Source organism: Rattus norvegicus, chromosome 10, assembly GCF_036323735.1.
Source record: "Rattus norvegicus strain BN/NHsdMcwi chromosome 10, GRCr8, whole genome shotgun sequence".
Lineage (NCBI taxonomy): Eukaryota > Metazoa > Chordata > Mammalia > Rodentia > Muridae > Rattus > Rattus norvegicus.
The window spans coordinates 47879559-47951241 of record NC_086028.1 but is presented as its reverse complement, the minus strand read 5'-3'; the positions used below and the strand labels follow the sequence as shown (position 1 = coordinate 47951241).

The 71683-nt window shown below is 43.4% G+C and overlaps 2 protein-coding genes and 3 non-coding genes across 13 annotated transcripts in view; 4 read left to right on the top strand and 1 right to left on the bottom strand.

Annotated features, from left to right (window-relative positions):
• The window catches only part of Zfp286a (zinc finger protein 286A), a 10799-nt gene extending 9255 nt beyond the window's left edge, over window positions 1-1544 (top strand). For 4 of the 5 annotated variants that reach the window (XM_039086570.2, XM_017597449.3, XM_039086571.2 and 1 more), the window contains one exon: window positions 1-1544. This exon is cut by the window's left edge and continues 934 nt beyond it. In XM_039086570.2, coding sequence (XP_038942498.1) covers window positions 1-280 — 280 coding nt within the window. In that variant the 3' untranslated portion in view covers window positions 281-1544. The other variant, NM_001191921.1, reaches the window with a different exon arrangement.
• Window positions 1545-3741: 2197 nt separating this feature from the next.
• On the bottom strand, window positions 3742-3875 carry LOC120095403 (small nucleolar RNA SNORA67). The gene has a single exon (XR_005490877.1). It is a non-coding gene; the product is annotated as a small nucleolar RNA SNORA67 (small nucleolar RNA).
• A 13059-nt stretch (window positions 3876-16934) lies between these two features.
• On the top strand, window positions 16935-17040 carry LOC120095502 (U6 spliceosomal RNA). Its single transcript, XR_005490956.1, has one exon. It is a non-coding gene; the product is annotated as a U6 spliceosomal RNA (small nuclear RNA).
• Window positions 17041-20409: 3369 nt separating this feature from the next.
• On the top strand, window positions 20410-20481 carry Trnaw-cca3 (transfer RNA tryptophan (anticodon CCA) 3). The gene has a single exon. It is a non-coding gene; the product is annotated as a tRNA-Trp (tRNA).
• Window positions 20482-36381: 15900 nt separating this feature from the next.
• Zfp287 (zinc finger protein 287) lies at window positions 36382-54725 on the top strand. Of its 5 annotated transcripts, XR_005489814.2 has the most exons (7): window positions 36401-36639; window positions 37668-38247; window positions 38890-38981; window positions 41087-41213; window positions 41574-41660; window positions 50096-52661; window positions 53482-54725. XR_005489814.2 is itself a non-coding variant. In XM_039085973.2 (6 exons), the coding sequence occupies exons 2-6, from the start codon at window positions 37845-37847 to the stop codon at window positions 42596-42598; spliced, it is 750 nt and encodes a 249-aa protein (XP_038941901.1). In that variant the 5' UTR covers window positions 36382-36639; window positions 37668-37844; the 3' UTR covers window positions 42599-42717. The 5 variants fall into 5 exon arrangements, 4 of the variants coding, with proteins under 4 accessions (XP_038941901.1, XP_006246754.1, NP_001100478.1 ...); XM_039085973.2 differs by lacking the exons at window positions 50096-52661; window positions 53482-54725 and adding an exon at window positions 42558-42717 and having other exon boundaries at window positions 36382-36639; XM_006246692.5 differs by having other exon boundaries at window positions 36392-36639; window positions 50096-54725.
• Window positions 54726-71683: the final 16958 nt, after the last annotated feature.

Sequence of the window (71683 nt, the reverse complement as noted above, 5' to 3'; positions counted from 1 at the left end):
GAGAATTCACACTGGGGAGAAGCCCTACGAGTGCCACGAATGTGGGAAAACATTCAGCCGGAGCTCAAATTTTGCGAAGCATCAAAGAATTCACGTTGGAAAGAAACCCTATAAGTGTGGAGAATGCGGGAAAGCCTTCATTCATTCATCAGCTCTTATTCAACACCAGAGAACTCACACTGGAGAGAAGCCTTTTAGGTGTAATGAGTGTGGGAAAAGCTTCAAGTGCAGCTCATCCCTCATCCGACATCAAAGAACCCACACTGAAGAGCAGTCCTGAAGAGGTGCCGAGTGTTACGGGAAAGTTGGCTACGTCGCTGGGTTTAATATTTGAATGTTGAAATAGAAGGACCACAATGTGACCCTGGGGAGTGTCTGTGTGTATGATTTCCCTTGTCCGGTATATAACTTTAGAACAGCAGATGAAGAATCCCTTATACTCATTGGCTTGATAATAGTGAAAAGCCCTGGCTATAATTCTCAAAATGTTTCTTCTCGGTTTTCCAAATGCCCAATTTTAAATTCAAGAAATGCTTGGGAGACGGTAATACTGTGAACATCACGAAATCTAGTTTCCCTGTGCTTAGTCACAGCAGGGTATGCTGAAGCCTTCCCTTTAGTAAGGAAATCTTTTCTTTTGTAGATTAGGCTTGAGACACACATTCTTATCCTCAGGAAGATACACAGTTGTTACTCTCAATGCAAAGACAGACAAACCTACCACATCATTTCCTTCAAACTAAATGAAGGTGGAGAGATGAGAACAGCTTAGGATTCCATCCCCCACCAAGAGCGTCTAATTTGATGGATATAGATTCTAGGTTGGGTGTACATGAACTGTATTGGTCACTGATTCACATAAATGGCATTGTTATCCTTTTGTTTGGAAAATTCTCCGGTTCCTTGGGATCTACCCTACAGTACCTAGCAGATCAGAGTCTCCCCTTTCCTTTTGTGTGCCAAAGTCCTCTTTTCTCATCTTTGTCACTCATGGAGCCCTTGGCTTTTGGTAAGCAGGTCATCAAGGAGAGTTCCTTCTGATACATTATTAAGCTTCTGGTGCACTATCCTCTGTGACTTTTAGAAAGTCCTCTGGGTGTGTTGCAGTTTGACCATGTGAAAAGTTGATGGGGGTCAATGTATTATTTGGTTTAGGGTCCCAGGCAAGAGAATGCTGAGGTGACTGTGTGGTACCCCGGCTTCCTCTCCAGCATAGAAAGAAGCTCTCAGGGCAGCCCTGACGTGACCTGCCCAAGGATAAACATCTTTTTCTCCGACCTATCTGGCCTTCATGCTTACATTATTTTATTACTCTTATCATCCATACATTAGTTGGTCTTTACCCCTGGCCTCTTAAGTAAACATGCCATGAAATCATAATGACCTATTACTGTAATTTACATATGTGACCAAAAGCCATTGAGAAGATGGGAAACACAAAAACAAAGTAACTATGAGTAAAACAACACACAGTGCCAGGTTTTTAATTATTCTATTCTGTATTGTAGGTTATATATATAAGAATAAAATTATAGGAAAAGTAATCACAGGTTTTTAGCTTTTTGCCTTCCTATACCATTCTAATTTATGTTCCTACCCTCTGTCTGTTGCTGTGAAGAGACACTCTGACCATGGCAGCTCTTATACAGGAAAACATTTAATTGGGTCTGGCTTACATTTCAGAGGTTTAGTACATTTTCGTCATGGCGGGAAGCATAGCTGCATGCAGGCAGACATGGTGCTGAAGGAGCTGAGAGTGCTATATCTGGGTATATAGCAGGAAAAGTGAGCAAGCCATTAGGCTTGGCTCGAGCTTCTGAAATCTCAAAGCCCATTCCCTAGTGATACACTTCCTCCCAACAAGGCCACACCTATTCCAACAAGCCTACACTTCCTAATAATGCCACTCCCTATGAGTCTAGTGGGGCCATTTTCATTGAGACCACCCCACCCCCCGTTGTTCATTTCGGTAGACTGAGTTCTATGACTAAAGCGAGCCAGGGAGCTGGCTTAAAGAAGCAGTGGTCATGCAAAGCACTGCCTGATGGGTGGATGGAGTGTGAATTCAGGAGTGATGGAAATCACGGGAAATAAGAATAAAGGGACTCTTCATAAAGACCTTTTGGAATGAACAGAAACTCACTTAAGTCAAGTGGAAAGGCTTAGGATCTGTCTTAGTCGGGGTTTCTACTGCTGTGGTGAAACACCATGCCCAAAAGCAAGTAGGGGAAGAAAGGGTTTAATTAGCTTATACTGCTACGTCATAGTCTATCACTGGAGGAAATCAAGACAAGGAACTCAGAACAGGAACCTGGAGGCAGGAGCTGATGCAGGGAATATGGAGGGACGCTACTCACTGGCTTGTTTGCCATGTCTTGCTCAGCCTGCTTTCTTACAGACACCAGGACCACCTGCCCAGTGATGGCCACCGCCCACAATGAGTTGGACCCTTCACCATCAATCACTAATTCAGAAAATGCTATACAGCTGGATCTTCATGGAGGCATTTTCTCCATTGAGGTTCCCTCCTTTTAGACAACTCTAACTTGTGTCAATTTGACAAAACTAGCCAGTACAGGGTTTGAAGTCTGACTAGGAGAATGGCTGAGCCAGGGAGAGCTGATCAACCCTTTCATTACTTTAGTTGGCATGTTTAAGAGCAGGATTTGACAAACACGGCATGGGATTCTTGACCAAGTCTGGCCATCACCTATTTGTATAAATTGTACTGGAGCCCAACTGCACTGAGCGTTTACATCAAAATTGAGTAGCTACTTAGAGATCGTGTCTGCTGTATCCAATTTCATAAACATGTAGCTTGAGGACAACAGATCTGTACCTCATGACCCAAGAGAAAATTCTAACTCAGGCTTGAAACTTTGAGCTAGAGATCAAGGCACCAGGATGTTTAGGTGTGATGGGGGACTACTTCCTTTTTAACAGAACGTACCTCATCCACACAGGTTGAGGTAAGAGCTATAGTCTCTCCAGATGCTTCTAAACACAGTGATCCCTGTCATGAGAAGTCTACAGGCTTGATCTGATCACCTCCCAAATACCAACATCCCAGTGATAAAAGTTTCAAGTTTTTGACTTTTGAAAGGACATATTTGGTGCATTACAGATCATCTCCTAACTCCTGTAATATCTGCTGTTTAGCCTTGTGATAGATCACCCGTGTCAAGGAGACAGGAAGAAGGATAAAACCATAAGAAATCAGATGGAGTAGAGAAGTTGTAATGAACTTTCCCTTCACTAGGGAATGAACCCAGTCTACCCTCTTAGGCCAGATTGATAAGCAGGGTGGAGCAAATGAATTCACTGCAAATACCCAGGAGCTCAATAGTCCCTCTCAATCTACTTAATTTTTTTTCTTTTTGCCTCAAAATCAAGATGTTCATCCCTTGACTCCCTTCCCTCCCCCTCCAGCTGATCCTCAGTGCCCCCATGACTGAAGCCTGTGCTAGGGCCAGATAGTAGGACAGATCCTCAAATGAAGTCAGCAACATGGAAATGTAGAAAGTCTCAATGTCTCAAAGAGTCCTCTGTCCTCTTCTGTCACCATGTTATTAGCCACACACACCAACCAACTCAACCTATTCTGTGGACATAGTTTTCCCTGTCGGTGGGAAGGTCCGTAAGTGATGCTAAGGAGACCTGCTGCCCAGCATTGCCTCTGGCTAGGTCAAGACAGAGAATATAGTTATCAAAGGACACTACCTATCCTGACTAAGTAGGCATACATGAAGGCAGCCAAAGGAAGGCAAAGGAAACAAGTATTCCTCGTTCACCAGTGACCTCAGGCCTTTCTCCAACTTGCTATAATCCTGAAAGGGACACACCATCATCCCTTTGGAGAGAGAATCACCTTGGACAATCTACTTGATTTTTAAGGTTACAGGATATTGGGAACAGTAGAATGGGAAAATTTGAGAAATGACATGCTGAAGTATTCCTGGCCTTAGAATGTTAACCGTATATCTCTAAGAGAATTTTGTCAGTTAAGACCATTTTAGTATCCTCAAAGCTTAGACAGAACAATTCAACTGGAGGCTAGAAATCTTATGAAATAAGACCAATGTGAGTTTTTCAGAGTTGAGTCTGATTTCTCCCACCCCCACTTAGCAAAAAACTACATTATGTAAAAAGTAAGGTGGCAATGCCTACAAAGGACCTGACACACATTAAGCAACCCAACCACCCATGGCCTCCCATGTGCTCATGTGTGCTCTCAAACATTTATTCACTTAAACCACATTTATGATGTTTTTAAAATACATACTTTAATGAAGCAGCTATACATCCTTCAGAAAGAATTACTTATATACTTCTTACCAGCCTCAGTTTACAGACATCGATATGACAGTGCTGTTCTCTGGCCCCTCCTACATTTTTGCTTCCACTCTCACTCCCCTCGAGACGCTGCAGAAACTGCCGTTTTCCTCCTGAATATCATTGAGCAGGGTCCACCTTACGGTTTGAGACTAGAATCTGCGGCTTAATTCACCCCAAGGGATTTGCTTTAAGTTAGTTCCTTGTGGAACTCCAGCCCTTTGTATTTCACTATTTGTCCTTTTTTTTTATGTCTTATACTCAACATAATTACATGTTTGTATTTGAATATGAATTTTGGTAGTTTTAATTATTTCCTATGAACTGAATTTGACTGCTCTAATGGCCTGTCAATAAAGATGTGTGTGTGTGTGTGTGTGTGTGTGTGTGTGTGTGTGTAATTTTAAAATATTGCACATAAGCTTCTGAATACACACAACACACACACACATAATGAGTATGCTTTTAAATGTTAAGAAAGGACTGAGCATGGCAATGCATGCCTTTAATCTCAGCACTCAGGAGGCAGAGGCAAGCGGATCTCTGTGTTCAAGGACAGCCTGGTCTACAGAGTTCCAAACAGCCAGTGCTACAGAGAAACCCTGTCCTGAAAATAACAAAAATAGTAAATAATAAAATGTAAAGAAAGACCAACACTTGTATATCATTCAGGAAACCATTACACTTGCAACTGTTTATCTGAACTTCGCAACTTCTGGAGGCGTCAGCTCGGAATATCCCTCAACAGCCCGCATATCTGTGAGACGATCAGAGGGTAAGGGGGAGGAGTTTCTACCAAGTATTACTTGATTCCTCGGACCAGATACAGTACCGCTCACTTAGGATGGGTAACAGGGAAAGGAGAAGGATGTCTGGAAACCCAGCACAAGTGGGTGTTAGATGGTAAGATGATCTAGGGGATTGTCTGATGGCCCAGTCTGTAAAGTACCACACAAGCATGAAGACCGAAGTCAGTCCCCAGCACTTGGGTACATAAAAAGTCAAGTGGGTTGGGTCGGGGAGCACCCCATAGAAACAGGAGGAGGGAGGAGAAATAGGAGATTTCCAGAAAGGGGATAATACTTGAATAAAGAAAATATTTATTTACTTGAATAAAGTAAATAAAGAAAATATTCAATAAAAAAAAAAAGCCCAGTGTGACGATAAGCACCTATAGTCTCCATGCTGGGGAGGTGGAGGTAGAGCAGGGGATTCCTGGAGTTTGTTGGACAGCCAGTCTAGGCACATCAGGGGACTCCATGTTCAGTGAGAGACCCTATCTCAGAAAACAAGGTGGAGAATGACTGAGGAAGACACTTGATGTCGTTCTTTGGCCTCCACACAAATGTGGATATGTACCCACACTGGTGTGTGCGCGCGCGCACACACACACACACACACACACACACATAAATTTTAGTGATTTTTTTTTTAAATCACATTTTATTTGGGGAAGCCAATATCACCCTAGCTTTCCAGTCTCCTAATCTTTTAAGGGACACAGGTAAAGGGCACTTGTAGTGGGTTTGTTCTAATGCTGCTTATATTCTTATGTTAATTTGGGTCCCCAGAATAGAGCCACTTGTAAGAAAATAAGGGACACCCCCCCCCCCCCGTCCCTCAGTTGCTTCTGATTGGTAAAGTTGCCAACAGCCAATGGCTGGGCAGGGCAGAGGCGGGACTTTTAGGATTCCTAGGCTAGGGACTGAGAGAGAGGGAGAAGGAAATCTGCCAGGCCTGTAGGAGAGAGAGAGAGGAGAGATGCTACACCAGAGAAGGTGCAGAACAGGGAGGCATAACTGCCATGTAGAAGCAGGGAGAGTGCAGCCCAAGAGGGCTGCCCAACTGGATCCTGGATCCTGGGCAGCTACGGTAAAATACAGAATGTAGTGATGACCCTGGGTTATCTGAGGGAGGTGGATTAGCCACGTGGAGGTTAAGAAGTGGTCCATAGGAAGCCCAATCCAGGCCCAGTCTCTCCCTCCCTCTCCCTCTCCCTCTCCCTCTCCCTCTCCCTCTCCCTCTCCCTCTCCCTCTCCCTCTCCCTCTCCCTCTCCCTCTCCCTCTCCCTCTCCCTCTCCCTCTCCCTCTCCCTCTCCCTCTCCCTCTCCCTCTCCCTCTCTCTCTCTCTCTCTCTCTCTCTCTCTCTCCCTCCCTCCCTCCCTCCCTCCCTCCCTCCCTCCCTTCCTCCTGCCTTTGGATCCGGATGCAGAACTCTCAGCTACTCTCCAGCACCATGTCTGTCTGCATGACACGATGCTCTCTGCCATGATGACAATGGACCAAAGATCTGAACCCGCGAAGATCCTGTTGTCACTGGAAGTCAATCATCTGCTAGATGCGTCTATTGAGCCGTTTTCTAAATAATAAGACAGGGAACCCAGCCTAAATCATGCCTGGAAATCAAGTGAGAGTCCACTAATTACCAAATGGATGCTTGCGTGGGAAAGAGAGACAGAGGTCTGAAAAGAGACTCAGAAAGCCCGAAGGCTCCACAGAAGTCCAGAAGACATTCCCAGGCTGCACACCACACCGCATGAAGAGGCCCCATCTGTGATAATCTCCTTTCACTGTATGCTGAGCACTTGGCGTGTGTTACTGCATCTAATGTGCATAAGCACTCTGACAGCAAGGCCTCATTAGTCTGATCTTAAACCACAGACCTAAGACTCCAAGCATTTATCCTGTCTTGTCAAGGTCACACACCAGGCATATTTGTCTGCCTCAACTCTTCTCGTTGAAGGTACCATGGAGGTGCCCCAGTGACACACTTGTTCTTCTAGACCTCCATCAAACACTATCCCACTAGTGGTGGCTTCTTTTCAAGAAGAAGAAGAAGAGGAGGAAGAGGAGGAGGAGGAGGAGGAGGAGGAGGAGGAGAAAGAAGAGGAGGAGGAGGAGGAGAAAGAAGAGGAGGAGGAGAAGGGAGAGGAGGAGGAGGAGGAGGGAGAGGAGGAGGAGGAGGAGGAGGAGGAGGAGGAGGAAGAAGAAGAAGAAGAAGAAGAAGAAGAAGAAGAAGAAGAAGAAGAAGAAGAAGAAGAAGAAGAAGAAGAAGAAGAAGAAGAGGTCCATATAGACTCTGTGTGTGTGTGTGTGTGTGTGTGTGTGTGTGTGTGTGTCTTTTATTTGGGAACCCAGAACACTGGGGCAGTAGCGGGAACCTGCTGCCGGGTTTTGTTTAATTCGTTTAATTCTACAGCACTGCCTTTTCTCCTGCAGTTAACACAGGGACTCCTGTCAAACCCATAGTTGCTACTGCAGTCAACTTTCCTGATGAACATTAAGTCCAAATGGATCCACCAGGAAAACTACCATAAAATCAAACCAACAGAAAGGGAGTTGGGGAGACTACAAACTGGAAGATGTATGCCCTCCAACACTTGTGTAAAACACAGGAAGGAACAAAAGCCACACAGGACTCAGCCAGCACTCTCTGGAAAAATAAGGAACTTTCAGGATGCAGAGCCTTGCTGGATGACATACAATAGTGGGACAGCCTTTGAGAGTTTATAGTGTGAACCACTTCCTCTTCACTCTCTTGGCTTTCTGTGCAGTGCAAACTGTAAGCAGCCAGTTGCCTGCTCTGGCTACCTCAACCATACCTTCCTTACCATAATAGACTCCCTCTCTGGAACTGTAAGCCAAAATAAACCCTTCCACAAGTCACTTTTGGTCCTGGTATTTTATCACAGCAGCTGCTGCCATGATAAAGTCTCTTTGGCCAACTCCTACTGGGGTTGTCAACCTCTGGTATTGGATTTTTACCCAACCACTTTTATGGGTAAGAAGTCCCCTTTCTACCCATACAGAGTATGACCTTTAACCGTTATCTGCTGTCTTTATTGCTCCCTACCCCCACCCCAGATGTTTTTACATCTTTAAGACACTCAAAGGTTAACACATAAAGAAGCCTTTTTATAGAGAGCTGGCAAGATCTCTGCAGGCTCACCATAATCAATTATCCATTATCCATTATCAAGTATCAGCTGACCTTGGGCAGTAACAGAGATAGTAAAAAAAGAAACATTAGCAAGGTTCAATGCAGGACGAAAATATCCCATCACTTTATCACCTGTTGTATCAAAAGAGCAAAGTCAGGTACAGTGGCACCGTTGGTGATCTTACCTCATCCAGCCCTCCATAAATCACAAGTATTTTCCTTTTCTCCACCTGGCTTCATCCTTGTATGCTTTTGTTCCTATGGACTCAGTGTGCCCTTTCCCACCTCAGATAGTCTCTGAGCTGGCATGACTAAAGCCTAAAGATTACATTCTAGCTTGCGTGCCTGCTACTGGGGCCAGCTTCCTAGTTCTGAAAGGCTTCAGGTTAGCTCTGCGGTGCTCATTTTTCCGTGGACCACACCTGCTTGCTGAAAGTGCCCCAGGAGAGCCAAACAATCCCATCCTTCGTACCCTCCCAGGACAGGATTGACCATCTTTTAACCTGTGTTGCTTGATCAGCTATGTCCTCTGTGAACGCCTCAGGTTTTAAAACTTCCAGAAGCTCAAAAGCACATCATTCATTCGGCTTTCTGGTTTTTCTCTGAGCTCCAAGGTGACACAAATCTTACTGTATTTGCCATTGAGTAACCCAGACAGGCCCCTTTTCTCATTTTGCCCTTCCCTTAACTTCTCTAAATTGCTTTATTGTTTTTATAAGTTCAATTTAGAAGTCAGTCTAGGTCACTTAGATCCACCAAAGCCTATCCTACAACAGAAAGATTGTATCCCATCATATGGCTTAGCAAAGCCAATGAAACCACAGACTAAGTCCAAGGTCTCTGATGAATCAACCTCTGAAATCTCTGGTAAACACACAAATCCATGCACAAATGAAGTTTTCCCAGCACCATTTGTTATAGATGCTATCTTTCCTCCAATTGTATCTATGATCTAGCATAGAGAAAGGCCCATGAGCTGTGATATATATATATATATATATATATATATATATATATATATATATATATATATATATATATATATATATATATCAAGGTATTTGGACAGAATGTTCTATAGATGTCTGATAGGTTCAGTTGATCTATGATGTCATTGAATTCCCATATTTCTCAGTTTAGGATAGTAGAGTCTTGTAATCACCTACTACTATTGTTCTGGGTCAATCTGTGACAGCTGGTCGTATTTATTTTATAAAGCTGAGTGCAGCTGTGCTTGTGGCATACAGGGTTAGAGTAGTAATGTCCTCTTGGTGAGTTGTCCCTAATCAGTATGAGCTGATTGTTGTCTTTTCTCACTAACTTTTGTTTGAAGGCTGTTTTGAAAGCCATTAGAACAACTGCTCCTCCTTATATCCCTGTGCCATGTGCTTGGAATATCTTTCCATCCTTCCACCCTAAGGTGGTCATTCTCTTTTACGGCAAAGAACATTTATTAGAAGCAACAAATGCATGGTTCCTGCTTTTTGACCCAATCCCAAGTCTGTGTCTTTTTAATTGTGGAATTTAGACCATTTTACAGTTGTTGTCTCTGAGATCTTGAAAACATCCTTGCAGGCCCTGATTTCTTTTAAAGTTTGTGTTGATCAATCTACTGCTATTCTGATGGGCCTACCTCTGTGTGTGACTTAATGTTTCTTTATTGCCATTTTAAATACACTGAGAGATGGCTCAGTGGTTAAGAGCACTGACTGCTCTTCCAGAGGTCCTGAGTTCAAATCCCAGCAACCACATGGTGGCTTGCAACCATCTATAAACTAAATACATCTTCTCTGTCTGGTATATTCAGTGTTTTAGTTTAATATGTTGTAAGGAGGTTCTTTTCTGGTGTTGTCCACTTGGTGTCATAAATGACTTCTGTGTCTGGATTGAGATCTCTTTGCCTAACCATAATATTAATATGGTTCTTTTGAGAATGTTTATTTTTATGTTTTTAGAATAAGAGTCTTCTTCTACAACCCTTCCCCTAATCATTAACTATAACTCTGAGTATGCTCCACTCATTGCTTAATCCCCCAACACACTCAGCTGCTTGTCCCCCAACAGTTATTGAGGCTAAAGGGACTGACTGACATTGATGAGGTACAGCACTCACACGGTGGTAATGCCCAGCAGCTGTGGTTGCTCCAGCAGTTAAGATCTTACTCAGGGAATATAACATAGCATATACACTCACCAGGCGGCCTGGACGTCCGGACTGAGGAACTATTTTCTGAACTATGCACTTCAACTCTACCCCAACTAAGTCCTGCATGGATATTGCAAATGCTTTAACTGAGGAAACGTGGCTGATGATAGACTTTAAAAGAAATAAATCAAGGTGGGAAGAGTAGATGGGAGGGGAAGCGCATAAAGACACAATATGACTACATTGGGAAAAGGTACAAAAGTCTAGTGACACCCGCACCCCAAGATCATCTTCAGGATCCTGGCTCTGTTTAAGTTTAAACAGAGAATGGTCCTGGTTGTAGTCCCTGAGCGGTGTGCCAAAATGGCAGCACCTGTGAAAACAGTCGCAACTCCTCTCCTGCCTCACCCTGTAGCTATCACAGGAGCTGCCCAGGTGGTGGCACCTCCTCTCCAGCTCCTCCTAACAGCTCAGCAGTGTGGCCTGTGACCAGGAAGATCCTTCCTCCTAACCCTTGGGCCCAATGCAGGAAAGGGAGGGGGAATGAAAAAAAAAGCTACCAATCCCTGAACAGAAAAACCCACCAATCCCTGAGCTTCCCAAACTCAGGACTTGAAATCCTACCAATCCACAATCTGAAAGTCTCTACCACAAAAAGCTCTGTCCCCCACCCCAGCTGTTCAAGCCTTGTTTTTTGTTCAACTCCATGCTGTCCACTCCCAAGAGCAGAGGCAGCCACCCCTGGATTTGTCCCTCTTCTCCCTGGACTCCTCCTTCCAATAAATCTCTATCGTGAGATTTGCTGTCTGGTGACACTCTCTTATCAGAAGACACCAAGAAGCAATGAAGAGAGTAAGGGAAGAATGGGGAAAGTGGAGCAAGGCTGAGACTCCTGAGCCGGGGTTATCCTCTCCTGGGAGCTGCATTGCCTCTGCTGAGGAGGCTTCCTCTCAGAGCTGTGTGGTTCCTGGGCCGGATGTCTCAGGATGCCCTTTCACTGGGATACCTTTTCCCCTCAGAGCTATGTGGCTCCTGGGCTTCTGAGTTCCAGGATACCCTTCCATCGGGGCAGGAATACTTAAAACATTGGCCAAGGTGTGGTCCTGCCCATTATCAAAGATCCAGTTTCTTGTAGATGGTGGATGGGTATGTTGTCAGAAGTGAGTGAAATCTCTTTCCTGGATGTAAGTTTCCCTGCTAGCTGGCACCAGACCCCTTGAGCATAATTTCATTCCTGTCAGAAAAATTAAGGAACCAAAAAATGACAGTGTAGATAGTAGGTATCGCCAATTTTTCGATCAAGACGTTCAACAACTCTTCTGGCTTCTGAGACTTTAAGTTATAGGTGGCCTCTCTGCTGTCTGGGTGCCTTTTCCTAAGGTCACTTCTGTGGTCTTGCCTAGTGCTAGACCCGATCGGCCGTGGCCTTTAGACACACATTTTCTAATGTGGTTGTATTTCTTAGATCGCACAGAAGGTTGATAATCATCAGTAAACTAATTGTTCTTAATCTCGAGGATGGTTGAGTGAAGATTCTCGGTGCTGAAGTGCGCGGGTTGCGCAGGTGCACTTGTCTGCCCGCCAGGGCGGCCTTGCAGTGCGGTTGTCGGTTGGGTTTCCGCCCTGCTCAACGAGCGCCCTCTGCCGGGCACGCAGCGGCCGCCAGGTACTTCTGCCTGGGTGCAGGCTGGGTGCGAGTTCCCTTCGTGGGAGCGGGCTCCGGCTGCACGCAGGGCTTGGCCAATCGCGAGCTAGCTTAGCAGATCCGCCCACCACAGAGGCGAGCCTACCGGGCCACAGAAACTAAATGCTGTAGGTTTCACCTGAACCCTCCAGTAAGTAAAACGGAGCTTCGGAGCTGCAGCGCTGCCAAGACCCCAGCACTGCCAGGCCAGAGCCGCGTCGGAGAGGAGGGTGGATAATCCAAGACCAATCTCACCCGAGATGGCTTAGCCTAAGAGCTGCACTGCATTCCTTCACCGGGCTGGCTGGTTTTAAGACATTTGTCATTCCCTGGCACGATCGTGGAAAAGAATAATGCGCATTGGTTGGAATAATGTGTAGTGATTGGGACACGCTGGACTGGTCCCAGGTACTGTACGTTCTCAGACAGAGCGCGCACCCATCCTTGGTTATTTTTAAATCCGCTGACATGAACCACAAGCGAGGTTTCTCCTTAAGTCTGTTGATAAATGTGCAGTAAACGGAAGAAACGCTTGTAGTTTCTAAAAGGGTTTACCTAATACCCTAATACTATATGTTGGGGACACAAAGGGTAGATGTTCAATCAAACTCAGGTAGGCGAAGACAGAGTGCAGACCTGCAACATTCCAGTTCTCCAGGATTACTGAAGTGTAGTTTTAGTCCATCCGCCTTGTTTGTACAATCTTTAACCCAGCTGTGCCATTTTTTTCCTGGGAACTTCAGCACACAAACAGGCTGGACACTGTCTAGCTGTGTGGCTCGTGCCTCGGTTAAAAGGGGAATAAGATGCTTGCTGTAAGGTGATTAGCACTGGCCACTTATTTTTGCTCTGAGTCAGCTTTAGAGAACTTATAAAAATTTTGTATATTGGAACAATAATGCCCACCAGATTAATGTAAAGATTAAATGAGAATGTATTTTCAAAGTTGTGTGTGCAATGTCAGACCTACCAGCAGTGGCTACATTTAATAATCTTATGAACCCCAGATCTCCAGGGGGGAAAAAGTTGGATCTGATGTGGCAGGGGCTCTCCCTGTGTCCCCTCAGAGGTCCTCCTGTGACCCCTCAAGGGAGTCCTGTGTCAGGGTTCCAGCTTGGTAGGTCTGAAGCTCCTAAGGTGGGACTGATTTGCACTGTTTCTCTTCCCTTCATGCCTCCGGGCAGGACAGCCACCCTTTCAGAAAGCAGATCACAGAAGCAAAGATGGCTGCTGTGAGGTTTGCACTTGGACCCCTGGTAAGTCAGGGTCTGCTGGTTCCGGTCTGCTGTGTTGGCTGGAGGGCATGGCTACTATCTGGAATCTTGAAGCTTCTCTGCCTCACCCACACTCAGTTGGAGAATGAGACCAGAGTCAAACTTTTTGACCCATAAAAAATGGGGTCATCACAACAAAAATTATAAAAGGGTGTACTATATGTTGGGGACACAAAGGTCCACGTACCCACAGAGCACTAGGGAACCAGGAATGTTAAACACACTGGGACGTCTCCTCAATGGAGGAGATTAAAACCTGTTTTCCCACCCAGAAGTCTTGGAGTGGTTATTGTCGACATCTGGTGACCTTTTTGCTATTTGTGGTGACCTGATTTCTCCATGTTCTAATAATCAAAATGTATGGTGTTTTCAACAATGGGGTCTTACTGTCAAGTTTTTTGGGGCAACCAAGAGCAGTGGCAATAGCATACATTGTTAGGAGGGTGTCTCCAGGGCCCTCAGACAACAACTCAAAGAGATACCTCACACCTGGCACAGGGATTCTTATTAGCAACCTGTTCAAGGAGCATTGTCCCCTATGTAGGATAATTCTAGTTAAACTCATCTCAGTGCATATGTATAAATATATGTATATATTTACATAGATGCATATGAAGATATATGCATATATATACATACATAGAGAAAGATGTTATAAAATGGAAGGTTTTTATATGTAGCTTGTTTTTTTTTTTGTTTTTTTTTTTTTTAATTTTTTTTTTTTCGGAGCTGGGGACCGAACCCAGGGCCTTGCGCTTCCTAGGCAAGCGCTCTACCACTGAGCCAAATCCCCAACCCCGCTTGTTTTTTGAGATAGGGTCTCTCACTGAATCTGTAGCTAAACAACTGGGTTGGCTGGCTTGCTAGTGAGCCCTAGGGACCCTCTTATCTCTGCCTCACTGTCCCAGCACTGGGACTGCACACAGGCCATCTTCTTTACATGGACTCTGGGGATCAGAACTCAAGTTTCCATTCTCACACAGCAACTACTTTATCCTTGAGCCTCCTTGGCCTTTGAATGTTTTTTCTTAAGTGTGTGTGTGTGTGTGTGTGTGTGTGTGTGTGTGTGTGTGTGTTTTCCTGCATGTATGTTTATGCACATTGAATGTCAGCACCTCAAGAAGGGTGGAAGAGAGTATTGAATTCCCCTGGAACTGGAGTTACATATGGTTGTAAGCTTCCTTGTGGGCTCTAGGTCCTCTGGAAGAGCAACTGTAAATGTAACTTTTATTCCCATGATATAATCCATCTGCTAACCTAGGTCTAGTCCTGGAAGCTTCTAGCCTCTGTACCATCTTATGTAGGCTTAGAATGTTTTCAGCCTCTGAGACTCACTGCTGAATAAACTCATCCTTTCTTGTTCTTTCTGAACTCTGTGGGCTGGTTTAACAAAAGATCCACCAGAGAGGAGCTCAACTAACAGAGAACAGTGAAGCATTCAAACAGTGCCCAAGAAGAAACTTGTGAGCTGTGTTGAATAACTATAGGGAAATTGTTGGTAGAAACGGATTAGATTCCCTACACTGAATTAAAAGTTCTAAATAGAATGTTAGAATTTAATTGTATTCTTAGAAGTTCTAAGTCACACTAGATTAAAGTCACACTAGATTAAAAGTAGACAACTGAAAAAGAGTTCCTCCATGGTTCATACTTTACAGATTAAAGTTAACTGCCTTTATTTCACCTGTGTTTCGATGGGTTCACCTTTTCTTACAAATCTAGAGTTGCCTCGTGTATTTTTTTCTGTATGGCTCTTTTGTTGTGTGTAGCAAATGTTTCTCTTAATTTAACATTAGTTTTTATATTTTCTTTTTTTATCATATGGAAATTTATTTTCAATTTAAAAAAGTTAAATTTACATTGGCTGTACCTTTGACTCCATGAAACCTCAATTATACAATATTAAATATATTTTCAAAAGAGAACAAAGGGAGATACAAAACATCAGAGATAAGTAACAATAAAATAAATAGTTATGAACAAATTCTAGTCAAGTTATATTTATATTTTCATATAGTAAAGTCACAACATTTTAATTTTTATAGTGAAATATTTTATCTTCTTAGGCTCATGACTTTTTTTATTAGATGGGCTACTGTCAGCGCCAGCACCGACACGGTACCGAGAATCGGGCGAAAGCCTGCGGGATGAAAGAAGCACACACAGGTTATTCGTGTCAAGCCAGAAGAGGAAGAGAGCTTCCGGTTTCTTTATTGACCAAACTATATATCCAAAGAACACCACTTAGCAGGTATCTGTCAAGCACAGTGGGGAACCCTGGCTGAGACTTCAAAACAAAGGACCGACTATGTGGCCTGAATAAATTAGGGAAATAACCAGGAAGGCCAGCCTAATTCTGACTCAGTGAGAAGTACCTGGCCAGACTGCTCCCAGTTGGGGACAAAAGGCTTCCACATGCAAGGGCAGGGCTCAGCAGGGGTCAAACCTTGCTAGAGACCCAGAAGGGTCTTGTTCAGGCTGACAACATTTTGTGAATGTAAACTTCTTGTGCCGAAAATATCAGGGAGAGGCTTTTGATGCTACAATCTAAGACTAAGGCCAGACAGTGACAAAGCAACCAGGCCCAAATCCAATACGGCTCCCACAGGCTACCTTTGGTCCCTAAGTGATACATAATCTAAATTTTGTTTGGAAATGTTTGATAACTTAGTGTTTACATTTAAGTCTTTAACGCATCTAGACTGAATGTCTCCTAAATGGGATTCCATATGACTGTGGCCTATGAGAAGATTTTAACCTAATTAGCAGTCAGGGGAAGTGCAAATATAAGCTAATGAACTGCAACTTCTGCTTCTAGAGTTGGCAAAACTTGGCCTTTCTTTGGGGGTAGGCTTTAGGGAAGCCATGTGCTCTTACTTAAAGACTGTGCAGCATATGCTTCCACTAGCAACCCAGCAATTACGGTCTAGTTAAATTACCCATTCTCACCTGGGACCCTGATCCTTAGAAATAAAGCATCACCAGGCTTAAGATTACAAATAGGTAAAGATCTTTGTTGTTGAACCATTGTTTTGGTAAGGCAGAAAAGAAGTCAGAATTAGAAGTGGCCAATTAAAAGGATAATTCAGAACAGTAGAAGTAACTTTTAATATACAGATAGGCTAACTTCAAGATTTCCCCCTAATTTTTATGAATAATTTCTTGTTATAATAAATGTATGCACAAATTTAATTTTGGTTAAATTATCACATGTACTCACACAAGTGATTACATGAAAACATATGCAGAAGAAGGCATGTCAGGCCGTAAGTATTAGTGACCTTGAGGGGAGACAGAAAAGGAGAAAGGACCAACGAACAGGTGAAGGGACTATAAACATAGGAAAACGTGAATGCCGCAAACATAACACGTATGTTATAAACTAACCGTGATGTTGGTACTTCTGTGAATTTTTGAGACAGATGAATGGTCTTTAAAACCTTAGTGGTTACAGAGTAACCCGACTGTAAGGTATTACTTAACTTTTCTGTGGTTTTCTGCACCTTTAAAGTGCTCTCTGCAATGAACATGTGATGTTTACGTAAGAAAACAACTCTCGTGCTCGCTTCGGCAGCACATATACTAAAACTGGAACGATACAGAGAAGATTAGCATGGCCCCTGCGCAAGGATGACACGAAATTCGTGAAGCGCTCCTTATTTTTGAAGGCAGAGGTATGGCAAACAGGAATGGCGATTTGGGGTACATGGGGTGTTCAGCAAAGACCAAAGACGGAGTGAGAGAGAGGTTTTTGAGGTGGCCACGCGAGCTAGATGCAGGAAGAGAAAGTCTGAGCGCCTCATCTTGAAAAGCCTCGTGACACGCAGCCTCACGCGGTTAACTTGAAGTGCTCTTTATTAATCTTAGTGTGTGATAACTGGCCTTTTCATGTATCTGTAATTTACCTAAGACGACAAATGAGAAGTCATCTTGCTACTAGTATTTAGAAGCCAATCCTGATTATTAATAATATCCAACCTGTCTGACCAGCCAGGGTCCTTCCATCACTGCTCTAACACCCTCTCTGCACTCCACCGGACACCAGGTGCTAATTCAAAGAATTTTAACTTCTTCCTTCTTTCTAGAAAGAGAAACAGTTGGTAACTTTCGTGAACTAGGCTGTAACTACTTTATAACTAACATGTCTGTCAGCTGCAAGGAACTCTGGTGAGTCGCTACCTCAGAGCTTTACTCCTTAACAGATTCCATTGGCAGAGCCCTGGGGTGGGCACCCAGTGTTTGGAAACTTGATCAGCCAGAAAGGCCCAAGTCCACGCAGCTGTGACAGAGTTACAGTTCTGAACAGGTACGACTGATTATTAGCAAACACAAGGCACAGCCTCTCCCAGGGAAGGAAGGGTCTGCAAAAGAGAGAGAGGTGAACAGCATTCTTACAGGGGTTGGCAAAGGGTAAGGGAGGTTGATACAGCAGTAAAGGGGACCTTAGTCCAGATCTAGCAAAGTTTGTTCAGAGATGTTCCAGCAGTCAGTAATTATGAAACACACACCTGTTTGCACACATAATCATTCACATCTGCACACGCACATGTTAAAGTATGATATACATACACACAAGCATGTAGCTAAGGAAAGCCAAGTATCTCACTGTCAAAGAGAAATCATAGTCCAGGAAAAACGGAATCAAGCTGCACTGTAATGAGGACACCTCATACCCAGATACACCGTAATCCATCAACCGGAAACAGCGTTCTCTGGAGAAATGGAGTGCAAATAATGTGCCATAGGGCTGGGGCAGGGAGAGCACAGAATGAGATTGGAAGGTCCTGTCCTATTAGCAAGTGTCAACCGGTTAGAGGAGCCCTTCCCAGACGCCACTAACGTCGCCTGCTGACTGACAGCATTGTGCCTCCCACTCCTGACCAGCAAAGCAGGAGAAGTAGCGCAGGAACTCTGGGGGCCATTGCTTGAGCAAAGTAGACTCCTGCAAGCCAACCCAGGCAAAGCACCCAGGAACAAGTGGCTTTAAAAGCTGCTTGCACAAATGCACCCTTCGCCTACAAAAGGAATCAGCATTGGGGGCCAGGCACTGTGGCAGTCCTTGAAATGAGATGGTCCCACAAGTCCACTAAACTTTGGTTCACAGTCTGGCCTTCCACTGTCCACTGTGAGAGGCCACTCAAGACTTGAAAGTCACTTTTTCTTCCAGAGTGCCGCCAGTGGTGCCATGTGGGAGGCAAGGAAGGCCAGATCCATTGGCCTTTTGGAAGACACTTTCTGTTGTTAATGTGTTACAACTTAAACACTTTCTGTTAAATGTGTTACAAGCATGGCATAGGGCATCCTCCTGTGTGGGAAAACTGCTTTAGAGTCTATTCCAATGGGAAACATTTTGCACACACAATCCAAAAACTTCTATTCTTCTTCACTCTCATTGGTAGTTCTGAATATTAGGGTATGTCTCCTGACAGGATCAAAAACTACTAACATACGTATATACAATTTCAAGTGGAAAAATTGGAGGCAGGAATCAAGTACGGGTTGCTTTGCATTTTCCTTTGTCTGTGCAAGTCAGTGTTTTACTGAGCCAACTTTAACAGCTCAACTTTAAGACCATTGTAAACAAACCTTCCTGGACTACCAGCATTTACATCAGAAAAGGGAAATAAAGTTTCTTATGGGCAGCAGCAAGCAGGTGTTTGTGGCATTTTAACCACACAGTGAACTCCATCTGCTGGCTGCTTTTCTGGATTGTCTACAAGTGAGCGCAGTTGCTAATGTCTGTCTTTCCTGCATTGAGATGATGAGATTTTACTGCTGTGGCATCAGAGATGCAGAAGATACTCACCCCTAAGAAGAAGAATGTTCAGGATTGGGGTAAGCTTTTGTATCCGTCTCTGTTGCCAAAGGGAATACATTAGTAGATGTTAATGAGAAGAGACAGCATGTAGTTAAAGGCAGATTAAACTGTGTTGAGGTGTACTTGGGTTAAATGCTCAAAGACTAAATCGCTTACTGTGCAGGAAACTTAAAGTGTAACTTTAGAATAGAAAAGGATATCAAGAACACAAAACACATCGAGAACGTTTTTTAGGCAGAAGGTTGTAGTGTATCAGAAGTACAAGGGCCCACCTGAAGGATTTATAAAGGCTGAAGTTAAAAACATTTTAACAACAAAACAAAGAACAACATTATATAAATTAACAATATCCATGTGTCTGTATGGTGCAAACAAATAATTAAGTACATGTGTAAATAAGAAAAACCAGCTTTCTCTCAAAGGAGTAATACAACAGGAAGTGTAGATGAAAATCACCATTAGTCAAACGTGGATACTGCGATCAGTGGCTGCAAGGGTGAGAAGAAATATGTATGCATGGTTGGTAGTATGCCTCATCCCTAGATGTTTATTATTTTAAAAGGAAGAATAGCTTTACAATGAAGAAACTCGTCGGCCCTCTTATAGATCCAAGTATAGAACCTATTAACAGCGTGCAGCCGCTTCCCCTTGGATGCTGAAAAGGGCGCCATTCCGTTAAGGGATGAGGAGGGGACGGTGTGAAGAAAAAGAGACGGATAGTAAACCTCCCGAAGATTAAAAGTGAGCTGCGTATCACATAAAACCACCGCGTTTATGGGTGCACCTGTGATGATAAACCAGCAGGTCCGGAGAAGAGGCAGCGCCTGGCGCCTGGCGGGCAAGGCTCTGGCTGACTGCAGGGCTGGCTCCGCCCCTTCATCTGGCTGCTGGCGTCGGAACCCTATGGGCGGTGTGTGTGGTTGCTAGTTTTTATGATGCTAGCCTTTCCCATGATGTCCAATTTTCAATACGTGTAAGTTTTATAGTTAGAGAAGGAAGGGGGGGAGGAATGCACAATTCCGTTCTTGAGCATGTGAGTATGACCTAGGGGTGGGTTTTTCTTCCTCCCCGCCCTGGGGACAGGACCCGCCTGAGGGCTGGGCTCGCCCGCTACGTAGCTTTGGGAACTCCGCGCGCCAACGGTCCAGGAGAAGGAGCAGAGGAAGTTGCCAGGATGCTGGAGCCTTAGAAAATCAAAATTCATTCTGTATCAGCGACCTCGTGGCGCAATGGTAGCGCGTCTGACTCCAGATCAGAAGGTTGCGTGTTCAAATCACGTCGGGGTCATGAATACCTGTTTTCCCATGTGAGCTAGAAGGGCCAAAGCCCTGGCATTTTCAAATATACAGACATGACTTACCCAATTCTTCTCTATGCTGACAAGAAACTCGGCCATTTATATGAAAATCGCCCCAGCATTGAGATCAGAAATTAAGCAAAGAGCCAAATCAATCAGATGATCAAATGGAAGCTGGAAATGTAAGCTCGCTGTAGTTTATACCAGCGTGCTTGTATAAGAATATTTAAATATGTAGAGGAACAATGGAATGAAGAATTCCGTTTTAAACCCTCAGAGTTTTGTTTGGTTGGCTGATTAGTTTTGATCCAGGTGTTGGAGACTTCGCTACAGGACTTCACACTCCATTTTTAAGCCGAGGTTGGGGTGACCAAAAATTTTCGCTGAAGTCCTTTGCTCACACACTTCAAGCTCTGGAGGACAGCAGAGACTTAAAACCCAGGAATGAGAGAAATTAAAATTCTTATAAATGAATTGTTTCACTCAGCTGGTTTAGGAAGGTTTTCCGGAATATTTCGAATGCTGCTGGTTTCTTTTACCGTTCTAAGTAGCAGAATTTAAATGGATTCTAAGCCATGGTCTCCCTGATGAAGACAGGAAATGCCTGGACACTCATTCATAGCTCCTTCTTGTTTAACTCACTGCCCAACACGAACTCTAAAGTCATTAGATTCTTCAACCTTTCAAATTTTTATAGTCAAGGAATCTCTTTTTTAGCATTATATCCTAAGAATCAATTCTGTGAAAACACTTTATTTTAAATGTCTACTGTTCAAGGTTGTAAATTGATAAACGTTCCCCTTCCCATATGAATAAATAAGGTTTTAAAAGATCTACCTGTCAGGTAATACTCTATCCTTGCAACATCCTTATCATTACAAAGGCAGAATTTGCTGGGAACTTCTGTGTGTGAGTGCGTGTGGGCACGCGTGTGTGTAGATTTTTCAGTGATCAATTTTAAACACTAACTCATCTTATTTAAAATTAGCAAGAATTTGTCTTCCCATTATACAAAGATCAAAATAATCATACTTTTTATAAAAACCAATGCAAAAGTGTTTTTCTGAAAAAGAAAAAAGGGGAAGAAAAAGAAAACAATTTTTTTAGTGTGTGTGTGTGTGTGTGTGTGTGTGTACTGACACAAATTAGTGAGCTTCATCACAATAAGGGGTTAACTTCATTAAAAAACAACGACAACAGCAATAATGTATTTAGTCATAGCCACGGAGGCTAAAAGTCCAAACCGTATAGTAGGAGCTTTGAGAAAGGCTCCAAGGCCTGCGATAGAATCCTATGTGGGAGAAAGAGTCCAGTCTTGAGCACTAAGATCAGAGAGAGAGCAAGAGAGACAGGCTTACTCCTTTCATGACAACTATCCAGGGCTTGTAGGACAATTTCCCGTCTCCAGTGACTAGTGAACCTCATCATGGCCACTTCTAAGGTGCTGCCCCCTCGGAACACACCAAGCAGAGGAAGAGGTACCCCAGGCAGGAACACTTTTCAAATGACTCCCTCATATCTCTGAGTCAGTGCAGCCACCTCAGCAGGTGTCCATTTAGTGGATAGTCTTATATTTCTTTGTTACAAAGGATCTTTACCTTCCAGATTTTCTTGAAGAAAAAAAGCTAATGAGTATTTCCAAGTCTTAAGGTTTGGAACATGGTCTGTAGAGGGCCAACTTGCAGTCTGGCACCGCCCTCTAGTGGCTACATGAGAAAAATGACATGAACCCTGGGTGTGCCAATCGCTTTAATAATAAACAGAGCCAGCATATGGGTCCATCTTATCCAGGCCTGTAAGATTCGATGATTTAGAAATGTCTTCTAGAAGAAGCTTCTGTTTGTGCACATCACACTCTGAAAGATGGGGCTGCTTCCAAAGTAGTCTATCAGAGTGAACATTTAAGAACCGGAGTCAAGGCCTGGATCACATGATTGGCAGAGCCTGAGCCCAGAAACTCTTGAGATTGCCTGTGTGTGATCATGCTTTGTAATGCTTGTCGCATTCTGCTCTAGGCAGGCGATAAACCAATCTCCCAGGTGCAAGGTATCCCTGGAGCCACTCGTGCCGCTAGCAGGAGGCTACAGCCCACTGTTCTGTTTTTCCAGAAAAAGCTCAAAAAAAAAAAAAAAAAGAAAATCAAAATAAACAAGCAAAAGGCAGAAGGAAGGAAGGAAGAAACAAACAAAGAAACAAATAAAAGCCACAAACACATAGCACTGAGCTCATTTTGTGTTAGCCAGTTAATTTCTCCTGGGCACAGTACCCAGTGATGCTTCCCTGAAGAATACTGGTTGTCCCTTTGCCAGTGGATGTTGATTGTATATAACTTCCCAGCTAAAAAGTGAGTCCTGTCAATGTCTCCCTCTCCATGCTAGCACATGGTCTAGCTTGAACCTGTGTGTGCTGTCTTTGTGAGCTCATATGTGCATCGGCCCTGCTGTATCGGGAAAGATTGTTACGCTGTCTTGCTCTCCGACCAGAGGATGCCTGGAGATCTGCCCTGGCTGCATTGAGATAGAGGATCCAGAGGAAGGAACCGCCACAATCCCATGCCGCCTGACGCACGCTGAACGAGGGATTGATTAGGAGACTGCCTGTGAGCCCCTCTGCAACTTGCTTCTGAGTCAGGTACCCCGTGTGCGTGTGTGTTGTGGAGTGATGCTTGTCATCGTAGTGAATAAACTTTGAGATTGAAGTTTCTGGACTGCCTCTCCTTCCCAGCCTTAAGCTGGGCATGACTGGCGTAGTCGACAGGATTCCACCTTCAAGGTGGGATCCCAAGAAGGAAACTGGACCCTCTAAGAACCATGCTAGTCCTGATTATTTTAAATTCCACCAAATTGGCAGCAAGCCTCTGGTCGTACAAAATTAATCGCAGCCCAGGAACAGAGCTAGGCAGAGCTCTAAGGGAGGTAGTGAAAGAAAGGACCACCCCACCACCCCCAAAGCCAAGTGCTGCTGAAGCTAGGAAGAACCAAGGGGAGGGATCCCATCACTAGACCACACCACCTTAATGCCAACTGCTCCCTACTTAGTAGGAAGAGCAGAAGGAAACCCACGAGAGACTGGCTTGTGGGCCAAACACCTGCTGAGAAGGGCGGATAGATTATTGGAAAAAGTAATAAGAAACCCACTCCAAATTAACTTCGGGTAGAGTATAAAAAAATAAACTATTGGGGGTTGGGAATTTAGCTCAGTGGTAGAGCGCTTGCCTAGCAAGTGCAAGGCCCTGGGTTCAGTCCCCAGCTCCGAAAAAAAAGAAAAAAAAATAAACTATTAAAGTGCACATATATTAACACCAGAATGAAGAAGCTATTTAGTGGCTTCAAAGTCATGAAAGTGAGCCCAGATGCCACGGATCCCACAGAGAGGAAATGGCTTGGAACAAAGAATAAGGTCAAAGGAAAGCTGGGTTGAAGGAAGTGAAGATTGGGGCGCCTCTAACAAATCCACAAGGAGTAGACCACTGCTAGGGCATGCAGCTGGTAAAGAAGTTCCTGCTGTACTGAGGAGAACCATATTGTTCATCGTTACAGACTAATGTGCAAAGAGCTGACCGCTCAGGTAAGAATGGGGGTGAACAATCCCTTTAAAGATGCTCTCCTAACCCAGGGCCCAGGCAAGCCAGCCACATCCCCCCCAGTGACATCTCCCAAGGTTAACACACCTACAAGATTCACAGGACTTGGTAACAATGAGGAGGAGCAGCTCGAGCAACAAATAGAAATGAGGCCATGCACTCCTCAAGAACTAAGTCAGTTGAGACAAGAGCGTGCCCGGAATGGAATGAAGGCTGCATCCCATATGATAAAGCTCTGGGGGAAAGGTGCAGACTCAGTCATGCTGTCAGAATTAGAGATGAGGAAAATTGAGGACACAGTAGAGAATCCAGCAGTGCGTGAACTTTAGAGTAAGTCCTGGACACTGCTTGAGGCTCTGTATTGCGTCTCCTGGGCTGGATAACGGCACTGGAGGTAACTTCCATCGTTAGACCTTACGCAATTTGAAGCAGCAGCAAAATGGAACACTTTCCAAGAGGCCCTTCAGCTAGTGAGAAAACTAGGAGTACTGTGGTTCATACATGATGAAGTAGCTATACCACAGGCTGCCGCATTTACACCACAATTCAAAAGAATTTTCATTAAGGAGGTACCACCACACGTGAGAATTAATTTGGCAGGACCACTTCAAAGTTGCAGAACCGTCTCTAAGGTAATTGGATACAGGGAGTTAGACCAAGAAAAAGTAGTAACACTAAATATAAGGAGAAAGCCATTTACATTAAGGAGAACAGCCAGATTTTTCACACCACTCACAAACATTAGACCCTTTGGCAGAAAACCTGGAATGCCATTTATAACCAGAGCCCCACAGAGGTGTACAGCAAATAGGAATTTTGGAAGGAAGAAATGTAAGCCTTTTTTAGGGAACAGAGGGCCACCACAAAGGTGGCCACCAGTACGAAGAAACGGTCAGTGCCCAATTTTGAGAGAGCAAACACATATATCTTTTAACAGGAATCAAGTCAGGTGCCAATAAGACTATATATTACGTTGCCCCTAAGAATTAAGAATAAAACGATGTTAGATGGCTAATTGACACAGGCAATAATGTTAATATATAATAATATATTATATATTATAATAGCTTACTCTCTGCCCCTTCTTTCCCCCTCCCTCTCTCTCTCTATCTCTCTCTCTCTCTCTCTCTGCCTCCACTCCCTTCCCAACTCCTCTTTCCATGCCCTAAATAAACTATTCTATACTAATATATAAACACTATTATGCACGGGGTGGCAGGAGAATCCATAGTACCAGTATATAAGATAGAATTAATGGTGTCTGACAAAATAATTCCCTTGGGTTTTGCATGTTGCAGTGCACCAGAAAGTATTTTAGGCTTCCCAACAATTTTTAAATTTTTTCCTGATTTTCTAATTTTAAAAAGATTGCCAAAGTAAAACGTAATCTAGCAGAAGTAAAAATAGAACCTATAAGACTACCAACAAGTAGACCCTCGTTTATGCCACAATACCTAACTCAGGAGGAAGTGGGGAAATATCCGAAGCCGTTGAAACCCTACTAAAGGAAGGAGTGATTAAACCAACTCAGTTTCCATTTCAACAGTCCAATCTGGCCAGTTTTAAAACCAAATGGTAAATGAGGAATGGCAGTAGGTTATAGGAGAATTAATGAATCGTCCTCTAAACTACCAGGACGATTACCAGATGTAGAAGATATTTTCATGAGAATTAAGAAACCAGCACTGGCGTGGAGAGATGGCTCAGTGGTTTAGAGCACTGACTGCTTTTCCAGAGGTCCTGAGTTCAATTCCCAGCAACCACATGGTGGCTCACAGCCATCCGTAATGGGCTCTGATGCCCTCTTCTGGTGTGTCTGAAGACAGCTACAGTGTACTCACATACATATAAAATAAATAAATATTTAAAAAGAAAAGAAAGAAAGCACCACCAAAATGGCTGGCAGCTATAGATCTGTCAGACATGTTCCTTGGCATACCCCTGCATCCGCAAAGCAGAGGATACATCACATTCACTTGGCAAGGAAGACAGTGCCAAGTTTTTTAGACTACACAAGGACACATAAACAACCTAATAATTGCCCATAATGTTCTCAGACAGTCACTGGATAAGGTCATGCCAGTACCTAACTGTACTATATATGTGTTATGTTGATGACCTTTCAATAATAAGACAAGAAAAGGAAAAAACAGTAGACCAAACCAAAGTATCGAGAGATGATGGTTGGTCTGTCAATAGGGATAAGGATCGGGACCAGTTACAAAGGTCATGATCTTGGGTATAATGTGGTCCACTACAAGACCAGAAATACCTACAGAAGTCATAAGTAAATTAGAACAGCTTAAAACACCAACTAATCAAACAGAGGTAGAACATCTCATAGGACAATTTTGATGTTGGAGACAACACCCACCATGCTTATGACTCATTCTGCAACCTTTGTAGAATATTACGAGGAAAGTAAACTATTTTATTTGGGATAAACCCCAAGAACAAGCTGTGAAAACAGTGCTAGAATATATAAAGGAATACTCTAAGCTACAATACATCCAACCAGATGATCTAGTATATCATGGTTTAAATATGCTTAGCCCAGGGAGTGGCACTATTTGGAGGTGTGGCCTTGATGGAATGGATGTGTCACTGTGGACGTAGGCTTTAAGACCCTCATTCTAGTCTCCCATTAGCAGCCTTCAGATGAAGGTGTTGAATTCTCAGCTCCTCCTGCACCATGCCTGCCTGGATGCTGCCACACTCTTGCCTTGATGATAATGGACTGAACCTCTGAACCTGTAAGCCAGCCCCAATTAAATGTTGTCCTTATAAGAGTTGCCTTGGTCATGGGGTCTGTTCGTAGCAGTAAAACCATAACTTAGACTTAGTATCTTTAGACATAGTGTACGTAAAACAGTATGGACACTGGAATATCTTTCCCCCCAAAAATGGTAGAGAATGGCCAGTAGGCTTCTGTTGTAAAAGCTTCCCATGATCGGAAAACGAATTCTCTCTATTTGAGAAAATAATTTGAACAGCATGCAAGGTCTTAAAATTTTTGCCACAACATGCTGCAGAACAAGCAAGTAATACTCAGGACCACCATCCTGATCCTAGACTGGATCAAGGCACCAGAGGAAGCATGGGCTGGTCTACCCATGGAAGGGAAAGTCCTACAGTGGAAATGGTATTCAGTGGAGCTCCTTCACTCTGGTACCCCGTCTGCAAAGGGGTCAGTGCCAAAGGCATCAGAGTTGATGCTTCAGACTGACGGCCCTATGACTCCACATGGATTAGCAATCATCCCAAGTGCCTCCCCAGAAACAAGCACCACCATGACACTGGGGACAGGGGATTACCAGCCTTCCCTGGTTAATGCCTGGTTTATGGATGGTTTCACAACCAGTAAAAAGAGCAAGGTCTGACGATGTAGAATCAACCATACAGCCCACAACCACAATAAATCCTCACAAACCAATGGATGGGACATACTGCTTGAATATACCTGTTCAACCCTCGCCCCTGTTATCGGGGATGCTGCCTTTGTCCAAGCTGTGTGGAAACAGATGCCCCAAATGCTTGAAAGCAAAATTAGATGAAACCTTTAAGATAGGAATGGAGCATAACAGATTGGCTAGGTGTAGCAGAATTTCCTAATTTACCCTGATATGGCAACCTAACGCCATACAATGAACCATCCTGGGACTACGCTATTAGAACTAAAAAATTCACCGACCTAAAACAAGGGTGGGAAACAATGACATGGGGCATACATTATAGACAGCCATGAGGGCTTACTGATCCCAGCCAGGGACAGCAGTGACACCCCGGAGAAAACCCAATCTTGCACATATAGTATACTACAACACGTATGTGCTACCTGGTAAGGAGTAGGAGACAACACGGCAAAGACACAGACCCCCAGTAGAGCTTATAGTTGTCTGAGCAAAACTTCAATAGCACAGAAAAGTTCGGATGGAACATTAAGAACAAAATAAGGGGGGCTGGGGATTTAGCTCAGTGGTAGAGCACTTGCCTAGGAAGCACAAGGCCCTGGGTTCGGTCCCCAGCTCCGAAAAAAAGAACCAAAAAAAAAAAAAAAAAAAAAAAAAAAAAGAACAAAATAAGGCCTTCAGCGATATCATATAATTGATAAATAGAATATCTCAGTACTATCTGGATACCAATAAGGGCGATACCATTCAAGCTTGATACTTACAATAAAACTGACACATAGAGAATAGCAAACATAGCAGGATCCTAGCAAAGCGTTACCCTTCTATAGGAGGACTTAATGGGCAATCACATAGTCCTCATGCTTGCTGATGAGCACCAAGGTAATGAGACCTTTTGGGACACAGGTAATAGAATGAAGTCCTATAGTGAGTTGAGATCAATCTGTGATATAGTACTAGACACCCAAAGGCTAGATTTCCCAATACCGTGGGACATTAAAGTAAATGATAGTACAAAAACTATACCAGACAAAAATGTTACCATATTTCCAGAGACACAGCAAATACCAGCCTTCAGATTTTCAGGGTGGACACAGGTGCAATATGTTAAACCACATATTATCCTACAAAACGTACAAATGTTAGGCACACCACGGGAATTAAAGGATTAGAGATTATTGTACTCCATTCCAGCGATACAGAATCAGACAGTGCAATGGCGGAAAACTTGGGATTTAGATACGAAGGGTGTTTCAAAAATTAAACATGATAGCTTATCATATTATTTTCATTATTAACTCCCCAATCCACAATATAAAGAATGGATGATGTTGGATTTGACAGCCCACAAACCTAAGGCAAACCTAAGTGTAAAAAACCCACAAACCTAAGTATAAAAAAAATATGATTGGGGAACCATGGGATATAATTTATTATTTTCCCATGACCAGGAAATTGTGACACAATTCAGAACACTCAAATATACCATGTATGGTAGACAGAGGTAACATAAAATGTAATTATACTTTGCAGATCAAATTTAAAAGAACCCACTATCCTACAGGATAAATTATTCCACCACCAGGTAAACCAAAACTGAAACAGCTCCGTTTATTGAACCAGACACGGCATTGCCAGCACAAGTCATCCTCTTGCCAAGAATTAGGCCCATCCAGTTAAAAATTAATTTAGTGACACCACGATGGCCCAAAACATATTGATCGGATAGATTTTCTTATGAGCTACAATATTTCTCACTGAATAAATTTGGAATAAACCCCCCTACAAGCATTAGCAGTGGGAGCTTTTGTGGCTGGAGCAATCCTAGGAGGATGAAGGAGTGTAGCAGCGGCCATTGTTCAACGTATTAAAGCGAACTCTATCATATAAAAAAAAATCAATGCAGACACAGTCAAAGCATTACATGCAGCATGGCAGCCAACTGATGCATTACACATGATAGTTAATGCCATGGAAACTGAGACACTGGTATTCCAGGAAGCATACAGCCAGGAATACAATAAGAGCTTAAATCTCATTACTGCTAATCATAACCTGATTATGTGCCAAATTTATAAATCTAACGTAGGAAGTATAACTAGAGAGTTAGACGTGTTGCTTACAACAGGAATGGACAGACGAGCCCCGGAATTTCAAACTATTCTGGGCCCTGAAAGAATGTCTTGGGGTTGGGGATTTAGCTCAGCGGTAGAGCACTTGCCTAGCAAGCGCAAGGCCCTGGGTTCGGTCCCCAGCTCCGAAAAAAAGAAAAAGAAAAAAAAAAGAATGTCTTGCTGTGCTGAAGGCCTGTGCAAACTAAACTTAGCACAAATGTATTCAGATAACGCACATGGATACATGAGTAAAATAACCACAACCTTATGTAGTGTATAAAACACCATATACGCAGGAGGAAACCTGGGTAATAACAAACGGCCACTTTTTTTCATATGGATACATGTTAATAACACACCAACACACATCCCCTTGGAATAAACTTACAGACTAGGACCCGACACATTTTTATCTCCACGTGTACTCATAAGAAAAATGGAAGAAACAGCGTTGGCATATTCCACTGCACCTCAGACTGTACAAACCCTGGGTGACTATAAATTCTTGGTATGCACCAATAATGAAACTATAGCTAAATGCAGTTATTTAAGTGAAACAACCATGCGTGGTAATCACGTAGAATGGAATATAACTAGAGGGTGATATCTGGTGCTTAATTGTTCACAGACGGTAGTATACGGTCAGACAAGAATAACCATAGTAAACCACCAATGAAAATATTACTTCTCATCTGATGCACAATTTGACTTAGAATTGAAGAAAGACCACATGGATAAATTTCTTAAAATCGTTAGAGGAATTGATGAGATAGAAGAGTACAGTGAGAAACAACTACGGAGCATACAGCAAACACTCCTGAACCAAGAAAAATTATTGGTGCATAAGACAGCAGAATTACACACTACTGGCCTACCCAGAGCAAACACCTACATTCATAGAGACTGGAATAAGGAATTGAAAAGGTACGGCATATGGGACCAGTTAGCTAGAATTGTTCATTTTGATGTTGTCTGTTACCCTGTACATAATTGGGTTCATTAGTAGAAAGATATTAGCCCAAAAGATCAGGATACCCAAGAAACAACTCACAGACCATATGAAGCTCAAGAAGAAGGAAGAACAAAATGTGTATGCTTCAGTCCTTCTTAGAAGGGAGAACAAGGGCTGGAGAGATGGCTCAGCAGTTAAGAGCACCCGACTGCTCTTCCAGAGGTCATGAGCTCAATTCCCAGCAACCACATGGTGGCTCACAACCATCTGTAAAGAGATCTGATTCTCTCTTCTGGTGTATCTGAAGACAGCTACAGTGTACTTATATATAATAAAAATGAATAAATCTTTAAAAAAAAAAAGAAGGGAGAACAAAATACTCATGGGAGGAAACACAGGGACAGAAAGTGGATCAGGGACTGAAGGAAAGGTCATCCAGAGATTGCCCCACCTGGGGATCCATCCCATATGCAGCCACCAAACCCAGTCACTATTGCTGATACCAAGAAGGGCAAGCTTAGAGGAGTTTGATAAGACACAGAAAAGACCTCCCATATTCGTGGGTTGAAAGAATTAATACTGTGAAAATGACCATCCTAACGAAATCAACCAACAGACTTAAAGCAACATCCATCAAAATTCCAGGGCCATACTCCACAAAAACAGAAAAGGCAGTCTTAAAATTCATATAGAGTATCACATGTGGTGGTGATACACCTTTAATCCCAGCACTCAGGAATCAGAGGCAGGGGGATCTCTATGAGATCCAAGACAGACAGCTTGGTCTACACAGCAAGTTCCAGGATATCCGGAGCTACATGGTGAGACCCCATTTTAAAAAAGAAAATCATTTGGAAACAACACCCTGAACAGTAAGGAAAATGCTAGCAGTATCATGCTATCTGATTGTGAGCTAACTGCAAAGCCATAGCAGAAACAGCACAGGATTAACACAGCAACAGACAGGTAGGCCCATGTACTAGAACAGAGCATGCAGGTACAAGTCCACACAGCTACAGACACACGATTTTCTTTAAATTAAAATATAGTTAAAACATTTCCCCCCTTCCTTTCCTCACTCCAACCCCTCTCCTTTCACTCCCCACTCCCTTCCAAATACATGGCCTTTTTTTTCCTAATTGCAGTTGTTACTCTGCTTGCACTCATGTGTGTGTGTGTGTGTGTGTGTGTGTGTGTGTGTGTGTGTGTGTGTGTGTGTGTGTGAATCCTGCTGAGTTCTTGTAGTGTTGCTTGTATGTATATGTTCCAAGGTTAACTGCTTGGTATTTGATCACCAATGAAAGGGGCCCATCCCTGGGTAAGACTAATTCCTCCCTAAGCATTCCCTAACTGTATTTTCGTTGTTGTTGTTGTTGTTGTTGTTGTTGTTGTTGTTGTTGTTTGGGGCTTTGGGGTTTTTTGTTTTTGTTTTGTTTTATCAAAGGTGAGAACCCATGAAATTTCTTTGTTCTAGACGTGTCCATTGGTGCTGTCCTTTTTTCCGGCCTTGTATAAGCAGCAAGTTTGCTGAAACACTGTGTGAAGCTTCTCACCCAGATTTCCTGATCTCTGCTCCATCAGTCTTTCCACTGCCTCTTGCTGTAAGGTTCCCTGAGCCCGGGGTTAGGAGTTGTGTTGAACACGAATCCACGAGGGGCTGGGTTCCCTATAACCAATTGTTCTCTGCATTTTAATCAGTTGTGGTTTTCTGTAATGATTCATCTATTCCAAAAAGAAGCCTCTTTGGCTGGGGTGAGAGCTATGCTTATCTGTATGTATCAGAATAAGTATTTAAAGCTGGGTATGGTAGTGCACCTCTTCAATCCTAGTACTGAGGAGGCACAGGCAGGCAGATCTCTCAGTTTGAGACCAGCCTGGTCTGCAAAACAAGTTCCAGGGCTACACAGAGAAACCCTGTCTCCAAAAACAAACAAACAAACAAACAAACAAACAAAATACAAACCTTTAATTACATTTTTTTTAAAAAAGAGTAAGTATTTAGTTTGCAGTTAGGCATTATAATTGGACAACAGTTGCACAAAAAATTAAGGCTAACAATCCACAAATGGGGTCTTATGAAAGTAAAAGACTTTCTGTACAGCAAAAGGAAACTGTTGAGCGAAAAGAATAGGGGAAAATTCTCACCACCTGATAGAAGAGTCGTTCACAGAATATCAAAGAACTCAAGAAACTAAACATCAAAAAAGCAACCAACCTAATCATAAAATTAACTACTGAATTGAACAGAGATTTCCCTCCCCAAAGAAAGAAATACAATTTCCTAACAAATATTTGAAAATGCCTAGATCCTTAATCATTATGAAAATACAAATTATAGCTACTCTGAGCTTCTGTCTCACCCCAATCAGAATGGCTATAATCAATATAAACTAAAGACACATTAGTGAGGCTGTGGATAAAGAGGAGTATCTTTGATTGTTAGTCATATTGGCTAGTCTTATGCCAACCTGACACATGAACTAGCTATCTGAAGGAGGGAACCTCTATTGAGAAAATGCCTCCATAACATCCAGCCATAGGGCATTTTCTTAATTAGGGATTGTTGGTGGAGGGTTCATTGTGGGTGGCTCCATCCCTTGGCTGGTGGTTCTGGGTTCTATAAAAAAGCAGGCTGGGGGGGGGGTTGAGGATTTAGCTCAGAGGTAGAGGGCTTGCCTAGCAAGCACAAGGCCCTGGGTTCGGTCCCCAGCTCTGAAAAAAGAAAAAAAAAAAGCAGGCTGAGCAAGTCATGGAGAGCAAGTCACTAAGCAGCATCCCTCCATGGCCTCTGCATCAGGTCCTGACATCAGGTTCCTGCTCTGTTTGACTTCCTGTCCTGACTTCTTTTGATGATGAACAGCAATATGGAAGTGTGTAAGTCAAACAAACCCTCTCTTCTCCAATGTGCTTTTTGGTCGTGGTGTTTCGTCTCAATAATAGTAACCCTAACTAAGACAGTTGGAGCATAAACTGGTGCAACAACTGCAAAAATCACCATAGAGTTTTCTCAAAAAGACCTCTCATCCTCACAGATCAGCAGAATTAATATTGTGGGAGTGGTCATATTACCAAAACTAATCTACAAATGAAACGCAATCACCATTGAAATGCCAATGACATTCTCCACAGGAACGGGGGTGGGGGGTAATCATAAAATTCAAATGGAAATGCAAAGACAATGGATATCTGTCTTGGTTAGGGTCTTATTGCTGTGAACAGACACCATGACCAATGTAAGTTTTATAAAGGACAACATTTCATTGGGGCTGGCTTACAGGTTCAGAGGTTCAGTCCAGTATCATCAAGGCAGGAGCATAGCAGCATTGCAGCATCCAGGCAGGCATGGTGCAGGAGGAGCTGAGTTCTACATCTTCACCCAAAGGAAGCTAGGAACAGACTGAGCATCCTTGGGCAGCTAAGAGGAGGGTCTCTAAGCCCACCCCCACAGTGACACACTTCCTCTAATAAGGCCACACCCTCTAATAGTGCCACTCCCTTGGCCAAGCATATGCAAACCATCACAATAGCCAAATCAGTTTTAAGTAGAAATACATGGAATTATCACATTACCTGGCTTCAAAATATGCTACAGAGCCATAGTGACAAGCCAAAAAAAAAGGAACATCAATGAAATCAATGAAGCATAACAGTGGGTCACAGGCTATTTATTGACATGCTATTCAATAAATGGTGCTGGCAAAACTAGATACTTGTCTTCAGAAGAATAAAATTAGATCACAAATCAAATAATCAGCTCAAATGGAATCAAAGACCCTAGCTTAAAATCGAAACTGCTAAAGGAAAATATAGGAGAAACACTTTAGGATATGGGTTTATGCAAGAAATTTCTGAATAGCACAGGAATTAGGCTCAGAAATTGACAAACTAGTCCTCAACATTCCTAATACTGTGACACTTTAATACAGTTCCTCGCATTGTGGTGACCCCCTGACCATACAATTATTTTCATTATTACTTCATAACTGTAATTTTGCTACTGTTGTGAATCGTGATGTAAATATCTGTGTTTTCCAATGGCCTTAAGCAAACTCTTGTGAAAGGGTCATTCAACCTCCAAAATGTCATGATTCACACAGGTTGAGAACCACTAGTCTGGACTATACAGAGCTGTGCAGAAATTAAACACCAAAGCAGTGAATGGGCCAGTGAACTGGATTCTCAATAGAAGACGTAAAAATGACCAATAACCATATTTAATGTGTTTGACTTCCTTCGCCATCAGAAAAACACTGCTTTGAGATTCTATCTCACTCCAGTCAGATCAGACTAGCTATCAGAAGAAAACAAATGCCATCGAATGCTTTTAAGGTTGCAGAGAAAGAGGCTATCTTATCCGTGATTAGTGAGCATGTAATGTGCTTCAGGCACTATGGAAATCAACAAAAAGGCTTATCAAAAAAAAGGGGGGGGTTGGGGATTTAGCTCAGTGGTAGAGTGCTTGCCTAGGAAGCGCAAGGCCCTGGGTTCGGTCCCCAGCTCCGAAAAAAGAAACAAAAAAACAAACAAACAAAAAAAAAGGTAGATCTTCCATATGACCTAGCTATACCGTTCCTGGGCATACAACTAAAGACATCTCTACATTTTACTATGCACGTGCTTGTACATCTGTTATCTATTGTAACTCTTTTCACAAATGCAAGGACAATGAGTCAGCTTAATGTCTATCCACTGAAACTGGAGTTACAGTCTTTGAGTCATCGTGTGGGTGCTGGGAACTGAAACCAGGTCCTTTACATGAATCATAAGCACTAAGCCATTTCTCCATCCTGCTTCCCTACCACTGTGTAGCCCGTACTAGCTTTGAACTGGTTGTGTAGACCAGGCTGGCCTCAAATTCAGAGACCCACCTCTCTCCTACTTTTGTGTTTGGTTTTGGTGACCCAGTGAGTCTAACCTGTATTGTTTTCATGTGCATGAATAGGGAAAGAAATTGGTATTTCGAGGAGGGAGGGAGCCCACACAGAAATGCTAAAAATTAAAACTTCAGGGGTTGGGGATTTAGCTCAGTGGTAGAGCACTTGCCTAGCAAACGCAAAGCCCTGGGTTCGGTCCCCAGCTCCGAAAAAAAAATAAAAATTTTTAAAAATCCAGTCAATAGAACAGGAAAACAGTGGAAACATCACCAAGAGACATCTCAGCCAGGCAGAAGAAAGAATATCAAGGATGGGGGACAAGGTTAACTACTGTATTTTAATAAATTCAATAAGGACTTTTTAAATGAGTATTACAATGTCCAAGAAGTCCGGGATGCCATCAAAAAAAAAAAAGAAAAAAAGAAAAAGAAAAAAGAAAAAAACAAACCAAAGAATCCACAGAACAGAAGGAACTGAGAGAAATGCTAAAGACAGAGAATTTGTCTATTAGGTTAATCTGGAGGTCTCAGTGTCGGACTCTTGAGGCGACAATTAGAGCCATTAAGAATTTATGCTTTGGGTTGGGGATTTAGCTCAGTGGTAGAGCGCTTGCCTAGGAAGCGCAAGGCCCTGGGTTCGGTCCCCAGCTCCGGAAAAAAAAAATAAATAACAGACCAAATTTAAAAAAAAAAAAATTATGCTCTACAGTCCACTTAGAAAAAGCACTGTGGGTTTTCCTCCCTGCAAGCTACTTGCTTGATGCCTATCTCTGTGTTTTAAGAAACCTGCTTTACTCTCCAAGTGTTTCCCTGCCCTGGGAAACTTTCAAGTTCAGGTCAAAACCTTGCAGCTAACAAGCAAGTCATGGTGATGGGTGGAGGAGGTTGCCATAGAGACGGGTCCAGGGCCTGGGGCTGGGACCGGAAGGCTCGGGTTCGGTTTCCCATTGGCTCTACGGACGCGCAGCGTTCTCCACTAGCACATGCGCAGTGGCGCCGAGGCGAGGTCTCAGCGAAGCCCAGGAGCTGGGGGTTCCGGCCGGGCCTCTGGGGACCGGGCTGGAAGAAGCGTGTCCTGGAGGCTCTGGGCTCCTCTCATGGAGGGAAGCGGTGAAGCTGAGCCCCTTGTGCAGCTCTGAGTCGAATCTGCCACGGAGGCGCCCGACACGCCGCCGCCATTGTTGCCCGGGCTGCGCCGACGGGGCCCGAGGGACAGGTACGATGTCCAAGCTCGAGTGTTCACGGGGAGGCCGGCCCAACTCTGGACGAGGCTAGGAAGGGGAGGCGGCTGGAGGCAAGGCGGGCGCATCTCCTCGAGGCTTGCATGACAGTGAATGAGCTGGGCTGGGAGTTGGAGCTCCGGACAAGTAACGTTCGGGTTCTTCTCTGGGTTGGGATACTTGTGGGGTTGGCTTTGAGGAGGGATGGTGCCTTACACTTGAGGAGGCTCCGGAGACGGCCTCCAATCAGGCTTGTCTTCTCTGTTCTGAGAGTAGAGCAGACTATGCAAGGCAGGTAAATAGATCGTCTTGGCCCCACCCCTATGAGGTTGTTTGGAAACCTCGTTTGTCCTAATAATAATCACAGATTTGCTCTATTGCTGAGAACATCCGGAATATAGTGAAGCATTTCTTTCTGCAAAGTAATTAGTTTTTAACAAGTTAGAAATTAACCATTCTGATCACAATTCCTTAAATTATTGCATCCGACACCACCGTCAATAAACACATATATATATATATTCTCTCTCTCTCTCTCTCTCTCTCTCTCTCTCTCTCTCTCTCTCTGTGTGTGTGTGTGTGTGTGTGTGTGTGTGTGTGTGTGTGTGTCTGTGTCTCCTTTTCTCTCCCAAGGATGAATGTATTCTAAGTCCAAGGATAGAGGGAAGACCAGAGTAAATCCTGTGTGTCTATCCTGCCCTCTGAGGAGTCTGCTTCTGTGTGTATGGGGAGTAGCAGAGTACACCAATAATTCTTGAGCTGATGGCCCCTTCTTGTGCTGAGTAGTTTCATGTCACCTCTGCACAAGCTATGGTCGTCTTATAGAGGAAATGCCTCTATAAGGCTGAGCTGCTTCCTGCCTCCGGGATCCTGCCCTGTTAGAGTTCATGTCCTGACTTCCTTTGATGATGAACTGTGATGTGGAAGCACAAGCCACACAAACCCTTTCCTCCCCAAGTTGCTTTGCTCAAGCTGTTTCATTTCAGCAGTAGGAACCCTGACTGAGACAATTCTTGTGTTTCAGGGTCCCGCTCATCCTTGCAGGTTCCGGACTCAGAATTTGTTACGAGGTACTAACTTTGTCGTGATTCCATTCTCGACCTGGCCACAGCAGCCCTTGGGGAAAAAATTGTCGTGACTGTCACATGAGACTTCAAGAAGTTGGCTCAGTACTGTCAGATTGGTTCTCCTGTCTGCAGCAATGTTAGCCTCAAGAAAGAAGGTGGCAAATTCTTCACGCTCACAAGTCCTTCTAATGTGGAAGCCAGACAAGATTCAAAACGGACCCTGCAATGCTGAGAAGCAAATCCTCACCTCGAGACTCTTGCGTGACGCTGAAACCTGTCGACAGAATTTTAGAAATTTTCCATACCCAGATGTGGCAGGTCCTCGGAAAGCATTGAGCCAGCTCCGAGAGCTCTGCCTGAAGTGGCTGAGACCTGAAGTTCATTCCAAGGAACAAATTCTGGAGTTGCTGGTGCTGGAGCAGTTTCTAAGCATCTTGCCTGGGGAGGTTAGGACTTGGGTAAATTCTCAGTACCCAGAGAACAGCGAGGAAGTGGTGGCTTTGGTGGAGGATCTGGCACAGATTCTAGAAGAGGAAGGTGAGCGTTGTGCCCCAGAGAGGGGTAGGATCCAGGGTGGTTAGAGAAGACACCTAGCACCTCTGTGAAACTGGGGAAAATAAAGGTCAGCAGGCAATGAACTTGAACATGAGGTCCGTCCTGCATGTGTCCCCTTCCAAGGCACTTGGGGCCACTGTACTTAAAGAGGTTTGCACCGTTATGTCAATAATCCATTGGCATTATGAATCAGGTTTTACAAATATATAATTCCAAAATAGCAGAAAGTTTCCAAAGAGCATTCATGTATCGGGACAACTCACAACTTTGAATCAGACATTTAGCCAGCAGAGGATACACACACACACACACACACACACACACACACACACACACACACACATCTCCTAGCAGTGCTTGTACAAGGTTCAGGTTTCAATCCCAGCACCACCAAAACAGACAAAAATAGTGGAGAAGTATGGCTTTTCTGCACATAGTGCCGGGACAGGCTTGGTTTTGAAATCTGCATTAATAAGATAGACCAAGTCGTTGGCCTTTTCTCTGACACTGAAGTATTAGTGAAGTTTTCAGTGTCTTTGGCCTTCTCAAGTTAAGGAAGTATAGATGTCTGGTAAAGTGTGTCCTAGACCATGCAAACAGACTAATCACCCTTGTCTTCCCCAGCTCCTCAGAATTCTGCCCTTCCCCAAGAAATCCCAGAGGAAGACCCCAAACATGCTCTCGAGACAGGGTGGCTCAATGACTTGGTGACCAAAGTGAGTTTGACTTTTCTTTTGTGGTTTTAAAGTTGCTTCTTAGTGTATGAAGACATTTTGTCCAGGGCCTATAACTGCTAAGCCCGAAAAAGCCCCATTCAGAACCTAGACCTCTGTTTCCCTCAGTAAGCACGTGCACCTCCCTTGTCCTCACTGTGACTTTAGTCAGCAGTATTGTGTGAAGGCTGAGACTGGCCTCACACCAGATGGGATCTGGGTTTAGGTTCTTGGTTAGCAATTCTCTGCTATTGAATCTGTGGTTTGAGACAAGATTTTTAACCACTCCTGGCCTAAGTTACTCAATGCCAGAAAGTAAACTTGCCCTTTCAGATTGTAGACACTAAATATGAGAGACCCTAGATTATCGTAGTGGCTGCTAATATTTTTCTCCACTGAAAAGTAAAGGTCATATATTCTGTGATCTGTTGTTTGGTAGTCTCTTGTTTTAAGGAATAACAACTCAAGCAACATTAAGAGGAAGATTTGCTGGGAAGATATATGGACACAGATACAGATATAGATACAGATTCAGATATAGATATCCTCGAAGTTGGAAAGCCTCCGGTACCCAAACCATTATTTCTTTATAGATGATATAAAGATGTTTGCTTGGAAAATGAGAAAATCAAGGGAAAATGTGTTAGAAATTTAGAAATGGACTGCTATAGAAAATAACATACAAAATATATCCCATGTAAAGACCATGTGAAAAAACAAAAGATTGTTTAGCCAGTATCATACATGCACACACACTCAAAAGAGAATCTTAAGATAGGTAGACCTAAGTATGGATTTTATAGCGCTTTGATGTCCTTTGTCATTTTATGGGACATAAAAAAGGCCTTGAATAATTGCAAAGCTGTCATCTCCCTGAACTTAATATGATTTGACTCTCTCTACTTTTATTCAGCTGGGCAGGGCTAAGGCAGTAGTGTCATGAGTTCAAGGCCAACATGAGCTACACACTAAAACCTTGACTCAAAAATATGTAATTTTTTTTAATATTACAACTGGGAAAAAGAGCATGCCAGAGTAACGAAGGTGCACAGCTTTAATCCCAGCACTGGGGAACCAGAAGCAGGCAGAGCTCCATGAGTTCAAGGTCAGCCTGCTCTACTCAGTGAGACACAGTAACCTTTCCAGTAAATGTGTCTACAGATGCAGCAATATAAGAATATAAGGAATATAAGAGAACAGGAATGAAAAGGGTGGACTCTGCATTTTGCTGTAGAGCATGTAGAGTTTTAACTATAGCTGAATTTACTCTCCAGGCTAAGTCACCTCTGTCATCCAGCTCTCGGCCTTGCTCCTGTTCTTGAGAGATGGCTTAGTAGGCAGAGTGCTTACCACACAAGCATGAGGACCTGAGTTTGGATTCCCAGAACCCACGTAAAGCTAGACATGATAATATACATCCATAAACCCAGAGCTCCTATGGCCAAGATTGGACGTAAAGACAGGAGAATTCCTGGAAGTTCACAGGCCAGCTAGCAAACAAGACACCCTGTCTCAAAGAAGGTAGACTAGCTGGCTGACACTTTAGATTACCTTCTGACCTACATATACATCCTGACATAGGCATAATCCAACCTCCATCCCATCCCATCCCATCCCCCCCTCTCTCTTTCACACACACACACACACACACACACACACACACACACACACACACAAAACACATCTATTAGACACATTCTACTAGACAAGTGTTCTACCATTGAGGTATGCCCTAGCCCTTTTCTTCTTTAAGATGGAGCCACCAAATGCATGTGCTGGTATCAACTGAAAACAATACATTCTACCTTATTTTTAAATGTCCCTTTAAGGACATTTGGTTGGTTGGTTAAGACAAGGTCTCAAAAAAAAAACCAAACAAACAAAAAACAAACAAACAAACAAAAAAAGACAAGGTCTCAGACTGGCCTGGAACTTGGGCTCTCCTATCCCAGACTGTTGAATGCTGGTATTACAGTGTGGGCCACCACACCAAGCAGGATGAGACTTAGATTCTGTGACCTCCATCAGCACAGGCACACAGTCAGTGTCACCACTGTCTCTGCCCTCAATAGTTCTTCACTTGAGTTAAGTTATGTTTGATATTTTAGGAATCAGTGACATTCAATGACGTGGCTGTGGACATCACCCAAGAGGACTGGGAACTGATGCGCCCTGTTGAGAAGGAACTGTATAAGACTGTGACGTTACAGAACTATTGGAACATGGTTTCTCTGGGTAAGAGCCACACCTCTTCTCACCAAAGGCTTGGCACAGTGTGCTCCTGCCCCTCCTTACTGAACATTAGGTTAGGCTCCCGGAGGACTAGCCTGAAAACGCAGTCTAAAGATAGAAGTCTTCAGGCACAAAAATGGTCGTGTCTACTGTTCCCCAAAAGAAAGGCTTGCTGGGCGGGCCCGTGTGCAGCACGGTACCCAGCAGTGCTGCACTGCCACTGAGTGCTGCCTCACACCTAGTGCTCCTGGTAGGTCACGTCCACCAGCTATTGTCTCCCCACAGAGGTGCAAGCGGAAATCAGGTAATGAAGACTCCTAGCTCCTTACATCAGGATAAACGCCTTCTGTTCCTCCTAACCAGGACTGACCGTGTACAGGCCAACTGTGATTCCCATCTTAGAAGAGCCATGGATGGTGATAAAAGAAATTGTAGAAGGCCCTAGTCCAGGTGAGAAGAAAAGCCAGCGCATGACTTTACACTTAAGAATCTGTGTCCTCGTTATGTTGACATTTGGTTTCTAAGCACGGCAAAGTGACTGTAAGAGCCTCCAGCGGGTCCAGGGCTCAGAGCTGGAGCGTCTTGTGGGCGTCTTCAGTAAAGGTGCCAAGCTTTTTCATGCCTTTCTCAGTGTCTACACATTTTACTCTCAAAGATTCCTGCATTCGAACTCTAAAAACTTCTCTAGTGTTTCACTGTACCATCCCCTTCCCTCAGTATATAATTGTGTATTAGTCAAGATTCTCCAAAGGATCATAACTGATTGATTTTATATTAGAGTGGCTTACAGGCTGTGGTCTGAGTAGTCCAACAATGGCTGTCTCCTGGCAGAAAGGCCACAAGAACCCCATAGTTGTTCAGTACATGACATGGGTGTCTCAGCATCCTGTATGGTATTGGAGTTGCAGAGAGTTTCTAGAAAGCTGTCGTCTTCCGTGTATATTGGAATCCTGAATAATTTGGTTCTAGTACCAGCAAAGACTGCCTCAGCAGCAGGATAGGTAAACGTGTCGTGAGAGAAAGGGCAAGCAAGCAAAGAGCAGTGTCTTTTAGTGGGCTGCTACCAGGAGGCGTAGCTCAGATTGAGGGTGGCTCTTCTCACTTCAATGGCCCAAGCAAAAAACTCCCTCGTAGACACATATGGCTGCTACGTTTTAGTCGATTCCAGGTGTAGTCAGGTTGACATCCAATCAGCCATCATAGAAAGCAAGTATAGACAGTCACAAAAACATGTCAGACCCCCTTGGCATTTTAGTTTCTTTTACTCTTTTGACCAAAAAACCCCATTGTCTATGTGTAGACAAAGTGTCACACTGCATACAACACTTGGTCCCTCTGTCTCCCCAGAAACACTGGCCGTTAATTACGCCCATGTCTACTGCTGTTAGAGCTGCAAGATAAGCAGAAGTCGGTCTACACCTTGAACACCTGCTGACCTCTAGCACAGAACCCAGGTTTTTAAATACTGGTTTATATTTGCAGAATAAAAACCTGGTTTGGTCCTACAGAAGTGTCTCTGGCATTGTGCTTCTTTATACAGAACAGGAGTTTTCATATAAAGTCAGGATAAAAATCTTTTCAAGACTGAGCATATAACTCACAGAGGAACACCTCCCAGCATGCACAGGAACCTGAGCTTGATCCACAGCAGGGAAAAAGAATTAAAAAGGACTGTGTTGGGGTTGGGGATTTAGCTCAGTGGTAGAGCGCTTGCCTAGCAAGCGCAAGGCCCTGGGTTCAGTCCTCAGCTCCGGAAAAAAAAAAAAAAAAAGAGCAAAAAGGACTGTGTTTTTTCACAAAACATCACATCTTGAGCCACGTTGAAGGTGGACGTGGTGGCATACACCCATAATTCCAGCACTTACAAATCTAAGCAAGAAAATAGCAAGTCCACAGCCATCCTGGGTGAACAGCGAAATCCTGTCTGAAAAAAACTTCTTTTAAAAGTGTTCCCCCAGCACTTAGGACGCAGAGGCAGGCAGATCTCTGAGTTCAAGCCCAGCCTGGTCTACAGAGTGAGTTCCAGGACAACCAGGGCTACGTGGAGAAACCGTGTCTCAAAAACAAAAACCAAGTATGTCGAGAGAAGTTTCATTTTCTTGCCTCTTTTTGTTCTCCCATTCTCATCTCCTTCACAGTAACTTTTCAAAAGACTTCAGACCTGTAGACCAGGCAGACGCTTAGTGCGTGGACCGCCAATCCATCTGGAGCCATGAGTTGTTAGTGCTCATTTGAGCATCTCAAGGATGCCCTCTCTGATATTTTTCCAGCCCCGTAGCCTCATCCACCTGCTAGCTCCCGTCTCTAGTCCCTTCTGATGTGAAACTGTCGCCAGGTTCCTTTCCTTACTAGCTGGTTCCTCCAGCCCTTCTTTCCTGTTGGTCAGTCGGTCGTTCAGTCGTTCAGCTTACTGAGGACCAGGTGTCCTTTGGTGCTTTCCCACACGCTTGACTTTGGTGGCTCATCCCATACCCTGCCTCTCCTTCTCTCCTGTGCCCTTCCACCCTCGGTGTGGTCTGTGACTCTCCCCACCTCATGGGCTCCTCTCTAATCCCCTGGCCATCGCTCATATCGAATGTGAGGCATGTCTCACAACTAGAAGCTAAGGGGCAGCAAAATGGCACCATAAAGCTGCTTTCCACACAAACCTGCTGGCCTGACCCTAGGAACCCTAAAGATGGAAGGAGGTAACAAACTCCCCAAAATTGTCCCCCTACCTCCACACATACCCACATACACACATCACACATGCATGAACACACACGGTTTATTTTCTAATGAAAAGGAAAGCAGTTAGAAGCTGGGAGCCAAGCATGAGAGAAAGCTCTATCAGAAGTGTCTGTCTGTCTGAGCCTGGGTTACCTCACTTAGTATGTCTTCAGACCCATCCATTGCCCTACAAATTGGTGGAATTCCATGGGGTACCACACCGTCATTACCCATCATGTGTCAGTGAGCATCTAGGCTGACTCCATTGCTGGTGTAAGAGGAGTGGTGAGTGTGGATAAGCAAGTCGTAGGCTCCTGCGAGTAGGGGCTCCAGAACAGTAAGCTGGGCCATGCGACACACCGCTTAGTTTTCTGAGAAATCTCCATACTGGTTTCCATTATGCATAGACCTGTTCTTTCCTTTTTTTCTCTTATTTGGTCTTTTATGATAATATTTTAAGGGTCCAAGATAGTCTTGTTTACAGAGTAACACCAATTTCTCCCCTTCCCCACAAATAGATTTAATTTAAACTGTTTGTTGCTAATTTGACTATTTATTTGTTGGTTGTTTGAGACAGAGTCTCACTATGTAGTTCTACCTGGCCTCAAATTCACTATGTAAACCTGTTTGGCCTGCAACTCAGAAATCCACCTGCCCCACCCTCTGCCTCCCAAATGCCAGGATTGAAAGTGTGTACCACTACAAATGGTCTCACATTAAACATCTTTCTCACAGTATATCCAAGTCCGTGCCACTTTCCGTGTATTTCTTTAGCCACTCCATATTAACCATTGCTGTCTTTGGTGACAGTCAGTTTGGCGAATATAATGTGTGGGCTAAGGGTGTGGGGTTTTTTCCTGTAATAATTTGTTATTTTGTCTTTTTTTTCCCCCGGAGCTGGGGACCGAACCCAGGGCCTTGCGCTTGCTAGGCAAGCGCTCTACCACTGAGCTAAATCCCCAACCCCCTGTAATAATTTGTGATGTTTGATCCCCAAGGCCACATGACTGTTGCATTCCCTGTGTTGTGCTGGATGCACAGGGTTTCCTAACTCATTCATTTCTTCTGTGTGATTAATAACATTCTTGTGTAAAGTCTGCCTCTCTTTCTTTCTATCATGTTTCTACGTGTGAACCATCATCAACTAAACAAATTTTTAAAAATTCAAGGTATTATTAGTCTGTTATGTCATTGTTGTTAGTTTCTTTTAGGTTTTTTGTTTCTGTTTTTGTTTTTGACGTTCAGTTGTTCCAAGTTTCTATAGACCCACTAGTCTCTGAGTGTGTCCTGCTTCTGGCACAGAACATTCTTTATGCTTACCATAGACTTGGAATGTCTCCCAGAGCCCTAACTCATTTTAATGAAGAATAGTCTTGGAAATCAGGATCCACGCAGTGCGAGCCAGGAACTCTCTAGGTATCATTGTTTCCACACCTGGCTAGTGGGCAGCAATGGGGAACATGTAAGTAGGAAGCTTTCCGGGGCGGCCATAGTGGCAGGGTGGCAGTGGTGGTGGCATTTCTCAAGACGGGGTTTCTCTGTGTAGCCGTTGCTCTCCTGGAACTATGTAGATCAGGCTGGCCTCGAACTCAGAAATCCACCTGCCTTCATCTCCTGAGTGCTGGGCCTTCCTGTTTTTTTGGAAGTCATGAGTTCATTCATACTAATCTAATTTAAATTATATAATGAGAACAAATAGGTATTCCCATTCTGCTTTGTATTGTTTTTATCTTAAACAGTATCTAAGCTGGTTCACACCTCAGTGCATTTACTCCTTTGCTCTGTTCCACACTCCACAGGTACTTTTAGAATTCTTAGATGTCAGTGCTGCTATCGGTGACAGACTGCTAGAAAGCTTACTGTTACATTGAAGTCTTTTTCACATTGTCCTTACACTATATTCCCACTTTATAAATTTGAGTATATAAAAACACTAGCATAGTTCAGAAATTAGAACTATGTAAAAATATAAGCTCTGATGTTTTCTAGTCCCTGCAGATAACTCTATTCATTTGTTTCTGGGTTTTCTTTCTTGTGTTTCTTTTTATATAATAAGTAATAATAACAATAACAATAATAATTATTTAACATATTTTTAATCTCCTTTTCTACACAAAGAACATTTCATATCACTCTTGCAATTATATTATGCAAGACACCAACTGAACAATAATGACAAAATTCTGCAGGGCTTCACTTGTTTAAAAAGGTTCGCTGTCATCACAGATTCTAAGGAAAAGCTAATTTTCCCATAATCATAGCATTTAATTGGTAGAGCTTTAATTGGCTCACTGGAAACATCATGTGAAGTAATGAAATAAGGCTCAACTGAAGTCAGGACGGTCTCTGGAAGATATGATCAGTTGAACCACTTGAACGACTTCATAGCATGGGGGCGTTTAGACTATTTAGAGGGTCAGATTAGGCTGTAAAGTAAAGGGGCCATTTGCAGGTATGTATGAGACATTTTTCGGAAGCAGAAAGACCAGGAAAGGCCACTTTCTTTTAAGTTTTCTGTTTCTTGCCAGTTCTTACTCAGTGCCTAATGGCCTCTGCACAGAGCTCCTGTCAGCTCCCTTTCTGTTGGGCCCAGCTTTGTCCTCAGCCCCTGGGCTGCTTGCACTCTCAGAGTGGCTGCTTCAACTCCTCGGCTATGGAGTAGGCATCTCAAGTAGATGACACTTCACCTCTGGTGTCCTCTCATCTCCTGCTGTCACCTAAGTTTGGCAAATGCTGAGGGTTTTGCTGTCTTGCCAGCTCAGAGATGACCCTTTGGTTAGGGTCAGTCATTAGAATAGAGCCAGGTGTGATAGCACAGCCCTTCAATCCCAGCCCTCTGGAGGCAGAGGCAGGAGGATCTCTGTGAGTTCAAGGTTAGCCTGGTTCATGTAGCTAGTTCAGGCCAGCCAATGTTACATAGAGAGACCTGTCTAAAAGTAAATACATAAAGGGTATTTTATACATAATAGATTTGTTCTTTAGTGAACATTACTCTGTCATAACTTTTTTGTTTTGTTTTTGTTTTTCAAGACAGTGTTTTTTTCTGTAGCCTTGGCTGTCCTAGAACTGAACTCACTCTGTAGACTAGGCTGTCCTTGAATTCACAGAAATCCACCTGTCTCCATCTCCTAAGTGCTAGGATTAAAGGTGTGTGCTGCCATGTTCAGGGTGAAACTTTTTTAATGTGTATGGTTGTTTTGCCTACATGTATGCGTACTATGTGTCTCTGGCATCTGCATAGGTCAGAAGACGGGGTCAGGTCCTCTGGAACAGTTAAGGGTGGTTGTAAGCCATCACACAGCTGCTAAGAAACTCTGCCACGGCAACAAGTGCTCTTACTGCCGAGCTGATTATCCAGCCCCTGTTAGAACTCCTGTAGTTGATGTTTGCACAGGGCCTAGCCATTCTGGGAGCTCAATTCAGGTCACACCATCTCTACTGCGGCTTCTGTTACTTGAATCAACACTGATATCTGAACTGCTAGACTACTATTTGACCTTATTAAGCAATAGACAGCACTTCTAAGCAACCATTCTGGATAATTATATAAACATGCTTAAGCCTTGATTGTGGCCTCAGTTCCTGAATTTCTAATAGACTGATTTGCTTAAATGTATTTGTATTATAATAGTACACCAGTGGACTTTTGCTTTGAGTTAATTATAACTTGTGGTATAATTCACTGTGTGTGTATATATGTCTACATGTGTGTGTCTGTGTGTGTATCTGTGGGTCTGTGTGTATCTGTGTATGTGACTGGGTGGGCCTGTGTTTATATCTGTGTGGGCCTGTGTGTGTGTCTGTGTGTATCTGTGTATGTGACTGGGTGTATCTGTGTTTATATCTGTGTGGGCCTGTGTGTGTGTCTGTATATGTGTCTGTGTCTATGTATATGTCTGTGTGTATCTGTGTTTATATCTGTGTGGGCCTGTGTGTGTGTCTGTGTGTACATGCATGTGTGTATTTTCTGAGTACTTTCTAGTTTTTTGTAGACACTGACACCTGATTACACAGAGTTAGACTGAGCTGCTAGGGCCAGTTGCCCCTTTTTGTTTATATATGTAACTGATGAATCCACTCTTGTTTTGTTCTTTTTGGAGAAAGATAACATCCTAATTTGAAGGTTACCTTTTAAATTTTTTTCCTCTATCAAAAAAACACTTCTAGCACTAAAAAGTGGGAAACTAAGAACCAACTTATTGAAAGTTAGAAAAAGCCTTCTCCCACCTGTCTTCATGCCAGTCGTGATGGCTGTTCTCATTGTTCTTAGACATGCTCTGCTGCCAACTGTCATTTTTGCAATTTAATAAAAGTAATGAAAATTATTTGTAAATTCCAGCAGCGTAAGGAAGCAAATTAAATATGTGTCTCCTCCCCTCATTGATTTTGGGCCCACAACATTTGCGTGTGTTATGATAACGTGTGGCGTGTCTTTACAGAGATAAGTTCTCGATCCCTCTGTGCGATTGCACCTGCTTCATTCGCTTACTGTGCCTGTACAGCTTTCCCTCTGTGTGTCTCGGCCTCCCTTACTTCACAAGGCACCGTGTACCCTGCGTGCTCTGCTCCACCCGGACCGGACCTGACTCAGAAGCACCATTTTCCTTTTCAGTGGCCACATACCGTCCTGTGGAATTGACAGACTTGTACAGTTATTATGCCTTGACCTGCATGGTGTCTGAACCATCCAGTGCCTTCTTCTATATTAAAAATTATTCATCATAGTATATGACCAAGACATAAGTTACATGTTTCCCACCTGGCCTCACAGGGCTATATTGATTAACTTGTTTTAAATCATTATATTGGAAATATGGCAGGAGCAGGTATCAATAAATGCATACTTGAAGGCCTCACAGTCAGGCTTTGAGTTAGAGATCTGTTTGTATTTTGTATAAACAAGTCATTACCATTTTCCAAGTTCATTTGACTGCCCACAAAATCCAGAGTCTTGGGCCATTTTCTGAAGGAAATGTGAGGAAGATTTAACCTATTTCCAGAGTTTACATCTAAGTTGAAACTATAAGAAACACACAAAGTTGTGGAATAACTATATAAGACCAAGTTCTATGGTTGTGTAAGTTGGAGGGTTTCAAGAGTGCTGATAATCAGCCGTGTGGCCTTTAAGGGAGACAAGTTAATCTTTCATCCATTCCCCCTCTATTTAGATTGTAGGAAGGAATGCTGTGCAGGACAAAGTGAACCACCAGCATCTCTTTCAATGGGTAGAAAACGCCGTAGGAACAGACAGTCTGGGTTAGCGTGTCATCTACAGACCACACATAGCTTTGAACTCTAACTTAAACCCAATATGAGGTATAAAGGAGATACAGAAAGATAAGGCTAGATCATTTGGAGCTTGTCAAAGGGAGGTATTTTGAACTTTCTTTTGGGGGGAGAGGGTTCTTTTTAGTCTTTATGTTCCTCGTCCTCCCGGTTTAGTGAGGAACAAAGTAACTTTCAGTGCTTTATAAAATAAATCATTCAGCTTCACTGTCAAACTCAAGTAAGTTTAGGGTGGGAACCAATAATTTCAACTGATTTCCAGGGTGATGGTAAAATTTACACTGCTGGTCCAGAGACACTGGATTCAAGAACCGTTGTTTAAAGGCTGCTGGTCAGTTGAGAGTAGAACCACTCCATGAGGTTACTTTAAGAATATTACATGATAGCCTGGCATAGTGGCTATATTCCCAGCACTCAGGAGGCTGAAGCAGGCGGATTCTATGAGTTCAAGGCCAGCCAGGCCTACAGAGTGAGTTCCAGAACAGCCAAAGCTGCAGAGAGACCCTTACTCAAAAGGAAAACAATTATTATTATTATTATTATTATTATTATTATTATTAATTGTGAATATAGATTGAAAGAGAAAACAATAAAGTAGCATGCCTACTTTATGAGACCATTGTATATATAAATTATTCCATGTTCCCCAAGTTCTCTTAACACAGTCACTTGCCTCCCCTATGTACTGTATATACCTTGATGACTAGGAAGAGCCCTCCATTTTCAGTGATTTATCTCCTCCTTTTCTAAGCATTCATTTTCCTTTCCTAAAATTTAAGGACCATAAAATGAAGTTACCAGAACTATAAACTTTAGATATTATTTTATTCATATTGTTTCCTTTTTTAAACAGAATGGGACTTTTAATATCTTTTTTTTTCTAATTTCAGAATGGGAAACTAAAGCTCAAGCATGTAGTCCATTAAAGGATTTTCCTAAACTCAAACAAGATGGAACCCAAACCATAAAACTGGAAGAATCCTGTGACTGTGAAGACGGCTTAGAGAGGCAGCCAGCGTATGCCTTCAGGAAGATTCACATAGATGAAGATGACTTCAGTTTGAAGTCAGAGCTTTCACAAGAAGACCCTACAGAAGAATGTCTTAGTAAATATGACCTATATAGAGATAATTTTGAAAAGCACACCAACCTAATTATACAGTTTGATACGCAGTCAGATAGTAAAACTTTACTGTATAATGAGAGCAAGCCAACATTCACTAATGTCTCATCTGGTGGTGTTGTCCATGGGAAAATACTTCCCGGGGATAAGCCTTATTCCTGTAATGTCTGTGGAAAGAAATTTAGAAAATACCCATCACTCCTGGCACACCGAAATAACCATGCCAAAGACAAATCTTATGAATGTGAAGAATGTGGTAAAGAATTTAAGCATCTCTCATCCCTCATTGCACATCAGAGAATGCACACCGGAGAAAAACCATACGAATGCCACCAGTGTGGGAAAGCCTTCAGTCAGCGTGCACACCTGACGATCCACCAGAGAATTCATACTGGAGAAAAGCCCTACAAGTGTAACGACTGTGGGAAAGACTTCAGTCAGCGTGCACACCTCACTATCCATCAGAGGACACACACTGGGGAGAAACCATATAAATGTTTGGAGTGCAGTAAAACCTTTAGCCATAGTTCATCCCTGATTAATCATCAGAGAGTTCATACTGGAGAAAAACCGTATATATGCAATGAGTGTGGGAAGACTTTCAGTCAGAGTACGCACCTCCTCCAACATCAAAAAATTCACACTGGGAAAAAGCCGTATAAGTGCAATGAGTGTTGGAAAGTGTTCAGCCAGAGCACTTACCTTATTCGCCATCAGCGAATCCATTCTGGAGAGAAGTGTTACAAATGCACTGAATGTGGGAAGGCCTTCGCCCACTCCTCAACCCTCATCCAACATCAGACCACTCACACTGGAGAGAAATCCTATATCTGCAACGTGTGTGGGAAAGCCTTCAGCCAAAGCGCTAACCTTACCCAGCATCATAGAACACACACTGGAGAGAAGCCGTACAAATGTAGCGTGTGTGGGAAAGCCTTCAGCCAGAGTGTGCACCTCACTCAGCACCAGAGGATTCACAATGGAGAAAAGCCCTTCAAATGTAATACCTGCGGGAAAGCATACAGACAAGGTGCCAATCTGACCCAGCATCAACGAGTCCACACTGGAGAGAAGCCCTACAAGTGTCACCACTGTGGGAAAGCCTTTATCTACTCCTCATCACTTAATCAACATCGAAGAACTCATACTGGAGAGAGACCCTATAAGTGCACTCACTGTAACAAAGATTTTAGCCAGAGAACATGCCTTATTCAACACCAGAGGATTCACACAGGAGAAAGGCCCTATGGATGCCGTATATGTGGGAAAAGCTTCACCCAGAGTACAAATCTTATTCAGCACCAACGGGTTCATATGGGCGCCAGACATCGCAATGGACAGATATGACTTAGTTTATGTTTAAAACTTGATTGCTTAAATTTCATTGTGTGCTGAGTCAAAATACCCAAAAGAAATCTGAAGAAGTGCAATATGCTTGATACTACAGGATCAGAAAGTACCAGAATTAGTAAAATTGCTCTCGTCCACTTAGGTTTAGTGTGAGATTTAAAGCTCCAGAACTTGAATTCATTCCACAAAGAAATACTAGGAAAGGACAATTTGTAACCTGTGATTCTTCAACTCTTAGTATTTTTCAAGTATGTTTTATTGAGGCCTTAGGAGTATGACTTGGTCTTTCAAGTGATCTCACACTAGAGAGTAATCCTGACATAGGAAAGAGGGTAGATGCTTCAAGGCCTTTGCTTCATCCTGGCTTTGAAGCCTCAAAATGAGTAAACTGTCCCAATTTTTGTTCCCTCTTTTCCCATTGCAACTTCCATGAGAAGCAGTAAAGCTTGAGGAAAAGAAAGACCTGAAAAGCTCTTAAAAGATTTCCGTGTGACCACTGCAGTCTGATAAGATAGAGGATCAGTATATCCAAAACACTAGACGTGTACAAACTCACGCAGACACAGGTTAAACACCCCAGCCTCAAGTCATCTTTAGTACAACTTCATTTTCACATCCAGTGTCACCTCGAAGGAAGAAGGACAGGCATGGTGTTCCCTTTTGTCCCACCTGACTTAAGTTGACAAGTTTCCCATGGTTCTTACTGTACCAAGCTATTTCTTCCATTGAAACACACTTCTTGAGAGCCCACTGTGCTCAGAACACAGACTTCTTTTTTATTATCGTTTATAGTTTTTTAATGTAGGAGTCTGCATATCAGATCCCTTTATAGATATGGTCACGAGCCACTATGTTGGTGCTGGGAATTGAACTCAGGACCTCTAGAAAAGCAGCCAGTACTCTTAACCACTGAGCCACCTCATCAGCCTGACACAGCCTCCTTGACTGAACCATTTCATTTAACAAAGATCTTTAAAGAGAAGGTAAGGACACGCTTTAACTATTTTGCCATGGAACAGTGTAACCCACCTAAATGGGTTGGCAAATGCTACGGTAAGGCCAGGTGTAGAGGGCAGTGAGCATGGGCTGCACAAACAATTTGAGAATGAATGAGGGATGCAAAGGAGACCTGAGCCAGTGCAGAGGTGGCGAGGGAAAGCCAGGGCCGGGAGGAGGGAGGAGGGGAGCACACAGATAGCTCATGTGACATGAAATATAATTGTACCCACTTTATCCAAGAAACAACTGTGGTGAAAAACAGAAAATTAGACTGTTTATAAGAAGCTAAAAAGAAAAGTATTTTCAGGAATAATTAGAAACCTGGTACTCCATACATGGAAGTAAAATTTAAAAATTACACTTAACATGTTAGGAAAGTGTTTCATTGGAAAAAGCCTTGGTGAAAAAATGATCATTAATCAGGAATGAAACAGTAACTAAGTTCGTGGGTCATAAACAGCATAAAAGGAAGACAGACAGGAACCAATTTTTTTAATTGCTGGGGTTTTTTCGCAAACAGTAATTACAAAGTGTAATTACAGTTTAATTACTTTACTATTGTATTTACTACCCATAGTGCTGTGCTCTCAGAATATTTAGCTGAGCTTCATCTTGCCTGTTCTTGTTCCTCCAGTGCCTTGCATAAGATCAATATATGTTGGTTGAATTGACAGCGAATTCTATACATTAGAGTCTCGTAGTTAAGGTAGCAACACAGGCATGGAGAGAACATGGGTGGGACTGAAGGTAACCTGTGTGTCCATGTATCACGTCTAACAAGCACTGTTTACTGTGAAACGACAGCTCAAGAAGGAGACTGAGAGGCGGTGGACGCTGTTGCCCGAGGAAAGCTCCCTGAGCTACAGGAGAGGAAACGAGTTCTGGTACCATAGATACCCAAACACCACAACGGGCTGAAGAAAAGGCCTCATCTATCCTTGTGGGAGTGTTTTCTTAAGGAAATTGTCACTTTCTCCTTCCTGATATTAGTTATCTTGACTTCGTAGTGTTCACAAATACTGGTTACAAACATACTCAGATTAGGCTCACTCCACAGTTTTGTTAAGAATAACAAACGTGTTTGCTAGATGACTTGATATTGCTTCATGCCTTGATAACTAACACTTCTTTCCGCTGGGATGAATGTGGTTTGGTACAGGCCAGAGGGTGGTACTTTGTTTCCTACCTGTGTGCATTTTATGTAAATAATGCATTTATAAAGTCTTCCACTGTACACAGAGTCAAGTACGGCTCCTAAAAAAAAATAGAATAACAATGCAGAATCCTGTCTCCATGCCTTTCCCCATTTCAAAGTCGTCTGGTCTACGAGCGAGTCACGGGTCTTTAGCAAATATTTCCTACAGCTTTTTCTAGGAGCATTGCTAACTATGTGAGTGTTTAAAGTCATCAGATCAACGGTATGCGCCACCTGTATTCTAAAGTTAATGTTTGCAATATTGAAAAGTAACCTGAGACACCTCACTCTAAAACATCTCATAAAAATGCCATTCCCCTACCATAGTGCCTCAAAGAAAATGGGCAGTCCTTCCTAACATCTAATTACTAGTCCATTTCCTGATCTCCCTGTTGAGCCAATCAGTGTCTGCGTGTCCTCTGTTTGGTGGGCTTCCTGTGCCTAGAACAGACCCTCCCATTTTTCTGTTGTTTTCAGGGTGTGCTGGTCGTCACATTCAGGAGTGAGCTGAGAGTTCATACATGGCTTGCATGTGCTGAAGTAAATGTCCTGAAGCTTCTAGGAAATCGAAGTTGAGGCCAAAGGCTCAAGTTAAACATCCTTAACCATGGCATTTCACGGTTGCATTTCCTCCTGCATCCCAGAACTCAGTCAGGCCAACAGGCTGCTGCTGACGTGACATTTGACTGTTGAAGTGGTGACCACCAGATTGTCCCAGTGCAATTCCTCCTGTTGTGGTTGTCTGTCTGTGGACTGACACTTGGGCAGTGTGGCTGACTTCTTTACCCACTGTTTTGTGTCTAGTCACATTGTTACCTGACAGCCTCTTCATTAAAGCCTACAAAACAAGTGATTTTTCTACTCCTCAGACATTTGCTGAGCAGTATTCTGTAAGGGAGATGTCCCTTCATTAGCTGGGAATGCATTAGAAGCAAGCTTGTGCTTAGCTCCTTTCCACTAACTAACCGGTTTAGACGTTGTCTGTGTAATCTACTGTGAGTCTGTGCATTAGTCCCTTACAACCACCATCTCTGTGAACCCTCCTGGCCTTGCATTCCCAGTCTCTGGGCGATTTCTCGCCTTCTCCCACATGGTACCTCAAGCTCATCCTACACTTGCATTGCCCTAAACTCAGATGGAAACAGCTCTTCTCAAACTCCCTCCCCCCTCTTTTTTTCTTTTCTTTTTTTCGGAGCTGAGGACTGAACTCAGGGCTGGCCCCTTTTTATAAGCAGCTATGTAGAAACAAGATCTGGGCACTAACACACACTCCATGCAACTGGAGTGGCATTAACAAGCGTTTCCAACCAACTTTATAAAAAAAAAATCCTGTCTTCACACATTTCCTCAGTTACACAGTATCCAGGTAATAAGAAATGCAGTTTTACCAAAGGGGTAACTGGAACAAAGCACCGGGTCTTAAACATCAAAGTAACTGAACAAATGTGCACAGGAAAAGGAAGAAGTAGGACCAGGAAAGGGCTGGTGCAGGGTCAGTTCAGGGGAATGCAGTTTGTCAGTTAATCTGGCAGTGGGTTAAGCATAGGGCAGTTATGAAAGCAAGCAGGTGGCTAAGGCCACACTGTATCAACTGCATCTCAATCGCTTTATAAGCTATAACGCCTTCCCTCACTTTTAGTTGTTCTGGTTTGAACCAAGGGCCTCACAGGTTAAGCTAATGCTCTACCACTGAGCTACACCATCAGATCCCCCCTCCTCTGTGTGTGTGTGTGTGTGTGTGTGTGTGTGTGTGTGTGTGTGTGATGTGTGTGATTAATTCGTGTATATGTTGATATGTATGCATGGGTATGCAGGCCAAAGTTCAGTGTTGAATGTTTCTTTCAATCATTCTCCACCTTATTTTTTTTTTTTTGCTTTTTTTTTTATATACATATGGGTATTTTGTTTGCTTGTACATCTGTGCACTGTATTCGTGCAGCCCTTGCAGCGGCCAGAAGAGGGCATCAGATTCCCGGGGAACTGGAGTTACAGATGCTTGTCAGCCACTATGTGGGTTCTGGGAATGGAACCTAGATCCTCTGGAAGCACAGCCAGTACTCTTAACCGCTAAACCATCTCTCCGACCCTCCACCCTATTTATTGAGTCTGTGTCTTTCCACAGAGTCCCTTGACAGGCCGGACAGCAAGCCCCATATTCACATGTATCTAACTCCTCAGCACAGGGTTCCAGCATGAGCCAGTGCTCTGCCTGAGGGGGTGAACCCAGGTCCTCGAGGCTGCCCAGCCGGCCCTCTCCTCAGCCCTGCATCACAATTCTTAAGTTCATTCTCTGAGGATCTGTTGAATGCAAACACAAGCCGTGTTCTGTCTGTCTGAGACAGGGTCTCTCTATATAGCCCAGATTGGAATTTATTGTCCCCCTGCATCAGCCTCCACAGGCTAAAATTATTGCTGTGTGCCAACAGGTTTAAGCAATCATTTTTGTTTCGGTTACTGAGTTAATACTTAAACCTTTAAGTTGTGCTGATTCGTTTGTGTTTGTTCTTGTGTCTGCTCCATCCCTGTAAGTGGAATTTGCATTCTCTGTATTGCTCTTGGCAGGGATCTATATTTCACAATGTCCGCTTATCCCATCAAACCCTAGAACATTAAAAACACCAGGCATGTGCACTTGGTGATACATAGAAAGGGAAGGAAGGGAAAGGTGACTCCACATGTTCAAGTGCCGTTTTATAGGTCCGATTATGTTATCTTGTGCCAAGTTGACCTGAAACTAGCGAGGGCAGGTACTTTCAGGATAGAGTATCAGCCATACAATTTATGCTATGAAGTACTTCACAATTAAAGCACACACACACACACACACACACACACACACACCTCTCTCTCTCTCTCTCTCACACACACACACACACACACACACACACACACATTTCCTCTTGGACTATATGATGACTCTCAGAATCGGTAAAGGTATCTCTGTACCCACAGAGGGGAACTGCTTAGAACATTTTATGGTGAAGAGAACAGTGTTAACTTTGTGAAAACTAGGAGCCAAAAAAGCAAAGGTCCAATCCTCCTGAGACCTAGATGCTAAGACAAGGGCTAGTCACTTCTCCCCTGGAGTGGAGACAGAGCTGTAGAGAACTAGGAAGGGGAAAGGCCACTCAGGCCTGCCTTGAGGTGTTCGGTGCTGAAGTGGAAGGCCAGGGGAGCTTGGACATAGTTCTATTCTCGCCATGTCCAGAGAGGCAGGCTGTAAACCTTTGTTCCTTTTGACATCCGCTTCCCAGAAGTGCCTCATTCCACTTCCTGTCAAGCTTTGGCAAACTTTTGCTAGATGGCAGATTAGGCTAAAACGATTTTTACATAAATAGCTCATGATAAAAGAGAAGTGTGTGGAGCTCGACTATGAATTCAAGGCCAGCCCTATCTACATAGTGAGGAGTCCCAGGCCAGCCAAGGCCACTAGGGAGACCCTGGAGAGAAGCGGGGGGGGGGGGGAGGAACTTTAGTGTCAATGATTGGCACACAATCACGCCCATTTGTTTAACTGGTGCCTGTGCTTGCATTTGCGCTCTAACTGAATCACCCCGTAGAGGCCACAGCACTGAGTGTGTACTTTCCAGCTCCTTACACCTTCAGCAACCGTCTACACCATTAGGTGGGTATTTCTATAAGCTAAACCAAATCACTAAGTAATGAAAGGGCAGCACTACTAGACAAGGACAAGAGCAGACATGATGATGATAGGAAACGGAAATGAGTTATTCCGGAGAGCTATGATACATGGAAGAGAGAAGTGCCCAGGAATTGCCCTGAAGCTCAGCTGAAGACCACACAGGTTGCAGTGCTGCAGAGAGCTCTGGACATGCACCACAGTCTGTCTTGAGTCAGGGATGCTGCCTGCTGGGAAAGAGGTGGAGAACAGGAGTGGTCTCCCTTTCGAGTGGCTGCAGTTCACCGTGTCTGCCAGCCTTGCAAAAGTTAACTGTGGGCTCAAGTGTCACTGTGTGGACACACGGTCTTGACGTTCTTTCCTCCTCCTAACTCAGTCCTTCAAGGTCTACACGGAAAGCAGCTTCTCGAATGTGAGCCCTTTTGCTATTTTGTGTGTGTGTGTGTGTGTGTGTGTGTGTGTGTGTGTGTGTGTGTGTGTGTGTGCCCTCTACCTTTTTCCAGCCAGGTCCCCCTCACCCACCCATGGAAACTGCCTCCTGTCGAACGCTGGGAGATGACTACCAATCCTCACTTCCAAAGTCACTCAAAACCTCTGAGCTAGAGACTCCCTTCCCCAACATCTCAACAGGCAAGGATAGTTAAGGCCCTTACAGACCCTGACCACCCAGCCTCGGGCTGCAAGGGCTGCTGGGACACTGGGAGGCGGAGTTCTGGGAAATGTGGTCCAATCTGCGTGGTGCCCCTGTCCAAAGCCCCTCAACCTCTATCCAGCCAATCAGGACGCTGGCCCTGGGGGAACCCTGTGTCCGCTTGAGTTAGTGCCAACCACAAATTTAACAGCAGACTGTAATTCCAGCATTTGGAAGGCCGGGGCAGGAGTATTGAAGTGAGTTCAAGGCCAAGTAAGAGTATGGAATAAGACCCTTTCTCAAAAGCCTGGGGAATAGATCAGCAGTTAAGAGCACGCACTAGGGGCTGGGGATTTAGCTCAGTGGTAGAGCGCTTACCTAGGAAGCGCAAGGCCCTGGGTTCGGTCCCCAGCTCCGAAAAAAAGAACCAAAAAAAAAAAAAAAAAAAAAAAAAAAAAGAGCACGCACTGGTTACTTTTCCAGAAGACTCCAGTTTGATTCCCAGACTGTACATGGTAACTCACAACTACTTGTAATTCCAGTTCCAGGGCATCCATCGTCCCCTTCTGGCTTCACTCGAGGTGAGCAGCAACATGCAACAAAACACACATATAGACGGAAAAATAAGAAAATTTTTTTAAATTATGAGAAATGATCAAGCTAAGTAAAGCATTTTCAGCCCAAGCAGCAGGCTAGCGTTTAAGTCTCCAGTAACCACATAAATGCCAAGTGGACCTGGCCAGTGGAGATGGGAAAACTAGCTAGCCAGACTACCTTTCAACTAGCTGTGACCTAGGTTGAGAGACCCTGCCTCAATGAACAAGGTGCAGAGTCACCCAGGAAGACTCCCAACATCTATCACACAAGCACACATCAATGCACACACCACACACGCACACCTAAAAGAATTTAGTGTGGTGTGATGGTTTGTATGTGCTCGGCCCATGGAGTGACACGATTAGGTGTGGCCCTGTTGGAGTTGGTGTGTCACTGTGGGTTTGAGCTATAAGACCCTCATCCTGTATTCTGCTAGCAGCCTTCAGATGAAGATGTTGAACTCTCAGCTCCTCCTGCACCATGCCTGCCTGGATGCTGCCATGTTCCCACCTTGATGATAATGAACTGAACCTCTGAACCTGTAAACCAGCCCCAATTGAATGCTGTCCTTATAAAAGTTGCCTTGGTCATGGTGTATGTTCACAGCAGTAAAACCCTAACTAACTAAGACATGTGGAGAACCTGCTTTTTACTAAGATCCTCTCAGGAGCTAACAGAAGAGGGGGTCCTTGCTGACCTTCTTGCACAGTCACATTGAGCTAGCTGAGAAGCCCATCTCACAGGGACAAAGGTTCCCTTGATCAGATCTTTAACTGGACCAGAGATGATGTAATGAGAGCCCAAACCCTACTCCATCTTGGGACCAGCCTCCGAGAGAGAGAGAGAGAGAGAGAGAGAGAGAGAGAGAGAGAGAGAGAGAGAGCCTGAGAACTTGACCTGCAGCAGGAAGAACCCTATGTCTTGTCCTTGGCCAGAGTCACTCCCTAGTTACTTCCTAGCAACAGTTAATCAAAGATGAGTCTGATTGTTTCAGATGGACTTTCAGACCATTTGTGATTGTATACAATCTTGCTTCCGAGCACCCACCTGTCTGCTTATAGTCATCCTATTAAGTGCTTGCCAGACACCTTCTCCCTCACCCCCTCACTTGCTCCTATTTTCCTATAACAACTTGTCCTACGGAGGGTTCAAGGCTGCCCTACCTTCCCTTCCCTGTGTCAGGGAAGGCTTCCTGCTGTGGTAGGGTTGGGTTGGAGGAGAGCCAGAGCCCTAGCTTGTAATAAAGAGACACTAATTGGGGGGGGGGGGGACTTTTATCTCAGGTTAGTTGGGTTCTCAGTATGATGGGTGCCAATTTGTTGTAGTAAATCTCTAACCCCAATAAGCCTGTGCAAAACCCACACAACCTCAGTTATAATATTTATAAGCTGTGCGCCTAGATTGGGCAGGTCTACCGCTACACTGCTCTATTCCTCAGTTGTGAGACCCCTTGCTACTTGTGGCTTTTCCAGGCCCTGTGGTCCTGTTCCATCTTCCTTCCACTTTTTTTCTTCTGGCCTTCCTCCTCTTGGTCCCTTACCCTTCCTCTACTCTATGAAACCTCCAGCCCCACCTTTTCCATCTACTGTCCAATCACAGGCTCTAGCCTTTATTTGACCAGTTAACATGGGGAGACGATGGTTCATGTGAAATCACCTGAGTACATGATCCACTCCTAGTCAGGGCAGCACCTCCTAAGGAAGCAAAATTAACATCAGAATATAAACAGCACCAGGGCAACCCGTAACATGCTATTACATTGGAAGCAGCTCCTTGGTGGTCTCTTGGGGTCCACGAATGCTTCCTGGCACAACATTAGCAGTAGCTACTGCCATCTATTCCGGCTCTCCTCAGAAGATTGAAACAGCTTTCCCATGACCTCAAACATGAGCACAGAGCCACCCATTTAGACTAACTTCTGAAGTTCTAGTCTCAGCCAGACACTTGACACACAGCTTTGATCCCAGCCCTTGGAAGGAAGTGTGAGTTTGATGTCAGCCTGGTCTGCAGAGCAAGCTCCAGAACAGCCTGAGCCACAAAGTACAACTATCTTTAAAAACAAGCTAAAACCAGGTTACTGTATCCTGCAAAACTCTCAATTAACATAGATGGAGGAACCAAGATATTCCATGACAAAACCAAATTTATACAATATCTTTCTACAAATCCAGCACTACAAAGGATAATAAATGGTAAAGCCCAACATAAGGAGGCAAGCTACACCCTAGAAAAAGCAAGAAACTAATCGTCTTGACAACAAAACAAAGAGAAGAAAAGCACACAAACATAACCTCACATCCAAATATGAATATAACAGGAAGCAATAATCACTATTCCTTAATATCTCTCAACATCAATGGCCTCAACTCCCCAATAAAAAGACATAGATTAACAAACTGGATATGCAACAAGGACCCTGCATTCTGCTGCCTACAGGAAACACACCTCAGAGACAAAGACAGACACTACCTCAGAGTGAAAGGCTGGAAAACAACTTTCCAAGCAAATGGTCAGAAGAAGCAAGCTGGAGTAGCCATTCTAATATCAAATAAAATCAATTTTCAACTAAAAGTCATCAAAAAAGATAAGGAAGGACACTTCATATTCATCAAAGGAAAAATCCACCAAGATGAACTCTCAATCCTAAATATCTATGCCCCAAATACAAGGGCACCTACATACATAAAAGAAACCTTACTAAAGCTCAAAACACACATTGCACCTCACACAATAATAGTAGGAGATTTCAACACCCCACTCTCATCAATGGACAGATCATGGAAACAGAAATTAAACAGAGACGTAGACAGACTAAGAGAAGTCATGAGCCAAATGGACTTAACAGATATTTATAGAACATTCTATCCTAAAGCAAAAAGATATAATTGGTCAAAAAAACGGGCCTCAACAGGTACAGAAAGATAGAAATAATCCCATGCGTGCTATCAGACCATCACGGCCTAAAGCTGGTCTTCAATAACAGTAAGGGAAGAATGCCCACATATACATGGAAATTGAACAATGCTCTACTCAATGATAACCTGGTCAAGGAAGAATTAAAGAAAGAAATTAAAGACTTTTTAGAATTTAATGAAAATGAAGGTACAACATACCCAAACTTATGGGACACAATGAAAGCTGTGCTAAGAGGAAAACTCATAGCTCTGAGTGCCTGCAGAAAGAAACAGGAGAGAGCATATGTCACCTGCTTGACAGCACACCTAAAAGCTCTAGAACAAAAAGAAGCAAATACACCCAGGAGGAGTAGAAGGCAGGAAATAATCAAACTCAGAGCTGAAATCAACCAAGCAGAAACAAAAAGGACCATAGAAAGAATCAACAGAACCAAAGGTTGGTTCTTTGTGAAAATCAACAAGATAGATAAACCCTTAGCCAGACTAACGAGAGGACACAGAGAGTGTGTCCAAATTAACAAAATCAGAAATGAAAAGGGAGGGGCTGGGGATTTAGCTCAGTGGTAGAGCGCTTACCTAGGAAGCGCAAGGCCCTGGGTTCGGTCCCCAGCTCCGAAAAAAAGAACCAAAAAAAAAAAAAAAAAAAAAAAAAAGAAATGAAAAGGGAGACATAACTACAGATTCAGAGGAAATTCAAAAAATCATCAGATCTTACTATAAAAGCCTATATTCAACAAAACTTGAAAATCTGCAGGAAATGGACAATTTCCTAGACAGATACCAGGTACCGAAGTTAAATCAGGAACAGATAAACCAGTTAAACAACCCCATAACTCCTAAGGAAATAGAAGCAGTCATTAAAGGTCTCCCACCCAAAAAGAGCCCAGGTCCAGACGGGTTTAGTGCAGAATTCTATCAGACCTTCATAGAAGACCTCATACCAATATTATCCAAACTATTCCACAAAATTGAAACAGATGGAGCACTACTGAATTCCTTCTATGAAGCCACAATTACTCTTATACCTAAACCACACAAAGACCCAACAAAGAAAGAGAACTTCAGACCAATTTCCCTTATGAATATCGACGCTAAAATACTCAATAAAATTCTGGCAAACCGAATCCAAGAGCACATCAAAACAATCATCCACCATGACCAAGTAGGCTTCATCCCAGGCATGCAGGGATGGTTTAATATACGGAAAACCATCAACGTGATCCATTATATAAACAAACTGAAAGAACAAAACCACATGATCATTTCATTAGATGCTGAGAAAGCATTTGACAAAATTCAACACCCCTTCATGAAAAAAGTCCTGGAAAGAATAGGAATTCAAGGCCCATACCTAAACATAGTAAAAGCCATATACAGCAAACCAGTTGCTAACATTAAACTAAATGGAGAGAAACTTGAAGCAATCCCACTAAAATCAGGGACTAGACAAGGCTGCCCACTCTCTCCCTACTTATTCAATATAGTTCTTGAAGTTCTAGCCAGAGCAATCAGACAACAAAAGGAGGTCAAGGGGATACAGATCGGAAAAGAAGAAGTCAAAATATCACTATTTGCAGATGATATGATAGTATATTTAAGTGATCCCAAAAGTTCCACCAGAGAACTACTAGAGCTGATAAACAACTTCAGCAAAGTGACTGGGTATAAAATTAACTCAAATAAATCAGTAGCCTTCCTCTACACAAAAGAGAAACAAGCCGAGAAAGAAATTAGGGAAACGACACCCTTCATTATAGATCCAAATAATATAAAGTACCTCAGTGTGACTTTAACCAAGCAAGTAAAAGATCTGTACAATAAGAACTTCAAGACTCTGAAGAAAGAAATTGAAGAAGACCTCAGAAGATGGAAAGATCTCCCATGCTCATGGATTGGCAGGATTAATATAGTAAAAATGGCCATTTTACCAAAAGCGATCTACAGATTCAATGCAATGCCCATCAAAATACCAATCCAATTCTTCAAAGAGTTAGACAGAACAATTTGCAAATTCATCTGGAATAACAAAAAACCCAGGATAGCTAAAACTATCCTCAACAATAAAAGGACTTCAGGGGGAATCACTATCCCTGAACTCAAGCAGTATTACAGAGCAATAGTGATAAAAACTGCATGGTATTGGTACAGAGACAGACAGATAGACCAGTGAAACAGAATTGAAGACCCAGAAATGAACCCACACACCTATGGGCACTTGATTTTTGACAAAGGAGCCAAAACCATCAAATGGAAAAAAGATAGCATTTTCAGCAAATGGTGCTGGTTCAACTGGAGGTCAACATGTAGAAGAATGCAGATCGATCCATGCTTATCACCCGGTACAAAGCTTAAGTCCAAGTGGATCAAGGACCTCCACATCAAACCAGATACACTCAAACTAATAGAAGAAAAACTAGGGAAGCATCTGGAACACATGGGCACTGGAAAAAATTTCCTGAACAAAACACCAATGGCTTATGCTCTAAGATCAAGAATCGACAAATGGGATCTCATAAAACTGCAAAGCTTCTGTAAGGCAAAGGACACTGTGGTTAGGACAAAACGGCAACCAACAGATTGGGAAAAGATCTTTACCAATCCTACAACAGATAGAGGCCTTATATCCAAAATATACAAAGAACTCAAGAAGTTAGACCGCAGGGAGACAAATAACCCTATTAAAAATGGGGTTCAGAGTTAAACAAAGAATTCACAGCTGAGGAATGCCGAATGGCTGAGAAACACCTAAAGAAATGTTCAACATCTTTAGTCATAAGGGAAATGCAAATCAAAACAACCCTGAGATTTCACCTCTCACCAGTGAGAATGACTAAGATCAAAAACTCAGGTGACAGCAAATGCTGGCGAGGATGCGGAGAAAGAGGAACACTCCTCCATTGTTGGTGGAATTGCAGACTGGTACAACCATTCTGGAAATCAGTCTGGAGGTTCCTCAGAAAATTGGACATTGAACTACCTGAGGATCCAGCTATACCTCTCTTGGGCATATACCCAAAAGATGCCCCAACATATAAAAAAAACACGTGCTCCACTATGTTCATAGCAGCCTTATTTATAATAGCCAGAGCTGGAAAGAACCCAGATGCCCTTCAACAGAGGAATGGATACAGAAAATGTGGTACATCTACACAATGGAATATTACTCAGCTATCAAAAACAATGACTTTATGAAATCCGTAGGCAAATGGTTGGAACTGGAAAATATCATCCTGAGTGAGGTAACCCAATCACAGAAAAACACACATGGTATGTACTCATTGATAAGTGACTATTAGCCCAAATGCTTGAATTACCCTAGATGCCTAGAACAAATGAAACTCAAGACAGATGATCAAAATGTGAATGCTTCACTCCTTCTTTAAAAGGGGAACAAGAATACCCTTGGCAGGGAATAGAGAGGCAAAGATTAAAACAGACACAGAAGGAACACCCATTCAGAGCCTGCCCCACATGTGGCCCATACATATACAGCCATCCAATTAGACAAGATGGATGAAGCAAAGAAGTGCAGGCCGACAGGAGCCGGATGTAGATCGCTCCTGAGAGACACAGCCAGAATACAGCAAATACAGAGGCGAATGCCAGCAGCAAACCACTGAACTGAGAACAGGACCCCCGTTGAAGGAATCAGAGAAGGGACTGGAAGAGCTTGAAGGAGCTCGAGACCCCATATGTACAACAATGCCAAGCAACCAGAGCTTCCAGGGACTAAGCCACTACCTAAAGACTATACATGGACTGACCCTGGACTCTGACCTCATAGGTAGCAATGAATATTCTAGTAAGATCACCAGTGGAAGGGGAAGCCCTTGGTCCTGCTAAGGCTGAACCCCCAGTGAACGTGATTGTTGGGGGGAGGGCGGCAATGGGGGGAGGATGGGGAGGGGAACATTACAAAGAAGGGGAGGGGGAGGGATTAGGGGGATGTTTGCCCGGAAACCGGGAAAGGGAATAACATTCGAAATGTAAATAAGAAACACTCAAGTTAATAAAAAAATAAAAAAATAAAAAAACAAGCAAAAACAAAAGTCAAAAAAAAAAAAAACCCTCCAGCGTCTGCCAGCTACAGTTCGCTAGAGACATACACATCTCTCTTCATTACTCTGAAGCCATATCACATTTTATCTGTAATCATTTCAGAATAAAATTCTAAGACAGAGACTAAATGTCATTGACAGGGTCCAAAAGTTGCTCCACAAACTATACCAACGCTGGTCTCAGACCCAGGGCTGGCTTATTGAACACACACCCTAAGACTGATTGGACCAGGGACATAGTTCGGATAATTCTGATGGGTCCTACGTAAAGCTTTGTGGAACTTCTTAAGATTAACAAACCTTGGGCTGGAGAGATGGCTCAGTGGTTAAGAGCATTGACTGCTCTTCCAGAGGTCCTGAGTTCAATTCCCAGCAACCACATGGTGGCTCACAACATCTGTAAAGGGATCTGATGCCCTCTTCTGGTGTGTCTGAAGACAGCTACAGTGTACTAATAAATAAAATAAATTAATCTTTAAAAACAAAGATTAACAAACCTCATCCAGAACATAACAGGGGATGTGGTCAGCATGATCCTGCTGTGAGTCAAGTCACTTCTCTGCATCAGTGACTGGCAGGCATATTACAGCAACAATATGAAATAGCTGGCAGGCATGGTTCAAAATGGCCACAGCTATGCTGGGAGGCGGGGAGGCAGACCTCAACATCATATCTTAATTGCATCTTTTAAAATTAAAAATAACTTCCAGGATTAGGAATGTAGCTCAATTACTAGGGCACTTGCCTACATGAAGCAAGCTCTGGGCTCAGTCCCTGGTAGCCACCAGTAATCTCATGACTCCCTGAGGTACAGTCAGGGGGTTCAGAAGTTCAAGATCAAGGAAAGGGGGGCTGGAGAGATGGCTCAGTGGTTAAGAGCTCCGACTGCTCTTCCAGAGGTCCTGAGTTCAATTCCCAGCAACCACATGGTGGCTCACAACCATCTGTAATGGGATCCGAAACCTCTTCTGGTGTGTCTGAAGACAGCTACAGTGTACTCACATACGTAAAATAAAAAAAAAAATCTTTAAAAAAAAAAAAAAAGATCAAGGAAAGGCCAGCCTGGTGTGTGTGTGTGTGTGTGTGTGTGTGTGTGTGTGTGTGTGTGTGTGTTTGAGAATACATATAAGAGAGAGAGAGAGAGAGAGAGAGAGATATGTGAATTTCCCAGCTTGATTGTTTGTTTTGGTTCGGTTTTTCTGCCATTTTTTTTCTTTTACTCTGAATCCAAATAAGCTCTACACTTTAAAGGTAATTGATACACTTAAGTCTTTGTAAGTTCTAACATTTACTTGTTTTATTTCTTTCAGTAATTTTCTTTCGTTTAGAGCACATTTTTACATGGTGTTTGTTTGTTTGTTTGTTTGTTTGTTTTGACACAGGCGGGTACCACTGAGAGAAGAGACTTAATCCATTGGAGTTGATTCAATTAGAACTCTGCATATCCAGGCACTGAAGGTCCTTGTCCCCAGTTGGTTTTTGATTGATCAATAAAGATGCCCATGGCCAATGGTTGGGCACGGGGAAGGGCACTTAGAGCTGCATGGGCAAGGATGCAGAGAGGAATTGGACAGAGTCACCATGACTCTGGGTAGAAGGAGGGGACCCAGGAGCAGCGGGGGATAAAGCCAGGCAGCCGTGTGAGATTTCAGGTAAGTGCCATATCCGTGGTGTTAGTGTGAACTTTTGCTTATCTTTAGCAAGTGATAGTTTTCTATGTGCAGTGGTGGTACATGCCTTTAATTCCAGTGAGGCAGAGGCAGGAGGATCTCTGAGATGGCCTGGTCTACAGAGCCAGTTCTAGGACAACCAGGGCTACACAGAGAAACCTTGTCTGGAAAAAATAATAAATCTATATCAAATAATTGTTTTTAAATTAACTTCTTTATGTTTATTTCTTTACTCTCAGTAAATTGTATGCATTTCCCATGAGTGCTTTGCCTGTATGTATGTCTGTGTATGATTTGTGTGCCTGAGTTACAGAGGGTTGCCCTTCACCATGTGGGTACTGGGAATTGCTGGGAATTGAACAGGGGTCTTCTGGAGAAGCAGTCAGTGCTCCTAACCACTGACCCATCTATTTCTTCAGTCCTTGTGTACATGCCTAGGGTCACAGAATTTCCTGAGTGGAAATTTTTTAAGAAGCCCTGAAATTAATAATGTCCCCCACATCCTAATTCCTGGTCTTGTAAATGTGGAACTTTTTGTTTTCTTTCTTTTTTATTTATTTATTTTTTTAATCCAAGTTGCTGGGCTTACAGTGGTGGTTGAATTGTGAGTCCCATGCATGCCAAGCAAGCACTCTTATTTTAAGGGAATTGATGGGGGGAGGTGCTTAGAGATCTCGAGATAGGAAAATTCACCCTGCATTACCTGTGAGTGCTAAGTGAAACTGCAAATGCTTGGAAGAGACAAACAGGGGACAATTTAGCAGAAGAAAAGGTGACTTGAGCTCTGAGACCACACACTCTAGTCACAGAGGAATACCAGCCACCAAAATGGAAGGGACGTGTCTAGATTTTACCACTAGAGGGAGCAACAGCTCTGACATCTTCTGGCCTGGTAAATGGCTTCTATGAAGTTAGGTCCAGTTATCTTGCTCTTCGGTAGCTCGCCATTGTCAACTTTTATAATTTCCTCCCCGTATCTTAACAGAAGGAAATATAGACACATAGTCACTTTCTTGCTGCTTTTTCTTGGATAGCAAGTGACACACGATAGGCACATCTCTCCTTTTTTTTTTTTTTTTTAATTCTAGAAAGACATTGTAAGGACAAAAGCAGAAATGTCACCACCTCAGCTGCTGTCCCTGACACCGAGACCAAGGTCTGGCATAGCCTAAATTTTCTGAATGATTTGGCATCATGATGATTGGTAAAATTGGTGGTAATACAGAAGAAACATAGCAAATTTTCTGAAACAGCGTAGTTCAGGCGCAGGTAGGAAGCCTGTAGAGGTCTTTGTTGTTGCTTCAACAGCTTCTCCCAGCAGAAGGGTGAGCAGTTACTGCCGGAGGGGAACGCAGAGCTAAGGAGTTGAGTTCAGCACATCCCCTGCAGCGCTGGGAATCACCTTGTGCAAGGAATTTGAGAAGAGTTAAGATACTGTGGAAGAGAAAGAAAAGAAAGTCCTTAAAACGAGCTGGAGAAACGACTCCACGATTACAAGTCTACGCTGCTCTTGCAGAGGGCCCAAGTTTGGTTCCCAGAGCCCACATCCTGTGCTCACTGCTGTAACTCCTGCTGCAGAAGATCTGACACTTCCAGCCTCTGTGGGCACCCACACTCGCATGCACAGAACCCATATGTAGATGACACACACATATATACCCAAGTAAGAAAACAAAAGTAGAATCTTTTTAAAACAAACCACAGTGAGAGCAGAGGGTGTGACTGGTGGGCTGAGCACCACCTGGCACATATGAGGCTTGGGTTCATCAGGACAGACTTGTGAGTAAGTCAGTGTCTGTTCCCTTCCAGTCACACACTGTCAGCCCACTCACCTGACACTGGTCCTTCAGTACAAGAGAATGTCCTAGAGTGAGACACTTTCATATAGCGTATAACGGAGACAGACAATAGATCTATCCTTTGACTCTGTGTGTGTGTGTGTGTGTGTGTCTGTGTGTGTGTGTCTGTGTGTGTGTGTCTGTGTGTCTGTGTGTGTGTTGTGTGTGTGTGTCTGTGTGTGTCTGTGTCTGTGTGTGTGTCTGTGTGTGTGTCTGTGTGTATGTCTGTGTGTGTTGTGTGTGTGTCTGTGTGTCTGTGTGTGTATGTGTGTGTGTCTGTGTGTATGTGTGTGTCTGTGTGTGTGTCTGTGTGTATGTCTCTGTGTGTGTCTGTGTGTGTGTGTCTGTGTGTGTTGTGTGTGTCTGTGTGTCTGTGTGTGTCTGTGTGTGTCTGTGTGTGTGTTGTGTGTGTCTGTGTGCGTCTGTGTGTGTGTGTGTGTGTTGTTTGAGACACAGTCTCATTGTTCAACCCAGGCTAGCCTTCCCTTCATTTATAAGCATAAATTTCTTCCCTGTTTAGAAGTATTGTAATGTATTCAACCAATCCTTCTGTTAAAGACAACTGGAGAATTTCCAAAAGAAACCAACAAAGAAAAGAAAACAGAAGGCCCTGGGTTCGGTCCCCAGCTCGGAAAAAAAGAACCAAAAAAAAAAAAAAAAAAAAAAAGAAAGAAAGAAAGAAAAGAAAACAGGCGGTGAGACATAGGAAACAAAGTAGCTTTGAACCCAAACACATCTATAATCCTATTAGATACATTTGTATCATTTCAGTGGCTTCCAATCCACCAGTTTAGCAGGAAGTTGAGGTGTATTTCTTGCAAACAGATTGTTTAAAAGCCAGTCTGCAGGGTGCGGTGGCTCCTGTCTACAGTCAAAGTCCAGGTCATCACTCCAGATGGCAATTTTCCTGCTCCAGCCTGTAAGCGTGTGGACTATAATACACTGAAACGAGGGAAACCAAGAACAAGAAAACAGAAAAGACTGCACTCAATCATCTCTTTTCCTGAAAGAGACAAGGGCTTGAGACGAACCTGTGAGACAGATATGATCTCTGGAAAAGCAGAGGAAGCACTTCTCACACACTAGTTGAAGCAGAGTTCAGGGGTCAGCTGGAGTTCGTGAGAACCACCAGGTGAACAGCCATTCCCCACACACAGCACTACAGAACACCAAGGCTGCTATTAGGGCCAAAGGCTCCCCGCACAGCAGCAAGTCGAGCAGAAGTGAGTACAGAGAGGACTAAGCATTCCATGCTCGGCAAAACTCATCCAAAATGTCTGAGCTCCACTGTGGCTACCAACACCCCAAATCCAATTCTTTGGATTTGAACTGGAATTGCAAACATCTTGACTCTACATCTTGATCCACAGGCATCAGAAAGAGACTGTGTGTCCCAATGGGTATAGCTTGAGTATATATGGCCTCAAAGCCTGCCTCCACAATGACACACTTCCTCCAATAGAGCCACATCTACTCCAACAAAGCCACACCTCCTAATAGTGCCACTCCTTTTTTTTTTTTTTTTTTGGTTCTTTTTTTTTTTTTTTCGGAGCTGGGGACCAACCTAGGGCCTTGCGCTTCCTAGGCAAGCGCTCTACCACTGAGCTAAATCCCCAACCCCAGTACCACTCCTTATGGCTGAACATTCATTCAAATGCATGAGTCTATGGGGGCCATACCTATAGCCAGACTTTGGCTACTTAGTGGGTTCTTCTTTCTTCTATCCTTCTCCACTCTTATTCCACCCTTTCAAACCCTAGCAGTAGGAGATAAAGGGGAGAGAGAAAGAAATCCCCAAATAAAGTAGGGTAGGGAAAGGGGCGAAGCTATTGTTAGACTACTTCCTGCTGATTCCGGGCATTCACTTCTCTGTGTTGTTCTATGCACATGACCACTTAATAAACTGAAACCACACCAACCCTGCCTCTCAGGGCCCTAGCACGTATACAACCTCTGAAGAGTTCCCAGAATTCCAAACATCACACACTCATGGAAACTATCTGCAACTAACAAAACCACACCCCTGTTAAAGCACGAGGCAAATCATGATCAGCGGCTGCGGACAGTCTGAAGAGACTCCATACCTGACACCTGAGGTTAAAGCAAAGAATATCATATAATATTTCTGTGTTTTTAAAGAAACCAAAACTTCCACTACACATATTCATCCAAACTACCACAACTACTAAAATTTTTCTTATGAAGCCAGTATAATCTGGATGTCAAAACAAAATAAAGACACAATGACAAAAAGAAAACTACAGGGGTTGGGGATTTAGCTCAGTGGTAGAGCACTTGCCTAGGAAGCACAAGGCCCTGGGTTCGGTCCCCAGCTCCGAAAAAAAGAACCAAAAAAAAAAAAAAAGAAAAGAAAAAGAAAAAAAAAAACTACAGACCAATCTCCCTCCCTGATGAACGTAGATGCAAAAGTTGTTGATTATTTTTGCTCTGGTCTATATGGA

Excerpts from the sequence above, each read along its gene's own strand:
- Zfp287 (XM_006246692.5), top strand. The coding sequence starts at position 37,845 with ATGTTAGCCTCAAGAAAGAAGGTGGCAAATTCTTCACGCTCACAAGTC. Across the intron at positions 38,248-38,889 it reads ACAGATTCTAGAAGAGGAAG|CTCCTCAGAATTCTGCCCTT; the intron begins GTGAGCGTTGTG and ends TGTCTTCCCCAG. Across the intron at positions 38,982-41,086 it reads TCAATGACTTGGTGACCAAA|GAATCAGTGACATTCAATGA; the intron begins GTGAGTTTGACT and ends TTGATATTTTAG.